We start from the raw sequence: 66,890 nt of genomic DNA on the forward strand, positions 1-66,890 counted from the left end.
TCCAAGTGACCGTCAGTCAGGCTGGCCTCTGCTTCTTCCAGGCAGTTTATCTGGTCTCGGAATCGCTCTTTGCAGGTTGGCTTGGCTGAAAGTGATTCCCAACGGCCATGACAGTTTACTCCTGGGAGGAAGGGGCCTGGTGAATGTGATCAGTCTCAGAGACCTCCTGAAGGTGTTCTGAGGTGTTTCTGGCCTCAGGGGGCTTCCCTACGGCATGGAATCTTTCGGTCTCAGAGGAAACTGCTGCGCAACACCTTGGCATGTCCCTGGGCTGTAGGCAGTGGAAGAGAAGCTCAGAGAAACACAGGCTTGCCGGGTTCAAGATCCAAAGAGAGCACATGGTTAACCAGGAAGCTTAACATGGGACAAGCATCTGAGTCCCAGGGAAGGCTCACTAAATTGAAGCATTTGGGATTCTCTTGGCCCTTTAGAAACAAAATAATACAGGATGGGGTAGAATAGAATCTGCATGTTCTCTTAGGATAAGATACAGGCTAGACGGTTCTAGTTTATACTTCTTCACAAAAGTTAAGTGTCACCTGATTAAGCTTTTAATTTGGAGTGGATATACATGTGTGCTGGCTCATTATATAAAATGCACATTCCTTTGTTTCTTTGAAACAGGGCCTCACCACATCTCACAGACTAGCCCCAAACGTGAGATTCTGCTACCTTAGCATCCTAAGCGCCACAACCTCTAAATATTCATGATTTAAAGAGAAAAGAAAATGGCCCAAGAGACGGCTCATTCAGTAAAAGTGCTTGCCACATAAGCCTGCTGACCTAAGTGCAGCTCCAGCCCCCCAGTGGAAGGAAAGGGTCAACTCCTGAAAGTTGTCCTCTGACCTGCACACACACACACACACACATGCACACACACACACACACACACGTACTCGCACTCGCACGCGCACGCAAGCATACATATGCATGCACTAATAATAATAATTTAAGTTTAACAATAGTTATTAGCAAAGTACCAAAATAAATAGTATGTGAGAGATCCTGGAACTTAGTCAGAAGCTGACTGATAGCTTTCATTAAGGGCCTTTTGTCCCTACAGTGTAGGAGAAAGTGGATAAGAAAGAATAAAAACGAGGAGACCGGCAGACCATGCTGTTTGGTTGTCTTGGACTGGAACTACCTCTGAAGTGGGCAACACACCTGTAATTAGAACTCCCCGCCCTGCCACCACCCAACAATGAGGCCTTAGATAGTTGTTATCCTTTGTAAATTAGCACCATGTACTCAGAGTGAACACTATTGAATGTGCCCAGTGTCTGTTCCCCTTGCTTCTTCCCTAAGTACCAACTTTGGTCATTCACTGATACACACCCCAGATGACCTAGTGAAAACTACTCCATTCTCCACTCCAGGCGTAGACCTTGGCTGCCTACGCGGAATTCCCACTCTTCCATGCCATAACTGGCTCAGGGAACCCCCAAGTTGCCTGCTGTAGGTTTTGCTCTATGGCAGGGATAAAATATTTAACGAGAGAGCTTTTCTTCTGTACATGGGTGAGAGACTTTTCTTATTGTTATCTAGGTATAAATAGTGAGGTGGGCTGCCCAAGTTGCTTCTGACATGAGGGAGAGTAGCCGTGGATAGTGTTGATACCACTGGTGCCAGCAAAGAATTATCTATGTGCTCCACAACCTGCTCATTACCAGTCCTGAGACTCCTCCATGTCTGGATTTGAAGCTGAGACGATTGTAACTTACTTTTTTGATTAAGACTATTTGGATCGTGCTTCCTAGTGCTTGCACCTGGCTAAATGACCATGCAGTAAGGCCGAGATGAGGATTAAACTATATATTCTATTGGGCAACAGTCTATAAACTGTTAGACAAGCAAATGCATAGATTAACTAATTACACAGAAGGGATTTTTAGTAATCATCCTCAAATGTCATAAGCCTCACCTTCTCTGTGTTCAGATAACCTTGTCCTCTCCTGACTTCTGAACAGAGATATGTATTCATGTAACACTTGGTGCATTAACACATAACAAATGCAAAATAATGTATTAACTAGCAAATTGTCACCAGATGTTCTTACAGCTTTGGAATCTTCAGGTGAAACTGATCACACACAATAATAATTTAATTATTACATCATCCATTTCTAGAATCCTGAGTGTCTGTCTGTCTTATGGTGGAAGTCTCATTAAACTGTCACTGCCCTGTTGTCCCTAAAGGCACTCTTGGGTTCCCCATGCCTCATCATCTTGATTCATTTTGTTCAAAGGACAGAGTTCTACATCCAGAAACAAGATGCCAAAAACTAAAACGTTTCTGTGAAAAAACAGCAAATGAAGATAAAGAGGAGCCCTTATCTGCTGCTCATGGAAGTATAAATTGGAGAATCTATAAATGAAATCAGTATAGAAACATCTCAAAAGACTAAAGCTAGAACTACCATACAACCTAGCTAGCTACACCACTTCTGCATGACCTACCATAGAGATACTTGCACATCCATGTTAATACCCTGTTTATAATAGCAAAAAAAAAAAACCTGGAATCAACAGATGAATGGATGATAAAAGTTGATAAATATACACAATTTTTCAGGGAAAAAAATAGAACTAGAAAACATTGTCTTAAGCAAGGCAACCCAGGCTCAGAAATATAAACACTATGTGTTCTCTCTCATATGTGGATCCTAGACTGTCACATGTATGTGACAGTATATCTAAGTAAGAGTACATGTGGGTGCAACCCAGGAAACTAGAAAGGGGGCATAAGATAGGGCGGAGGAGGTGGCTTTAATGGAGGGTTGTGGGGGTGCTAGAGCATGTGTCACATGGCAGTGGAGGGGGGCACTGGGACAAAGGGCACAGCAGGGAAGGAGGCAAAGACAGGAGGCAGGGAGACTGACCAAAACAAAGTATGAAGTTACCATAAAGAAACCTGTGTAAGGCCGGGCGGTGGTGGCATATGCCTGTAATCCCAGCACTCTGGGAGGCAGAGGCAGGCGGATTTCTGAGTTCCAGGCCAGTCTGGTCTACAGAGTGAGTTCCAGGACAGCCAGGGCTACACAGAGAAACCCTGTCTCGGGGAAAAAAACAAACAAACAAAAAACAAAAAAACAAAAAAAGAAAGAAAGAAAGAAAGAAAGAAAGAAAGAAAGAAAGAAAGAAAGAAAGAAAGAAAGAAAGAAAGAAAGAAACCTGTGTAAGCTAGTTAAATGTGCTTTATTTCAAACCAAAGGGGGAGACTTTTTAATTTTTAGAGACCCAGGAGAGGGCTGTGGAGATGGCTCAGTGGGTAAAGTCAGGGCTGTTCAAACATGAGGAGCAGAATTTGGATCTCAGTGCTGGAGAATGGAAACAGGCAGGTGCTGGGAGCTCACTGGCTAAACCGTTGAGCTAGCTGCAGACTCAGTGAGAAACCTTGTCTCAAGAAATGAGGTGGAGAGGAGCAGAATGCATCTCTAGCCTCCTATCTCCATAGCTTCATCCACTGGTGAAGACACCCATGCACACATGTGTGCACACATGATTCCACAACATAAACACACACTAATACATTTTTAGCTTGAAATATCAAAGTGCCTGTTAAAAAGACTAGGAGAGATAAACCCTAGAAGTCCTAACTTCATAATTTTGAGGCTTAGCTTACAAAGTATCACATTTATCATGTCATTTTCCTCTTTTATTTTCTCTAAAGATGGTTATTTATAGCCATTTTAATAATCTTCATGTTTTACTCTTACACGTTTTGACTTACATGAAAAACCACGTTCACAGAGGCTACTGGGAAAATTTGTTGGTAACCAGATGTATTCCTGATGAAGTACTTTTTTAAAGCATTAGAGTATGAATGCACACAGATACACATGCACGATGTCAGATGTGCACGACCATGGGAAATAACGGTGATGATCTTGCACTGATGTCACTGATACAACGCCAATCACAAGTAGATTGGCCACACAGGTAGTTGGCATGCACATAAAAGGCTCAGATTAGCATAGAATTGTTTTCGATCATTTCATTTGTAGAAGAATTAATAATATACAAAAAGATGATTCAGGGAAGAGCGCTGACTAAATAACAGCAAACTCTCTCCCCATATAGATGATGCATGCATTGGAAGAACTGATGTAACCATTAAGAATTCGGGTATCAACTAGATTCTGGAAACTTCCATGGGGAAGTGGGGCTGCCTCTGACTTTTTGCCTGTTTCTCAAACCCTTGTTCTCCTACTGGTTGCCCTGTCCAGCTTTGATATGAGGTGCCTAGTAACTTGTCATTCATGTTTGGTTGATATCCGCAGGAGACCTGTGCGTTTCTAAACAGAAACAGGAGGAGTGGATGGGGAAGGGATACTGGGAAAAGAAGGTCAGGAGGAGGTGCTGAGAGGGGAGGGTGGGGAAACTGAGGTCAGGATGTAATATATAATGAATTAAAAACGAGTGATTTTTTAAAAACAGAACACCTTCAGTTAGTAAATGGGAAAAATGAAATTGAGATCCAGCACCATGTCGTCGGAGGTCATTTGTTCACTGACGTTAGAACACTTCCTTTTATTAAATTATGTTTTCTTTAAAGTGTGTGTGTGTGTGTTTGTGTGTGTGTAGTGTGTGTGTGTGTGTGTGTGTGTGTGTGTGTGTGTGCTCATGCCTTGAACATGCTAAACTGGAATACTTGCCCAACTTCAAAAATAATCTTTCAAAATTGCTTTTCATTTAGGGCCAGCAAGATGTCTCAGAGGGTAAAGGCATGCGGTGGTTTGAATATGGAAAGTAGCGCCCTTAGGGGGAAGTGAGTCACTAGGGGAGTGGGCTTTGAGGGCCTAGGCTCAGGCTCTGCACAGTGTGGAAGAGAGCCTGCCCCTGGCAGCTTGCAGAAGGGAGTCCCTCCTGGCTGCCTTTAGATCAAGATGCAGAACTCTCCACTCCTCCAGCACCAGGTCTGCCTGCTTGCTGCCATGCTTGACACCGTGATGATAATGGACTCAAACTGTAAGCCATGGCCAATTAAATGTGTTCCTTTATCATTTACCTCAGTCATGCTGCCCCTTCACAGCAATAAAACCCAAACTAAAACAAGGTGCTTGCCAATACGGCTGATAACCTGGATTCAGTCCCCAGAACCTGCATGGCTGAGGGTGAGAGCCAGCTCCTGCAAGTTGTCTTTTGACCTGCATACGTACAAACACCATAGCCTCTACATACATGCTATGGCCTCCACATTTATTAAAACAGTATTATACACACACATACATATATACATACATACACACACATGCATGCATACATACACACACACATACATACATACACACACTCACAAACACAAAGAAATGCAAAATATATTTTTTCATGTATTCTGCCATATTAATCTAAGGTACAAAAATCATATCAAATTTTAGTAGCTATAATTTCTACTTAGGAAACTGAAAATCAAAAAGGTACAGAGTCAGACTGGGTACTGGTGGTGCATGCCTTTAATCCCAGCACTCAGGAGGCAGAGGTAAGTGGATCTTTGTTGAGTCTGAGGCCAGCCTGGTCTACAGAGGGAGTTGCAGGACAGCCAAGGATACACAGAGAAACCCTGTCTCAAAATAAAAATAAAAATAACAAAAAGATCCGTGGTCTCAATGGCTCAAATGGAAACAAACAAATAGAAAACCCATTGGCCCTAAATAACTCTAGGCTTGAGTATTTTAGTGTAAGAGCTGAGGGCGTGACTGCTCAACAAGGTCTGGACATTGGTGAGGTCAGTGAATGCAGTGCGTGTCCCCTTCTTTGAAATGACGTCAGCGCTTTCCCTGGCTGTGTGAGCTGGCATTCTCCTTCACACTCACATCTCCTCTACTCTGTGGTGTAGGTAGGTGCAGGTCAGGGTCAGCCAGTTCAGACTGGCTTTGTACACAGAGCAGAGTGAGAGCTAGTGTGGACCATGCGGGCCGTGGGCGTGTTTAACACAGATGCACTCAAAACCAGAGAGATTCCCCCACAGACAAAACTGAAGGCAAGTAGTCTGGCTGTGTGTATTTGTCTGCCAAGTCCTCATAATTTATTAGAAATCAAATAACGCTGATTGCTACGCCCCCTGGATGCTGTTTGTTTGTGTAAGAGAACCAATATCAAGATAACTATGACGATACTGTGCAAAGTGGTAAAGTGAAAGTGAAGTTTGTAGCAAGACCCATTGTAACCCCCAAATAACCTGCCTCTCTGCCCACATTTCCTCAACTATAGTGATCGACTACAGTAAGTCCTAAAGGGAGCTCAAAATACAGCAGTTGTACAATCAGCTCCAGTGTGGACATGAGGATTCTATCCCCAGCACAGTCATTACCATCAGACATGCAGAGATCTCAAGGCCAGACAGCAGTACCCAAGGAAACGGACCTGACCCTGGGGAAAGGAGTGCGTCAGATTAAACCATTAAACGATTGAAGCATTTACTAGTAAGCTTGGATCTGGTCCAGTCCAGCATATATACACGAAGAGCTAGAACTGGAGTCCTAAGTGGAAATACAAATGTATTGTTACCCACTCAGCTATGGAGACAGTCATAGCTGAGCGGGTAACAATTTGATTCCAGACAGACTCCTTCTTATTGAAACAGACTCTACCAGGACCAAGAGAGACAAGGAACCAAGGTCCCAGTAGGAGAGTTTAGCAGAGGCAAGAAGTTGGTCAAGCTCTCATAGTGTGGTGATTTGAACAGGTTTGACCCCTTAGATTCCTGTGTTTGAACGTTTGGTCATAGGGACTGGAACTATTAGGAGGAGGTGTGGCCTTGCTGGAGGGTGTAGTCTGGCATTGAGGTCTCCTATGTTCAGGCTTTGCCCAGTGTGGAATTGAGTCTTCTCCTAGCTACCTTCAGATCCAGATGTAGAGCTCTCAGCTCCTCTAGCACCATGTCTGTCTGCATGCTACCATGCTTCCTGTCATTGTGATTGTCTTAGAGTTTCCATTGCTGTGAAGAGATTCCATGACCAAAGCCACTCTTACAAAATTTATTGGGGGTGGCTTACAGTTTCAGAGGTTCAGTCCATTATCATCAAGGCAGGAAGCAGGGCAGCGTGCAGACAGACATAGTGCTGCTGGAGGAGCTGAGAGTTGTACATCTTGATCTGAAAGCATCTAGAAGGAGACCCTGTCTTCCATAAGCAGCCAGAAGGAGGGTCTCAAAGCCCACTTGCACAGTGACACACTTCCTCCAACAAGGCCAACACCTATTGCAGCAAAGCCACACCTGCTAATAATACCACTTCCCATGGGCCAAGCATATTCAAACCACCACAATGATAATGGACTAAACCTCTGACACTGTAAGCCAGCCCCAAATAATGTTTACCTTTATAAGAGTTGCCATGGTCATGGTATCTCTTCACAGCAATAAGACCCTAACTAGGACATATAGTGTGTTGAAAGTTCACCATCTCCTTAACATATTCACACCAAGTCTTTTAGTCTTTGCAATAATGGTTAAGAAACTTTAAGGGTTGAGCTTATCCTGAATGTCTGGATAAGCCCTAAACAATATCACTTATTTCCTTAGAAAAGTGACATATAAAAAAGAAGGCACACACACACACACACACACACAGCATCCCATGGAGGAGGAGTTATGCTTGCAAAACTGTCAAGCTGAAAAGAACGCTTTTAGTGAAAATGACCACCGGCTTCTCAGAGAACAGATGTTGGAGCCACGTGCTTACCTACATCCTGCCTCCTGGGGCTGGTCGGAGTGTTGCTTGCCTATGTGGTCGGCGCTAAAATATTCATTTGGGTAGTCAAAAATGGTATTACACACCTAGCCCATCTGTGAAAGCTTGCCTTTTGAACAAAGGACCAAAGCCCACCCACCCTCCATCTGTCAGGAGCTGCTGCTACCCAGGTGCCAACCCTGAACCTAGTCCTCCCAGCCGAACACATGCGGGCAATGAAAAAATGGTGTGGGAGGGGCCCCAAGCATGAGAGGGTCCAGTGAGAGTGGCAGGTTTTATCCTGACTGCCAAAGAGACGTGTTCTAAGACTAGAACGGCCGCAGAGGAGCATGCCTTCAGAATGCGGCTGGGGATCACAGTACACCCCGGTTCTTGAGAGAGCTCCTGACAGTCTGATGACCTGGCATTGTGATTCTTAAGTAGCGAGACTCACTCCTGGTTTCTAACACTGGACACATTGACCGAAACAGAGTGAATGGAAGAGAAAAGAATCTGTTTTGCAGTTTAAAAAAGAAAAAAGAAAAAGAAAGAACAGGCTTTCTGATTTCTCAAGCCATTTGAAATCTTGCCAGAGAAATTCTTGATTTCAGCATTCCTCAGCTTTCCACGATGGTGCCGAAAGTGCTGCCCCCACGTGTGAGCATGTATTTCAGAGCCAGAATTTTCTCAAGATGTTTCAAGCCTGCAGGCTCCTGATTCTTTTTTAAATTACTGAGATGATAGTATCCCAGTGAGAATTGTGATTAGTCTAAACTCTCCACAGCTGTGAGAGATGAATGTACAAATTCCAATAAAGATTCTGCATGTTCTGGACTGAATTTACTTACATGACATCGCCTAATTCCAGGACCACTCAACGCAAGCAGAGCTGCTAGCGCACTGCCGCCTCGTGTCTTCCCTAACATGCCATGGTGGGAGGCTCGAGCATCCTCCAGGAGGGTGCCTCTCTCCTGCCGAAGCCACCCAGCAGCGGCCATTTACTTGGTTGGACTACAGCATGTCAGGAGAACAGCAGGGCTGGGAAATTATACCTAAGTATGTGGGAATTCAAAGGGGCCCTGCAATTCATTATGGGAATAGTCATGAGGATTATTAAACACCTTGTAACTGAAGGGTTGATTGGCCTGGAGCTACAAGGGACAACAAAACCAGCTGCTTCCCCACCTCCAACTCATTGAACACAGGCTCAGGACATTCTTTGGTTACTTGGGAAAGTCCACAGGGCCTTGTTTTCTTAATTTAGACACCTTCTTGCAAAAATATGTCCCTGGACATATGGCACAGACCTAGGTACCCCTGATTCTACCTCTGCCTCCATCCTCAGTCATCCTTCCCGCCATCTCCATTCCTTTGGGATTCTCCACTGGTGTCAGACCTACTCTCTTACTCATCAGGGACCCAGGTAGGCTACCCATGCCCTCCTTCATTCTGGTCTTCCTAAGGCTCCCCGAGACCTGCAGCTGCAGCCAGCCTCAGCCTCTGTTCCCAGCCCATCTCCATCCCCTGGAGACTTGGACCGCACGTGGCACAGATTCAGAGTACCCCTACTTCCACGTCCAGAGCCCTCCATGGCTCCAGACCCTGAACCCTACTTGAGAGCCCAGAGTTAGTTCCCTTCTCCTGAATGCTAGCCTACCGTCCCACCACACACTGAGCTGATCTAAGATTGCTTTGAGTCTGAACCTAGAGTTCCAACCAGAACTTCTGATCAGGGATCAGTTTGAACCTGGACCCTGAAACCCAGAGTGGCCCCAACATTGAACAATAAGCATTATTCAGCTGATCCACAACCTGACAGATTGGGGTAAGAACCAAAGAAGCCAATGACAGCCAACAAAGGTCACACCAGAAACACCACAAACATCGTAACTCCAGATTCCTAGATGATATCACAAAAACATGAATGCCATGCCTCCTATTGAACTCATTTCTAGCACCTAGAGAAATGGCTCAATGGTTAAGAGCATTGACTGCTCCTCCAGAGGTCCTATGTTCAATTCCCAGCAATCACAAGGTGGCTTACAACCATATGTAATGGGATCTGATGCCCTCTTCTGCAGTATCTGAAGACAGTGATAATGTACCCATATACATAAAATAAATCTTTTTTAAAAAAAGAGAAAAAAGAAAACCTTTCTATTGTAATGTTCTGTTGCATTTGAAACACGCTTGCTCTGGCTAGGCTCTGGAGCTAGCCAGTGCTTTCCCAGTCCCGGCTATGCTCTGAGAACAGTCGCCTGTATTCCCTAGAGCGCCACCTGTTCCTCTTTGCTGCTCCACCCAGCTGGTTTGCTAACAACCGCCCCTCCTGAGAATGCCTGGTCCACCCCAACCGCCCGCTTTCTCCTGCCCACCTGAGTCACCACAAATGGAAAACACCAGACAATCTTAGTATTTTAAAATCAGCCAGATGACACAACCACTGGGCTCGGAAACTATTGTCCTAAACTCATCAGCTCTTCTATATTAGAATTCATCTGGTGGCAGAGATTGAGGCCCCAGGCCTGCATGGTGTCCATCTTCTTGGCCCCACAGACGCGCCAAAAAACACCTTTTCTCAGTCTCATCTCCTCCTCATCCTCCTGGGACCTGGAAAACCTGCCTCTATATCTTTGCCCAGCGACTGGCTTCTGCCATTTTTATTGGCCCAATCAAGAGACAATTAGGGAACTTCTGCCTACAATGTTCCCCAAGAAAAAACATTTAGCCAAAGCACAAGACAAGGACCTCAATATAGCAAGCATAAATACATTCAAGAACCTTAAAGGAGATATGGAGAAATGACCATTAAATCACAAACAATTAAATGAGACAATGATAATAATTCAAGGTATGAAAATGGAATTTAACAAAGACATAGAATAAGTAAAGAAAAAAACTGAAATAAGATTTTAGATAAAAATTCAGGATGTCAAATAAAAAGCTCAGAGGAAAAACTCACCAGCAGACTGGATGAAGTGGAAAAGATAATTTCAGGTCTTGAAGATGAAGTAGAGAAAATGGATCAATCACTCAGCACTCAGTCACTCAGTGACCCAAGAATGTTAAATCAAAAAAAAAAAAAAAAATTCAGGAAACATGGGACCTGGTGCACTATGAAAAGACAAAAATTATCTAAGAATAATGGGTATAGAGGAAGGAGAAGAAATCTGGGTCAACAGTACAGAAAATCTCTTTTTAAAAAAATCATAGTGGATGGGGGCTGGAGAGATGGCTCGAAAGTTCTTCCAGAGGTCCTGAGATCAATTCCCAACAATCACATGGTGGCTCACAATCATCTGTCTTAGTTAGGGTTTTACTGCTGTGAACAGACACCATGACCACAGCAACTCTTATAAGGACAACATTTCATTGGAGCTGGATTACAGGTTCAGAGGTTCAGCCCATTATCTAATCAAGGCAAGATCATGGCAGTGTCCAAGCAGGCATAATGCAGGCAGAGCTGAGAGTTTTACATTTTCATCTGAAGGCTGCTATGAGGAGACTGACTTCCAGGTAGCTAGGATGAGGGTATTAAAGCCCACACCCACAGTGACACACCTACTCCAAGAATAGAGTAGTACCACTCCCTGGGCCAAACATATACAAAGCATTGCATATCTTTAATGGAATTTGATCCTTTTTCTTGTGTGTCTGAAAACAGTGACAGTGAAAGAAATCTTAAGAAAAAAATCATTTCCCAAATAAAGAGATGTCTATCAAGGTACAAGAGGCATGGAGAACATCAGAAGCAGCAATGGGTCCATCAGAATAATGCCTGCCTTTTTGATGGAGCCTGAAATGCAGAAGACCCTGGAGTGATGTTCTATAAGCTCTGAAAGACAACAGGTACCAGCCTAGACTACCATACCCAGCAAAATAATCAATCATTATTGAAAGTGAAAGTAAATTTTATTATTAAAAACAACTTTAAGCAGTTTATGTTCACCAATCCAGCTGCACAGAAGACATTAGAAAGAAAACTTTAGTCTAAAGATGTAAGCACGTCAGTTTACAGTTTCACATCACAGCCCATCACTAAGGGGAGTCAGGGCAGGAATTCAAATAGGGTAGGAACCAGGAGGCAGAAAAATGATACATAAGCCATGGAAAATGGTGCTTATTGGCTTGCTTCTTGTGGCTTGCCCAGCCTGCTTTCTTATAGAACCCAGGACCATCAGCCCAGGAGGTGGCACTGCCCACAATGAGGGAAACCCTCTCCCATATCAATCAACACTCCATCACTCAAGAAAATGTACCACAGACTTTTTCACTGGCCAATCTAGTGGGCAAATCTTCTCAGTTGAAGTTTTGTCTTCCCAAATAATATAAGACTAATCAACACAACATCATTTGTCATCAGGAAAACACAAAATTAAAACTGCTTTGAGATTTCATCGTATCTTAGTGTGGTAGTTTGAATATGCTTGGCCCATGGGAAATGCTATTAAGAAGTGTGGCCTTGATGGAATACATGTGGCCTTGTTGGAGAAAGTGCATCACTGTGAGGGTGGCTCTGCCCCCTGTAGGACAGTCTTCTCCTAGCTGCCTTGGAACAAGAAGGCAGGATTCAGAGGAACCAGAAGTCATGGTTCCTCCAGAATCAAGTCTGTCTACACAATGCCATGCTTCCCACCATGATGAACAGAAAGTTACATCTCTGAAAGGTTATATCTGAACTTGTGTATCCTTTATTGTGAGCAAATCTGTGACCAAGGCAATCCTGTCTGCCTTTGATAAGAGATATGGTCATCTTAACTAGTGAACAAATTGACTATTGAGCTAATAAGGTTGTGGATAAGGAGCTAGAGGTCTGTTTTCTAGCTACCAAGCTAGTTAGCTTAGCTGTCAATGTAGTCAGAAATCTGGGAAGAATAAATTATACTCTAGGAGTCACATGTTAATTAAAATAACAGAGGTTGGTCTACTACTTAAACAGTTTCCAAGTCCCTGTGGTCTCCATTGGAACTTGGGCAGTCAGTCTGGCCTCCAGGCCCAGAAGACAAGAAGCTTTTTCCTGTGGAGTAAGGATGTGGAAGAATTGACCCACCTTGACTTAGGCAATATGAGACATTTAACTCTTTGGGTATCTTCTGTTTGTCCACAGTGCAGCAAGCCCTGGCAGCAGGCAAGGCAATGCAGCAGTGTTTCTTGGTAGTTATCATACCACAATCCAGTCTTGTCGCCAAGTCTATATCTTCTCAGAGACCTTGGAAGATAAACTCTCTGGATTTGGGAGTCTTATCATAATAATCTTAAACAGTTAACATTACATTTAACAGATTCTGACAAGATTGAAAGCCAATATCTATTAAACATATCTGAGTTAGACAGTCTGTGTTTGTTTAATTATTTGTTCTAGAATGTATCTAGCAAACAAAGAGAGTACTGTGATTTAATGACAGTAGCAAAGACAAGGCTAAACATCTTTAACTTTTTTACTGTTTAAAAATCATTATTTACCAAGGCAGGATAGAACAAAAGCCTTATCTCAATTGGAAAGTGTCTTTGACAGGCTGTATTCCTAAAGGCAGGGAACCGGGAATTGCCCGTAACAAAAATGGCAGACAATCCTGAGACTGCCCTTAGTGGCACCGAAGTGGCAGTCAGCCACGTGACCGCCCCTAGCTAGAATGGCACTAAAGCAATAGTGTAGGAAACCTTATCTGCCCACAACAAAGATGGCGCTGAAGCTACAGCTCCGCATGGAGGAAAGCCACATGTTTGCTCTATTAGAAAGAAATGGCAGAAGTATCTTAGAATGGAATGGCAGAAACATGACAGAGACAAACATAAAGATGAATCTAAGCGGCACCGTGTGAGGGGCGCAGAGCGGCTTGGCAGTGGCCGGTGTCCGCAGAAGTGCAGGCGGCAGCTCTGCAGAGCAGAGCACAGGTAGCTGAGCAGAGAGCCTCGACTGAAGCAGGGTTTTGTCTCCTAGCAACTCTGCTCCAGTGAGAGCAACTGCAAATCCACTCTGGGCTGAAGGGGGCGAAGGGCCGGCGGGAGAAAGCCTGGAGGGGCTGAGAGCACCTGCAGCTGGGCCCTGCCGGCCAGCAACGCCGCCGAGGAGAGCAGAGGCTAGCTGTTGCTGCTGCGGTGTCAGTCAACGGTGTGGGGAACAGCGAGTAAGAGCAAAGAAGTAAAGTGTCGAGAGAGAACCGGGAGAAAGGGGAATAGCCTACGTAGAAATCTTTTTCTTTTTCTTTTTTTTTTTTTTTTTTGGATCACAGTTCTCTTTTTTAAAGTGTCTCTAAGCGGCCATTTAGAGTTATTGTTTGTAGATAATGGGGCCAAATTTAGCCTGTGAATTTGCCCTGGAGGCATCCCTGTAGGGGGTGGCAGCGAAGACTTTTCTTCCCTTTTGGGTGAGACTGGGAGTTGTTTATCTTATCACTTGCATCGGCCTGAGGATAAATTAATAACTAGAAGGAGGTACCAGTCATACCACGGCATCCTGAGGGTAAATCAGTAACTAAGATGAAACGACCAGGCAGGTTAGTTTCACTAGATTGTTACACAGTAATCTAGCAGGTGAGCTGTGAGACCAGTTCTGGAGCTGTGGGGCTCAGAGCCCAATGGAAGCTTGGGGAGAGGGGGAGGGGGAGAGAGACAGAGAGGGGGGGGCGGGGGGGAAGGGGGGGAGAGAGGGAGAGGGGGGACTCACCTGAGGATAGAAGACCGTGAATATGGGAAGTTTACTGATTCGCCAGTATTTGGATGAAGTGTTATGGATCCAATGGCTGGGAAGTCCGTGTGATAGCACGGGGGGGGGGGGGAGGGGGGGGGGGAGGATATGAAATCGTGCAACCTCTGAATTTGTAAATCCGAGTCTCATGGCACAAATGTATTTTATAAAAAAAAGAGAGCCATGATATGTTTGGTAGAAGCACAGTATGGTGATGTGGAAAAGGTGCCTCTGTGTCCATGCTGAGGCATCCCTTCCCCCTGAGGGACAGGCCATACAAAGATATAGTATGGAATAGAGTTTATTTAGGCGTGGGGAGGGGAAGGGAGTTGAGAAGGGAGGAGAGACAGAGACACAGAGAGAGACAGAGAGAAGAGGAAGACGGAAGCCTGGCCAGGAACAGATGGTGGAAGGGGATAGGGAAGGAGCAAGGAGAGAAGGAACAGAGAAAGTAAGAGAGTGAGGAGGGGTTGAACAGCCCCTTTTATAGTAAACCAAACATACCTGGTTTACTATAAAGGTAACTGTGGGTCAGAGTGCAGAAGGAATGCTAACACACTGAACCTCTGAAACTGTAAGCCAGCCCCAATTAAATGCTGTCCTTAATGAGAGTTGCCTTGGTCATGGTGTCTCTTCACAGCAATGGAAACCCTGAGACATCCAGTCAGAATGGCCAAGATTGAAATAAATTACATCAACTGCTAGGGCACATTGATTCATTGCTAGTGGGAATACAAACTGGTACAGTCACTATGAAAATCAGTGTGAAGGTTCAAAGGGCTCAAAATAGATTTACCATAGTATCTCTGTATCTTACTACAGAGGTACCTGCCCATCCATGCTCACTGCTGCTACAGTCATGACAGCCGGAAACTGGGAACAGCAGAGATGCCCATCAACTGACAAATGGAAAATGAAAATGTAGTTCATTTACACAATGGAATAATATTTCTATGTTAATAAAAATAAAATTTGCAAGTAAATGGATGGAGCTAGAAACAATCATCCTTGGTTAGGTAACCCAGACCCCAAAAACCAAATACTTTGTTTTATATGTTGATGCTATCCTTTAAGATTTTGATATGTAGCGATTCCACTAAAACCAGGGACTAGACAAGGCTGACATCTCTCTCCTTATCTATTCAATATATTACTTGAAGTTCTACTAGAGCAATTAGACAACAAAAGGAGGTCAACGGGATACAAATTGGAAAGGAAGAAGTCAAAATATCACTATTTGTGGATGATATGATAGTATACTTAAGTGACCAAAATTCCACCAGAGAACTACAGTTGATAACTTCAGCAAAGTGGCTGGTTATAAAATCAACTCAAGCAAATCAGTAGCCTTCCTATACTCAAAGGATAAACAGGCTGAGAAAGAATAGGGAAATGACCCCCTTCACAATAGCTACAAATAATATATCTTGGTGTGACTCTAACTAAGCAAGTGAAAGATCTGTATAAGAACTTCAAGTCTCTGAAGAAAGAAATCAAAGAAGACCTCAGAAAATGGAAAGATCTTCCATGCTCGTGGATTGGTGGTGAGAGACCCCAACTCAAAAATGTAAAGGTTTTTAGACCCTAGCAAACAAGCCTCACCGTGTTCACTCAACAGCTGCCTGACCTCCCTGAGGTCAAGTACACCCTGACCTTGGAAATAGCCGATATTTGCTTAACTGACCCTGAGACACCCTGTTTCAGGAACTAGCTGACCAAAAAGAATGTCTGAATGATTGCCTTGTGACTATCTTTACAATGTTTAACTATACCATGCCCCAAGGATGTTTGCTCCAGATAATCTCTAACCTTCCTTAAGGTATAAACTATTGCCTCCTGACTTCCTCATTCTGTACTTCCTCCTTCTGTGCTAGGTTTGCCCTCCACCCCTTGCCTTGTGATTTTTCCCTTTAATACCCCTGACTCCAGTTACTTGGGGTCGATCTCGCCCTGTGTGGTTACAAGACGACCCCAGTGCACTGGTTTCTCCCGAATAAACCTCATGTGTTTGCATCAAGAACGGTCTCCTGTGAATTCCTTGGGTGTCGCTTTATCCCGAGATTTGAGTGAGGGTCTCCCCTCTTCGGGGGGTCTTTCAGTGGGATTAATATAGAAAAAGAATGGCCATTTTGCTAAAAGCAATCTACAGATTCAATGCAATCCCCGTCAAAATTCCAAATCAATTATTCATAGAGTTAGAAAGAGCAATTCTCAAAATCATTTAGAATAACAAAAAACCCAGGTTAGCAAAAACTATTCTCAACAGTTCTGGGGGAATCACCATCCCTGACCTCAAGCTGTACTACAGAGTAATTGTGTTTAAAACTGCATGGTATTGGTACAGGGATAGGTAGGTAGATCAATGGAATAGAATTGAAGACCGAGAAATGAACCCATACACCTATGGTCACTTGATCTTTGTTAAAGGAGCTAAAACCATCCAGTGGAAAAAGACAGCATTTTCAACAAATGGTGCTGGTTCAAATGGCAGTCAACATATAGAAGAATGCAAATTGGTCCATTATTATCACCCTGTACAAAGCTCAAGTCCAAGTGGATCAAGGACCACCACATAAAACCAGATACACTGAATCTAATAGAACAGAAAGTGGGGAAAATTCTCAAACACATGGGCACAAGGGAGAATTTCCTGAACAGAACACTAATGGCTTATGCTCTAAGATCAAGAATCAACTAACGGGATCTCATAAAATTGCAAAGCTTCTGTAAGGCAAAGGACACTGTCAATAGGACAAAATGGCAACCAACAGATTGGGAAAAGATGTTTACCAATCCTACATCAGATAGAGGGCTAATATTCAATATATACAAAGAACTCAAGAAGTTAGACTCCAGAGAAACAAATAACCCTATTAAAAAAATGGGAAACAGAGCTAAAAAGAAAAATTTTTCAACTGAGGAAACTTGAAGGGCTGAGAAGCACCTAAAGAAATGTTCAATATCCTTAGTCATCAGGGAAATGCAAATCAAAACAACCCGATTCCACCTCACACCTGGTCAGAATGGCTAAGATCAAAAACTCCGGTGACAGCAGATACTGGTGAGGATGTGAGAAAAAGGAGCACTTCTCCACTGCTGGTAGGATTGCAAGCTGGTACAACCACTCTGGAAATCTGTTTGGTGGTTCTTCAGAAAATTAGACATAAGGACTTGAGGACCCAACTATACCACTCCTGGGCCTATACCCAGAAGATTCTCCAACATGTAATAAGGACACATCACTATGTTCATAGCAGCTTTATTTATAATAGCCAGAAGATGGAAAGAAGCCAGATGTCCCTCAACAGAAGAATGGATACAGAAAATGTAGTACTGAAAGGAAAGTAATACAGCCTAACTCTAATGACCCCAAGAAATCAGGAGTTTAAAATGCTATCTCACTTTGTTAGAAACTAGGTAAAAGGTCACATTCCAGAGCCCGCCCTTTGTTTAGACCTAGCAGAAAGGCCTTGAATAGGTGATCCTGGCCCCATAGGGTAACTGGAAATGGGCTAAGCTTCTCTTGCTTCTGTAAACTTATGCCATTACCTCTATGCAGGAGTTCAAACAGCTATAGACATTATAGGAAACTAATTGGTCCACTGAGCACAGGCTCCGATAATTTAAACTGATTGACCTAAAAACTATGGAGTGGTACAAATCGATTGGCTCATATTTCACGGGCTCTCCATGCTAAGAAATGATTGGTTTGTGATTCGCGGGCTCTGTCATAAACTTATAAAAGCTGTCGCAATTCGGCACTGGGGGTCTTCAATCCTCTACCCCTGCGTGGGGTATGGCTGTGGAACCCAGAATTCTGGAAATAAAAAAAATCCTCATGCTATTGCATCGAGACCATTTCTCTCGAGTGATTTGGGTGTCGCCTTCCGGGGTGTGGGGTGCTGGGGCACCCTCGGTTTGGGGGGTCTTACAGTACATTTATGTTGCTGCCTGCAGCTACTGCAAACTGGTTCCTGGAAGAGAAGCTAAGGGATGGATGGGGAAGCAGCGAAAAGAACAAGGGCCAGGGCAACAGTTGCCAGTCAAGGCCAAAAGTTTAATAAATGTTAGTCAGTATATATCTTGGGAAAATCCCTCCCCACAGACTCCAGGCTGAGTTCCGGGAAGTTGTCTGGTGGTTCTTGGCTCCACTGCTCAGGCAGCTGGGTCGGTCACCTGCTTAATTCAGGAATTCGTAGACCTGGAGAAACAATGAACTTCACCTTCACTCTGAGTGCTCCATTCCTGAATAGCACAGGAATCCCTGCTCAACAAAGGCTGGGAGAAGTTCACCTTGACCAATGTCAAGTTCCTACCAAGTGGCATGACAGCCCGTTATGGCTCTGTACATTTCCTCCCTTTATATTAACTTGAAAATGAGGAGGTAAAAAACAAGTAGATCCAGCGGGCCCCTGCAGGAGCCTCCAGGTGTCTGCTTTGGGATCTGAATGGCCTGGGCCACAGCACTTGGTCTCCAGGAAGTGCAGGAGACCTGGTGTGCACCCATAGGCAGTCTGGGAGAGCGCCCAGCTTGCTCCGGTGACACAGAGCTTAGGTTCCAGTCCTGAGGCCTCTGGCAGGAGCCCTCAGATCTCTTTGCTTCCGGATCCAGATCAGCCTGGGCAGCAACACCACATCTCCAGGTCCTGCAAGAGGCAAGAGGGGCTTCCGGGCGGCCAGCGGGGAGAAGTCGGTGTGCTCTGGTGAATCCAGCGGGCCCCTGCAGGAGCCTCCAGGTGTCTGCTTCAGGATCAGAACAGCCTGGGCAACAGCACCCTGTCTCCAGGCAGTGCAGGAGGTAAGCTGTGCACCAGAGGCCACCTGGGAAGGGGCAGCTTGCACTGGTAAGTCCAGCATTGACAAGACCAACTAACACCAGTGAGAACTTGATGGCAAAAGGCAAATGCAGGAATATCACTAACAGAAATCAAGGCAATATGGCAACGTCTGAACCCAATTCTCCTCTACCAACATGTCCTGGATACCCCATCACACCAGTAAAACAAAATTTGGATTTAAAATCACTGGTCATGATACTGGTACAGGAAAACGTGAGGACATACTTAAAGAAATTCAGGAGAAAATGGATCAAAAGTTAGAAGCCCTTGCAAAGGAAACACAAAAATCATTGAAAGAAATCCAGGAGAATACAAAAGCCAATAAGGAGGAAACACAAGAAACACTTAAAGAAATACAGGAGAACTTTGGTCAACAGGCTGAGGTCATGAAAAGGAAACACAAAAATCTCTTAAAGAATTACAGGAAAGCACAAACAAACAAGTGAAGGAGCTAAGCAAAACCATCCAGGATCTAAAATCAGAATAGAAACAACTAAGAAAACTCAAAGGGAGACAACTTTGGAGTTAGAAAGCCTTGGGAAGAAATCAGGGGACAGAGATGCAAATATCAACAACAGAATACAAGAGATAGAAGAAAGAATCTCAGATGCAGAAGATACCATAGAAACCATGGACTCAACAGTTAAAGAAAATGCAAAATGCAAAAAGCTTGTAACCCAAAATATCCAGGAAATCCAGGACACAATAGGAAGACCAAACCTAAGGATTATAGGCATAGATGAGAGTGAAGATTTACAACTTAAAGGACCAGCAAATACTTTCAATAAAATTATGGAACAAAACTTCCCTAACCTAAAGAGAGAGATGCCCATGAATATACAAGAAGCCTACAGAACTCCAAACAGACTGGACCAGAACAGAAATACTTCCCGTCACATAATAATCAAAACACCAAATGTACTAAACAAAGAAAGAATATTAAAGGCAGTAAGAGAAAAAGGCCAAGTAACATATAAAGGAAGACCTATCAGAATCACAGCAGACTTTTTACCTGAGACTATGAAGGCTAGAAGATCCTGGGCAGATCTCATGCAGACTCTAAGAGAACACAAATGCCAGCCAAAACTACTATATCCAGCAAAACTCTCAATCACCATAGATGGAGAAACTAAGATATTCCATGACAAAACCAAGTTTACCCAATATCTATCCACAAACCCAGCCCTACAAAGGATAATAGGAGGAAAACACCAATACAAGGAGGGAAACTTCACCCTGGAAAAAGCAAGATAGTAACCTTTCATCAAACCCAAAAGAAGTTAACCAATCAAATTTAAAAAATAACGTCAAAAATGACAGGAAGTAACAATCACTATTCCTTAATATCTCTTAACATCAATGGACTCAATGCCCCAATAAAAAGACATAGACTAACCGACTGGATAGGTAAACAGGACCCTACATTTTGCTGCTTACAGGAAACACACCTCAGGGTCAAAGACAAACACTACCTTAGAGTAAAAGGCTGGAAGACAATTTAACAAGCAAATGGTCTCAGGAAACAAGCTGGAGTAGCCATTTTAATATCAGATAAAACTGACTTTCAACCCAAAGTCATCAAAAGAGACTCTGAGGGACACTTCTTGTTGGTCAAAGGAAAAATACAACAAGAAGAACTCTCAATCCTGAACATCTATACTCCAAATGCAAGGGCACCCTCTTTCGTAAAAGAAACTTTATTAAAACTCAAAGCACACATTGCACCTAACACAATAATTGTGGGTGACTTCAACACTGCACTTTCCTCAATGGACCGATCAGGAAAACAGAAACTAAACAGGGACATAATGAAACTAATTGAAGCTTTGGATCAATTAGATTTAACAGATATATATAGAACATTCTATCCTAAAGCAAAAGAATATAACTTTTTCTCAGCACCTCATGGTACCTTCTCCAAAATCGACTATATAATTGGTCACAAGACAGACCTCAACAAATATAAGAAGATCGAACTAATCCCATGCCTCCTATCAGATCACTATGGAGTAAAAGTGGTCTTCAATAGCAACAAAAACAACAGAAAACCCACATACACGTGGAAACTGAACAATATTCTACTCAATGATACCTTGGTCAAGGAAGAAATAAAGAAAGAAATTAAAGACTTTTTAGAACACAATGAAAATGAAAACACAACATACCCAAATCTATGGGACACAATGAAAGCAGTATTAAGAGGAAAACTCATAGCCCTGAGTGCCTCCAAAAAGAAAATGGAGAGAGCATACATTACCAGCTTAATGACACACCTGAAAGCCCTGGAACAAAAAGAAGCTATTTCACCCAGGAGGAGTAGAAGGCAGGAAATCATCAAACTCAGGGCTGAAATCAATCAAGTAGAAACAAAGAGAACCATACAAAAAATCAACAAAACCAGGAGCTGGTTCTTTGAGAAAATCAACAAGATAGATAAACCCTTAGCCAGACTGACCAAAGGGCACAGAGACAGTATCCAGATTAACAAACTTAGAAATGAAAAGGGAGATATAACAACAGAAACTGAGGAAATTCAAAAAATCATTAGATCCTACTACAAAAGCCTATACTCAACACAACTGGAGAATCTGGAGAAAATGGACAGTTTCCTAGACAGATATCCGACACCAAAACTAAATCAGGATCAAATAGATCAACTAAACAGTCCCATAAGACCTGAAGAAATAAAAAGGGTCATAGAAAGTCTCCCAACCAAAAAAAGCACAGGACCAGATGGCTTCAGTGCAGAGTTCTATCAGACCTTCATAGAAGACCTAACACCAATACTCTTCAAACTATTCCACAAAATGGAAACAGAAGGAACTCTACCCAACTCGTTCTATGAAGCCACAATTGCGCTGATACCAAAACCACACAAAGATCCAACAAAGAAAGAGAACTTCAGGCCAATTTCTCTTATAAATATTGATGCAAAAATACTTAATAAAATTCTTGCCAACCGAATCCAAGAACACATCAAAACGATCATCCACCATGATCAAGTAGGCTTCATCCCAGGGATGCAGGGATGGTTCAATATAAGGAAATCCATCAATGCTATCCACTACATAAACAAACTCAAAGAAAAAAACCATATGATCATCTCATTAGATGCAGGAAAAGCATTTGACAAAATTCAGCATCCTTTCATGCTAAAAGTCTTGGAAAGAACAGGAATTCAAGGCCAATACCTAAACATCGTTAAAGCAATATACAGCAAACCGGTAGCCAACATCAAACTAAATGGACAGAAACTTGAAGCAATCCCACTAAAATCAGGGACTAGACAAGGCTGTCCTCTCTCTCCATATCTTTTCAATATAGTACTTGAAGTTCTAGCTAGAGCAATTAGACAACATAAGGAGGTCAAGGGGATACAAATTGGAAAGGAAGAAGTCAAATTATCACTATTTGCAGATGACATGATAGTCTACTTAAGTGACCCAAAAACCTCCACCAGAGAACTCCTACAGCTGATAAACAACTTCAGCAAAGTGGCTGGTTATAAAATCAACTCAAGCAAATCAGTAGCCTTCCTATACTCAAAGGATAAGCAGGCTGAGAAAGAAGTTAGGAAAATGACACCCTTCAAAATAGCCACAAACAATATAAAGTATCTTGGTGTGACTCTAACCAAACAAGTGAAAGATCTATATGACAAGAACTTCAGGTCTCTGAAGAAGGAAATCGAAGAAGACCTCAGAAAATGGAAAAATCTGCCATGCTTGTGGATTGGCAGGATTAATATAGTTAAAATGGCCATCTTGCCAAAAGTGATCTACAGATTCAATGCAATCCCCATCAAAATCCCAACTCAGTTCTTCACAGAGTTAGAAAAAGCAATTCTCAAATTCATCTGGAATAACAAGAAACCCAGGATAGCTAAAACTATCCTCAACAACAAAAGAAATTGTGGGAGAATCAGTATCCCTGACTTCAAGCAATACTACAGAGCAATAGTGTTAAAAAACTGCATGGTATTGGCACAGTGACAGACAAGTGGACCAATGGAATAGAATTGAAGATCCAGAAATGAATCCACACACCTATGGTCACTTGATCTTCAACAAAGGAGCCAAAAACATCCAGTGGAAAAAAGGTAGCCTTTTCAACAAATGGTGCTGGATCAATTGGAGGTCAGCATGCAGAAGAATGAGAATTGATCCATTCTTATCTCCATGTACTAAACTTCACTCCAAGTGGATCAAGGACCTCCATGTAAAACCAGACACACTGAAACTAATAGAAAAGAAACTGGGGAAGACCCTTGAGGACATGGGCACAGGGGAAAAGTTGTTGAACAGATCACCAATAGCTTATGCTTTAAGATCAAGAATTGACAAATGGGACCTCATAAAATTACAAAGTTTCTGTAAGGCAAAGGACACCATTAAAAGGACAAAACGGCAACCATCAAATTGGGAAAGGATATTCACCAACCCCACATCTGATAGAGGGCTAATATCCAATATATACAAAGAACTCAAGAAGTTAGACCCCAGGGAACCAAATAACCCTATTAAAAAATGGGGTACAGATCTTAACAAAGAATTTTCACCTGAAGAAATTCGGATGGCCGAGAGGCACCTTAAGAAGTGCTCAACATCATTAGTCATTAGGGAAATGCAGATCAAAACAACCCTGAGATTTCACCTTACACCAGTCACAATGGCTAAGGTCAAAAACTCAGGAGACAGCAGGTGTTGGCGAGGATGTGGAGAAAGAGGAACACTCCTCCACTGCTGGTGGGGCTGTAAGATGGTACAACCACTGTGGAAATCAGTCTGGAGGTTCCTCAGAAAACTGGACATGAGACTTCCAGAGGACCCTGCTATACCTCTCCTGGGCATATACCCAAAGGATTCCCCAGCATGCAATAAAGACACATGCTCCATTATGTTCATAGCAGCCTTATTTATAATAGCCAGAAGCTAGAAAGAACCCAGATGCCCCTCAAAGGAGGAATGGATACAGAAAATGTGGTATATTTACACAATGGAATACTACTCAGCAATTAGAAACAATGAATTCACAAAATTTTTAGGCAAATGGTTTGATCTGGAAAATATCATCCTAAGTGAGGTAACCCAGTCACAAAAGAATACACATGGAATGCAATCTCTGATAAGTGGATATTAATTAGCCCAGAAGCCCTGAATACCGAAGGCACAAATTGCATAACAAATGACTCCCATGTAGAAGTATGGAGAGGGTCCTGATCCTGGAAAGGATTGATCTAGCATGGGAAGGGAATATAAGGACAGAGAAAAAGGAGGGAGGTGATTGGAGAAGGGATGGAGAGAAGGTTTATGGGACATATGGGGAGGGGAGATCTGGGAAAGGGGAAATCATTTGGAATGTAAACGAATATAGAAAATAAAAATATTAAAAAAAAAAGTGGATAAACATCTGTCATAAGATGGTGGGCCTTAACCAGAGAGGGAAAGCATTGACTGAAATTCCTCTTAAATATTGTATGATGTCTTTTGCAGAGGAGGGGTAATAGGCTCCCTTATTATTTTAAGGAGAGGCCCTTGGGCCTGAGAGTGTTCTATGCCCAAGTCCAGGGGAATGCCAGGGAGGGAAGACTGGAGTGGGTGGGAGGGTGGTGGGGGAGCATCCTCATAGAGGCAGGGGGATGGGATAGGGAGGTTCAGAAGGGCAGACCTGGAAAGGGGAAAACATTTCAAATGTAAAGAAAATATCCAATAAAAAAAAGATTTTGATATGTGTGCTACATTCCACATAACCGCAGATCTTAGGAACCTAATGTCTTCTTAGTCAGTGTTCTGGTGCTATAAAGAAACACCATAACCATGGTGGGTTTTTTTTTTTAAGCTTAAGACTTTTTATTTTATACTTATATGTGAGTATACTGTAACTGTCTTCAGACACAAGAACCCATGGATCCCATTACAGATGGTTGTGAGCCACCATGTGGTTGCTGGGAATTGAACTCAGGTCCTCTGTTAGAGCAGTGATTTTAATCACTGAGCCATCTCTCCAGCCCCCCCCCCCACAAAGTAACATTTAACTTTGTTATGTATGTTTTGCTTTTATCAGTGCAATATGTACATGTATAAGTGTGGCACTTGTGTGATGGTTGTTGGGAGTTAAGTGGGTGCTGAGAACTAAACCCAGGTCCTCTACAAGAGTCAAATGCTCTGAACTTAAACCTTCATATCCAAGGACTATGCTCTGGTGGTACTGGAGCTCTGTAGACCAGGCTGTTCTCAGATTAGCCTGCCTCCCACCAAAGCAAATGGGTCTTTGTGCAGCTCTAAAAGTCCTTGAACGCACAGCCTCCTGTCTGCCCCCAGAATGCCAACCACAGGCAATGCTGCTGCAGAACTGGAATTGGATGCAGCCCACTAGGTACTGCAGCTGCAGGAAGCCATCTGAATGCACCTGTTTCTAGAACGATGACTAAAAGGCACTAACCCCCCCCCCCCATCCAGCTAAGTGTTTTATTTTATAACAATGAAGCCTTAACTTCCCAAACAGTTGTAGGCAGTGCAGTAGGGCCTGCACACTCGTCCTCCCCTGTCTCACACACCCTCTTATGGCCACCCACACGGTTGTGCTTACTCCGTCTCCCAATCTTAGATAAAAATCTAAGATTCTTATAGGACAGTGACAATATTTGGGGCCAAATCATTACCTTCAAAGCCCCTCCCCCCAATTATTATGGAAGTAGACGTTGTAACTCTAGTCCCACTTGGAAGCTGAATCAATTAAAAAGGGCTCGAAAGATGAGTTAGCCGGGGAACTAAAGTCTCTAGGCGACCATGGCAACTCCTATCAAAAGAAATCATTTAACTGGGGCTTCCTTGTGGTTTCAGAGGAACCACATGTCCGTTGTCCTCGTGGTGGGGAGCCTGGTGACACACAGGTGACATAGTACCTGAGCTCTCTACATCCCGGCTCTGAAGGCAGCAGGAGAGATCCACTGGGCCTGGCCTCTGAAACTTCGAATCACGCCCAGTGATGGTGGGGCCACACCTACCCCACCATCCCTCCTAATCCTTCTAGGTAGTGCTAGCCCTGATGAGGAAGCCTGGAAGAGCCATTCTTACCCAAATCATCACACCCGGTAAGGGGCCAAGGGCGGAAAAGGGAATCTTCCCAGAAAGGGAATGTAGACTGTGGTGCTATGAAGGGATAAGGGGGACACTGAACAGGTGGATTACAGGGGATTGGGATGGCAGTGCGGGGTACAGGAGGGGATCTGGAGAGGCACAACATTAAAGTCCTTTTGGAAAACCATATGAAAATCTATTGCAGAAGCTTCCTAAAATATATACATGTGGAAAAGCAATATAAATGGGGCCCTCATAATGAAGACGTCGAGTAGACATTATATATCCCACCCCCAAATAAAACCTGCAATACCGGGAGTGGGTTACATCTTTTTAGGTTATTGCATGTATGTCTGTCAGACTCCCTGGCCCTGGAGCTGCAGACAGCTGTGAGCTGCCATGTAGGTGCTGGAAACCCAGTTGAGGTCCTCTGGAAGACCCGCAAGCACTCCCAAGTGCTGAGCCATCTCTCCAGCCATGGAGCCATCTCTCCAGCCACTGAGCCGTCTCTCCAGCCACTGAGCCGTCTCTCCAGCCCTTGATTTTGTTTTTCAAGAGAAAGAACAATGAACTTGCAGAACAACAAGAATTCATACGATAAAAACAGTTCTCAAAACCTAAAAACCTTTTGAAACCTCTTTGGAATGCTAAGTACATATAATTATAATGACATATGACACACTCCTTTCACCATGTTAATTAGGTTGTTCGAGGTACTTGCCTAGTCTCCTTTATGAATCATCTGGAGCTCAGAATGTTTTCAAAACTTTGGGACAGGGATTCACATATCCCTAATTTAGCCCTATCAACTAGAGAGCACCTATTTATTACTTGCCCTACAACCAAATTGCAAGAGCAGCCTTTTTAAATGTTTTTTAATTCACACACACACACACACACACAGAGCACCTGTGAAAGTCAGAAGTTGGATCCTCCTGGACCTGGAGTTCCAGGCAGTTGTGAGCCACCAGAGATGGGGCCTGGGAATCGAACCCCCGGGCTTATGAAGAGCAGGAGTAACAAGAGTTCCTTACAGCTGAGCCCTCTCAGCAGCCCCAAGGACAACCTTTCAAGTGGTTTCTTCCTGTGTTTGTGCTGGAGTCGGTTCCAGGTACAATCTTATGACAAAACATCGTGTTCTCTTTTATTTTTCCCAGTATTATAAATCGATGAGAAGACATGCAAAGTAGAGATTGTTCTTCCAGAGCACCAGAGTCCTATTCCCATCCCCACACCGTGCAGGTCACCACTGCCTGTAACCCCAGCTCCAGCCACCTGACCACAAGGCCACACACGCACACACACACACACACACACACACTAGTGCATTAAAACTAATAAAAATGTATCTTTAGAAAGGCTTGTCTCCAGTTTAAAAAAAAAAGATTTCCAAGGTAAAATGGCGGATTAGAAGTTTCCTTCATGTGACTAAGGAAGAACAGAGAAAAGGAGGAGAGGAGAGCGATCGAGAAAGCGCGGTCAGGACAAGGGCACAGAGAGGATGCAAACTGGCTACAGCTCCAACCAGCTCCGGCCCCTGGGAGCATGAAACGGGAAGCAATGCCCACAGGTTGATTCAGGAAACCCTGTGACAAGAGATTGCCAGGTCTAACCCCAGAAAGGGGAAACAAAACAAAACTCACAGTTCTTACAGATTTTATGATATAATCTGTCTCAACAGCAACAAGGCCACGCAGAGAGGCAACTAGAGTGTGCTAGATCTACATTACCTTTGTTTTACTGAAAGTGTAAACTTGGATCATTTCAAGTAATGGTTTCACTCAACAATAGGCCGCCCAAAACGTCATTCTTCCAAAGGCCTCTGGTGAGCTATTACCTACCATTTTTATACAGCTCACCGTTACATGTTGCTCCTTGGGAAAATTAAAAATATTTTGAACGAATTAAATAAATGAAACTAATAAATCACCTAGCTCAGATGTCTGCCGAATTCAGAGTGCCTACTTCTTGGCTAATTCAACTTCTTGGCTAATTCAGGAACTGCAGTGTGCGGGCTATGTTCAGGAAGCGGTGCTGTGATTTAGGTCTGTGTTACAAACCGACACCAGGGAGGCTGAGGTAGGAGAGACCTCAAGTTCTAAGGCTAGCCTAGGCTATAGAGGCTATATAGATAGAACACCTGCTCAAAGCACAGGAATTGAAAATACTGGCGGGGCTTGTTTTGTTTTGCTTTATTTTGTTTTGGATTTTGCACCGTGATTTATGTTCTTTTTCAAAGTAATGCTTCATAGCCTGGTGAGACAGTCTTACCGTGCATAAATTGATAGGAATAACAATTGTTAATGAGAGAAAACAGTCTACGGAGCTGCTTGTCAGAGAAAAACTGGAAGTGTGCGGGGGAGGCTGGAAGGCCGGTAGTTCCAGCATCTCTGCTGCAAATGCCTCCATCCATAAGCAACAAAGTAGCTGGGCCCCTCTCTCGTTTCTCTCCCTCCCTTTCTCCTCTCTATCCCTCTGACTCTGGCTTCGAAGACTCAACTCCAACACTTTTAGGTCACAGCATCGAAAAGATGGACAGACAGGTTCTAAGAATTCTTCAAACCACAATGTTCGAATTCGCTTAGGCGGCCCTGCCGGGGGTTTTTACTGCGTTCTGATCCAAGCCCGCCTTCGAGCCGCATAAGCTTCCAATGCAGAGTCTACATAGAATCTCCCTGCCAAAATTAGCATCGCCAGTAGTCGTGGCCGAGTGGTTAAGGCGATGGACTAGAAATCCATTGGGGTCTCCCCGCGCAGGTTCGAATCCTGCCGACTACGGGCCGAGAGATTTATTTTTGCCAGAGGAACAGCTTGGATCTGCAAATTCTCGGACCCTCCCGGGATAATTTAAGACTCGTACAGCCGGCTGAAGCGACCACGGGTCGCGATAAGATGGGAAGAGACGCTGTTTGTGGTCAGGTCCCGGAGCGGAGCGAGAGAGACGGAGGGAAAAACGGGCCCGCAGGCTGCGTGGACGCCAAGGGACGGGTTCGGGACACGCAGGACCCACGGGAGACACCTGCGGCTGCCCGCCTCCGCGGTCCGCAGGCCTCCGGGACCCCCTGCTACCGCGAGTGCGCGCCCGTATGCGCCGCGGCGGCGGCGGCGGCGGCGGCGCGCCCCGAGTCCCCCAGCGGTTTGCGCACGCGCCGAGGATGGGGGGGGGGGGCCTCTGGCCAGCGCGACGGTTTCTCGCGTTGCCGTGGAAACCACTGGCCAGCGAGGCTCCGGAGGGAAAGACGCGTCTGTTCAAGATGGCGAAGGACCTGGACGAGCTTCTGGATGAAGTCGAGACCAAGTTCTGCAGACTCGACCCCCTGAGGCTGGATCAAAAGCCCAAAGGCGGCGGCGGCGGCAGCACGTACAGCAGCGACCGGAACGGAGCCCAGGAGAAAGAGACTCTCAGGTTAACGCGGGCGGGTGGACGGTTCTGCTACAGCCCTGCAGCAGCGCCGCTCGGGGCCCTAAGCCGCCCTCCGCCGCCGCGCGCCCCCGCGGCCCGGGCTGCTGTCCACTTAGTCCTCGCCCTGGCCTGGGCGGCCCTCCCGGCCCCGCTCAAACCCCGCCCCCGGGCGAGCCTGTGGGAGCCGAGACCCTACCTGACAGCCCTAACCCGACGCGGATGGGGTGTCCCTCCCCTGACGCGGATCGGGGTGTGGGTGTCCCTCCCCTGACGCGGATCGGGGTGTCCCTCCCCTGACCAGGATCGGGGTGTCCCTCCCGAGACACGACAGGGCCACGCCGACCAGACCCAGAGCGTTCTCATAGGCGAGGGGCTCCGGCTGTAAACGCCTTGCCTCTCACGCCGTTACCAGGCAACCCTTAGGCCAGTTGTTAGAAACCCATTCCATTTTAAATGTCTGGCTTGTTTAGGCTCCTGGAGTTAGGTGATAAATAATTGTAAATATCTGAATCAAATAGCCCAGTTGCCTGCCATTCCCCATGTCTCCAAGTTAAGGGACCCAGCAAATGCCCTATCATATCCAGGTCGAAATTTAAGGACACTTAAATCTTTGGGGGATTTGAACAACAATAACAAAAAGCAGGCGTTGTTGCATTATCCTTTAAAATGAGAACTTAGGGCCAGTAATAACTCCTGCTAGAATCTTTTGGAAACTTGTTGCTTGCCTAGAACATTTGGGAAAAGCTCGTGGGATCACAGTGTTAGCGCTGCATCTCTGGTTGGAGCCCCTTGTGGTTTTTCAATATTCTGTAACTTGACAAACTTAACCTATCATGTCATTTGTTTATAAAAATTCAATCTGGGGACGATGAAGCACTGAAAAGATTCTAAAAGCGTTCAAAATAGAGGTTCCAACGCGTTTATTAAAAATAGACAATTAACTGGACATGGGGATGCATGCCTTTAAAATTCAGAAGGCAGAGGCAGGCAGGTCTCTGAGGGAGAGAGAGGGGGGAGGGAGGGAGAGAGAGACAGAGAGAGGGAGAGAAAGAGAGAGAGAAACAGAGAAACAGAGAGAGAGAGAGAGAGAGAGAGAGAGAGAGAAATTAAAAATAAAAAGACAACTACAGTGACTGCTTTAAAAAAAGTGACTGCTTTCAGTTGACCAACCCCATTTGGCTGAATGTTTATGGAAAAATATTCTTCCATTAATATATGTTATTACTTTGCAGTGTTTGCTTTTTGTTCTGTTTTAATTTTGTTCCTTTATGGTTGGAGAGAATGTGTCAAGCCTTTTCATGTTGGAAGCTTAGACTGTCTTGGGGCAGGCAACTCCACACTGGAGGGGTAGCCATTTGTGTGGTTCATCCCCAGCCATCTGTCCCTGACAACCAGAACCCATCCAGCGCCCCTCAGCCGCCACCCACCTTAGCACTTGTATAATGCCGAAAGTAAATCAGAACTGTTAGCGGTGGTCGTGCTACAACTTTTTATCAGGCACAGTGCAAACAACGACATATACCCTAAGCCAAGCTTTCAGTGACGTTCCTCTCTAGCAGGGAATGTCATCACTACCGTTCTGCACTGAGCCAAAGGAAGCCTTTTGTGAGCTTATGAGCAGGCTGCCTGCTGACTGCATGGCTTAGTTTTTTATCTTTTGTGAATAAAATACTGAGATGGGCTCTTAAAATGATAGCTTTGCAAATGCTGCAGTAAGTGGCCATAGTACATCTGGATGCCAGGAATAGCTATAATATAAATGGTAAATGTATACAATTTGTTGAAGTGTTCAGAATGATAAAAAAGAAAATATGTGAATGGTGTTGTGTTCTTTTAGAGACCAATCTGGTTTGTGTGAAATACTGCTGTAGTACTAATGCAGTCCAGGGTGATAAAGAAAAGAATACCTAAAGGTAATACCATCTCCTAGATGCTGGCTGTAACAGTAACAGGTAGTGTATACCGAGTCTTTTCTCTGTGCTAAGTCCCCAATATGCATTACCCTGTCACCCACTGAGGTGGATGGTGTTGTCCCTTCATTCACCAAATAGCATTGATCTAAGAATGAGTTTGAGTTTGAGGCTCAGCTGAGTAATGTAGTAAGACCAGGTTTCAAAACTAATGATACTCATCATCATCATCTTAAGAATTCATCTGTCTCAAGGCAAGCCTGGTCTACAGAGTGATTTCCAGGACAGCCAAGGCTAGAAATCCTGACTTGAAAAATTAACAACAACAAAAAAATTCATCTGCCTCTTGAGCTTCCTTAATTATGTGAGAAAAGAGCCTAGACAGTCATCAAGACCAAAGGAGAAGTCTTCTGAGAGCGTCTCTATAGGTGGGGCCCAGTGGGCCACACCACTATAACCCCAGAGGCAGAGGCAGTCTCATCTGAGTGCTAGGCCCCCAGGGTTGGAACTGACAAACCTGAAAATAATGATTTGAGGTAAGAATTCCAGGTAGCTGACAGATGTAGAAATGAATCCAGAGATAGAACATCATGCCTGAAAGCAGTTTGAAAGACTGTTTTGGTAGATAAAGTTCTGACATTCAGGGAAATTAAATCACTGTAACTAGGTCAGTATTTGTAGACTAGTGATGATTTTGCAGTGGCAAAAGTTCTTTTGGTTATCACAGCTGGAAAAAAAGTATACTATAGGCATCTAGCAGGTAGCTAGGAAGTCTGTAGAACAGCCTAGACAGTGACTCCTCTCAACATACAGGACTTACCTGACCCCAAATGTCAGTAGTTTAAGAATGAGGAAGCCGTGGGCATTACTGATTCTACATCAAATGATGGGTATAGGCCACGCCAGTTGTAAAAAAGAGAGGCAGCTTGGAGGCCCGCTGTGTAGTGATGGGCGTGCTGGTGGTTTGCTTAGAAGGAAGTCTTGAGCAGAGTTCTAAAGCCAAGGAAAGTGCCAGCGTAGGCAGTGAAAGGATAGAAGTGAGAGGAGGAGCGGCCATGGAGGCGAAGCCTGGAGGTGACTGTGTCAGCAAAAAAATCCAAAACAAACCATAAAATGGTCCAGTGACCCTGTGAAGTTGAGTAACAGTATCCACAACATAAAAACTATAGCAACAGTTGTCCCATAACGTGTAAGTATGTGAACTGCTCTTTACCTGTGTGGCCTTACAAGCTTCTGGGTCTCTCAGTGCCTATTCTTCACCTAAAAATGGAAGTGATGAAAGCCTTAGGACTGTGTCTGCCTGACACTAAATACTTATTTTTTTGGAGCAGTGGCAAGAGACTGGGCAATGCTGGCTGGACATTAGAAGTCAGGACGTTGTCCATGCTAAACAAGTACTCTACCATGTGCTAAGTCCCCAGCTCAGTGTTCTTTTAAGTAGATGTTCTTTTAAGGTGGCAGTAGACCCTGAAGAACTTGAAGTGGTTGAAATATTATGACATACATGTAGCAGTGGTTGTTGAGTTTGGGGAGATTTGCCCTTTTGGGTCATATGCTGACATGAGCTTTGGCTCAGATAGAAAAGAAGATAGATTGTTTTGACTTCAAATTTTATGGTATTGAATTTATGTAAGTGCTTGACATAATTTAGAAAAGTACATCCCAATTTTTTCTTTAATATACACTGGCTTAAATATCTTAAGTGCATAATAGTAAGGTACATATGTGATTTTGTACCAACATACCATATCTTTGTCTCAACAAATCGCTTCTTTCTGTGACTATTGAAGTCCGAAAATATATTATTAATACAAGGTCTTCCATGTCAAGGATCTCAGAGCCTCAGAGCCTCAGACCCATGGCATGGCAAAGGCTTCCCCAGGTCGGGCTGTTCTCAAACAGCTCGTCTTTAGTTAAAGCCATGGTGTGTAGAAACCAGCGACAGCAGCTTCCTTGTTTGTCTGTAATGAGCACTGAGTGTCCACCAGAGCACATGGCCCACCTGATCCCAACCTCTGTGTGTGTCTGTCCTTCCCTCATTCCCCAGCCATTCCAGCCAAGTCAGCTCCACAGCCCTGGGGCTGTGACGCAGATCCATACCTGACCTGAAGAGCGTCCCTGTGCTGTCACTCTAGCCGGGACTTAAATGTGTGGCACATCTGTTCACAGGCCCAGGTGAGGGCTCACTATGTGTGCGCGTGTTTTCTTTTCAGATCAACAGAAACATTTAAAAAAGAAGATGATCTTGACAGTCTTATTAATGAAATATTCGAGGAGCCTAACTTTGACAAAAAATCTTTTGTAAGTATCTAAATGTACAGTAGTAATTCATTATTTGAGATGCTTAGACTAGTCTTAAAAGTTAAGGCATAGTAGTCATCTGAATATAATTCTTTGAATTCTGAGAAGTAAAGAAATTATTCCACTTAAAAAATTGTGGAGGGATAAAGTGTTAGAAACACTGTGCGTATTTCTATTAATTCCTCAATGAGACTGAAAACTTAGAAAAGCTGTTATTAGAGAAGTCATCTCACAGATCATATTGGTCACTTAGATTTCATGGTAGTGTCTAAGAATACCTCTCTAAAAGGCCCAAAGCAGTCAGCTTTTAGTACAGGAATGCTTTTTAGCATCTGGAATATAATGATATTAATGTTACTCCATAAACTAATTACTCCATAAACTAGATTTGTCTAAATTGTAAATATTTTAATGTTTTAAATGTTTATCTATTTTAGCTTTATAAAAAGTTCAAAAAGCCACCTCAGTGGGAGGAACTCATCATATTCACCCATTCTAAACATAAGTTAATACTTATATTTTTATAAGTGTAGTATTAGAATGCTGTATTTTTCTTCTAGACTTTTTAAAATTAACAGATTAATTGGCATACAAAGTAATAGGTTTTCATGGCTTTTCATATGCCATTCTGGTAAGCCCTCCGTGCCCTCACATCTCATCATCCACTGCCATCGCTGATGGACCTTTCCACTACCAGCCTTCACCTTCCGTTTCTATATCACCTGTGCTCTAACACCCCCTCCATTAAGACATTACCCGCCCCATGGCCCTTTTCTTCTTTTCTGGCTTGTACAGGTACTCTAAGTGACTTTATTGTGACTGAGTCACAATTAGTGTCTCACTATTTAGCCCAAGATGGTCTTGAATTTGAATTAGTGACCCTCTTGTGTCAGTCTTCTGGGTGGTAGAATTATAGGCATAAGCCATCATGTTTAGCTGGACTTTATTAAATAAATAAAAATTAAAAATATTATTTAAGACCTCTCTGCAAATCATACAGCACTGCCTTCCTTCACAAAGATAGCCTGTATCCTTTCCATCAGTACAGTAAGGTGCATATTTAAATTTGTACCAATAAACTATATCTTTGTCTTCACAAACTTCGCTTATTTCCGAGGGTTTGAAGTCTGGAGTAAATGTGAATTTAGTTTGCTCTCCTCCCCTCCCACTACTATATCTGATTTTCCAGCTGAAAAGGGGAGAAAGTGGGTCTATGTAAAATATTTGTCAGATAAAGAATGCAGTAATCTGAGTGACATCAGGGAGGTGTCCGGTGTGTCCTGGAAGTATTGTTCCTCACCCCAACTTCCTAAACCCCAGGAATCAGCAGCAAATGTTGCGGCGTGCCAGCTTGGAGTGACAGTTGTGATTGTATATAATATAAAAGACATGCTTCCCAGAAAAGGTTCTCATGTGCATTATTGAAGTTTTTACTTCAATACTTTCCTTTTTAACATCAAATAAAAATTAAAGAGAAATGATAAATAAAATATTTTTGCCTCTTAAACTTTCTCAACCACTAGGTGAACTGAAGGCATGTCTGTGCATAGTTTTAAATGCCTTCTCTCTGTCTAGCTTCCTTCTGCTGGCGGGGGTCCTAGTATGTGGTTGGTTTATGATGTTTGGTACTTTATTCCAGTTAACACTTAATAAATGCTTACTAATGACGGTGATGTTATTCGAACATATAGAAACTACTGTGTGGTTATGACTAGGTAGCTCAACAGTTTCCATAGTCATATATTGCTTGATACCATTACATTTGGTCAAAATTAATAATCCTGAAGTTACACAGGAGTTTATTTTTAGTTTAGATGAGTACCTTTAAAAATGAGCCTGGGTTTTTTCCCCCTCCTCAATTAAATTTCTACAGAATGAAGTTTTAAATAGCAGGCCCTTCACATTAAATCACTGAGTCCTGGTATTAACTGAAGAGGTATAAAGTAACTCTAAATCGTAACATGCATAACAACGGTAGATCAAATTCTTAGACTGAAAACACTGTAATTTGCAAATTCCTCAGGGATCTCTCCTTCCTTCTGCCTTTAAAAGGTTTTGATGACTGTTTTGGGTTTCTAGACAGGATATCACCAAATGTTTTATTTATGTCATTTTAAAATATTGCTATTATAAGACGGGGAGGTGCAGTTCTCTAACCCTTTGTCCTCTTATTGTTTTTGTTTGTTTCTTTGATTAGCAAAAATTTAAATCTAAATCTTCAAGTAACACAACTGTCAGAGCTCCCCTCCAAGGCCCCAGTAAAAGGTAAGCTGGGATTGCTGTGGGGATTGGACACCGAGTGGGCAGATGCCTTGAGGATAGGCTAGGAGATTCTGTTACCATTTCAACAGCACTGGCATTGAAGAACGAAGCCCTGGTTGGCCTTCAGACAAGGCCACTAGCAATATCTAGAGTGTGTTTAGGATCTGTGACCCCTTTAGTGTAAAGGAAATTAAATAGGAGATTATTACTATTGTAAATAATTTTCTGCTCTGTTAAAAAAAAAGTGTTAATGGTTTTTCAAAATTAATGTTCTGTTATATGCTTTAGTATTTACTTTATTCCTTACACTATTGGCACACATTTTTCTGTGACTCATTTTAGTTCCTTGAGTGTTCCTGATGCAGGTTATATCCTATAGAGAGTGATCCTGTAATAAATATCTCCTTCTTGAACTAGTTGGCTTGCTAGGAAAGCATAGATTCATCGAGGCCAAACTAACTTCTCATGTTTCTTTTTTTGTTATTGTAATTTCATTTTTCTCCACCTGCTGAACATGTCTAGTTGCAGCCCAGTGTATCTCAGTGGAAGCGCCATTCCATGTGGGATTGGAACAAACACTTCACAGAGGTAGGCTATGGGAAATGAGCACTTACGTACAGGGACTCCTTGACTTCAGTCTGCTTTGTGATGAGAGTTGGGAGCTGTGTGTTGTATTATCCAGTCTAAAGATGCTTTGTTGACTCATTTAATGTTTTTGGGAAATAACTATTAAAGGCTGAGCTGTGCAGGTGGCAGATGCCTGTAATCCTAGCACGTGGGAGCTGGGGCTGGATGATGGCTACAAATTCAAGACCAGGCCAGGAGCCACACAGCAAGACCTGTATTTAAAAGGGGGGTGGAGTGTAATGTTGACTGTGTAGTGTTTGTTGTATTGATGCCCTGTTCTGAGCCCCACTTGGAGGCCTGGATCACTGAGCCCACCCAGGTCCTTACAGAGCACCAGGAGAGTGTGCTTTCTTCCAGGTCACGGAAAGAGTGACCTGTGTGGGTAAATGCAGCTGTACGTCAGATGCAATGCCTTTGCCTCACTGATTTGGCCCGAAAATATGAGAAGCTGAAGGTCTTCATTAACCAGAGTTCTTTAGCATACTCGGTTGACTTTACATGTTTCTAAAATGGAAACCTGTCATTTTTCTCTCTTCCCATGCCCTTCAAGACCCTGTTCTCTTGTTCAGTTCTTTTTAGGCAGTCTTAAGAGTCAAGATACCACTCATGGCAAACTCCTATCACTTCTTGTTTTTCTAATTTATTTTATTTTACATTGTTGATTCTGTAATGGTCTATTCACATGATATCACTTCTAGAACCTTCCATTACCATTGCACGATTTGGGAGAGAAGTGTAGGCAGACCTTTGTACGACCCTGCTGCTCTCAGTTCTGCTTTTCAACAGAGGCCCACGTACCTACAGTCCCATCTTTTTTCCCCAGTTTCTAAATACTTTTTCATTTGTGTTCATTTTTAAGAAGAAAAGACTACATTAAGTTATTGTATATTCTGGAGGGTTGTTACATTAAATAAGAGAAGCGGGCCAAAATAGACGCTGTTGGGGGTTGGTAGTACCAGCTTAGATTCTAGGAAGGCCAGGCCGTGGTACCAAAGTGAAATAGGGAGCATTAGAAACTGGCTGTTGCCTTCTATAAGAACTGGAAGCAGTTGAATCGCAATGTCCTGAGGCCTAACTCAGGACAGAATTGAAGATACAAACTGATCTTAGAGGCAGCTGTAGTCTTGCTATCTGCCCTCAGTTGCCTGAGTCAGTCCCGTTGTACTCAGTCATTTTCAGATCTATGACACCTCTAAGGTGACTTCTGTCAAGTTATCAGGAACTACAGCAACAATTTCTGCTATTGTCCACTTCCGACTTCTCTGCTCCTCATACACATCCAGAGGAGTTGTCCCACTTCAACTCTAAACTTATGACTGTCCTTGCTGAAGAGCTTGGTCTCCCCCGCCTCTCACTCTGTGCCCTGAGGCAGGTGCTGTTTTGAGCAGTATTCCTTCCTAAGGCATGGCCCTCTGTCTTGTGTGCCTTCCTCACACAGTACAGTCAGTCACTTCCTTATTCCATTTTAGCTTCTACTTTGCTGTTTGTTTCATCTTTTACATGCTTTGAATGCACATCCAGATCGTGTGCTAGTTAGTCAAAACAAAGTGCCCAGGAAGGAAGCAGGTAGGAAAGCAAATGATTGCATGCAGAGCCCGAGGAGGAGGCGCTCTGATGGCAGCATTCCTGGGCCCCACACCGACCCATAGGACGACTCTTCTAAAGTTTTGCTCAGTATCTTTGCCTATAAAAACCAGACTTACTGGGTTTTAAGGATATCATGAAACCTTTCGCAGTACTGCAAGGAAAAAAAAAGTCACATGGACTTCAGGATGACTTGGAATCTGAGGATTCCAAGATTAATGTAGAAGAGAATGCTAAGGTGGTCATTGGAGCTGTAGTTATCACAGTCTAGGGAAAAGAGAAAGGTAGCCATCGCCTGAGTGTGACTGGGTCTAAGGGAAAGATGTTAAATTTTATATTTAGAATATAGAATTGAAAGAATTTGAAGAGTAAAAGGCCTTGGTGAATAAGAAAGTTAATAACAACTTCCAGAAAGCCAGCAGCGTGGCTAATGAGTGTAATGCATTACAGCCAAGCCTCGTGGCCTGAGTCTGACCCCAGAACACACGTGGTTGAAGGAGGGAATTAATTCCTTGAGCTCTCCTCTGACATCTATGCACATAACACAGAAGTAAACAAATGTATGAATAAAAAGAATTACTTCCAGGTGACTGGCCTATTACCTCATGCCTGTAACCTCAGCACTTGAGAACATGAGGCAAGAGGCTTGCCACAAGTTTGAGGGTACCCTGGACTACATAGTAATTACAGGCCAGCCATAGCTACATAGCAAAATCCTGTTTCTCCACCTAGCCCCAGACCAAACAACAACAACAACAAAAACAAACAAACAAGCAAAACACCTCCCCGGTGATATGTCCAGGGTCAATGGGTACATTATTACAAAGCAAGGGTTCAAATTGGTAACTTGATTTCCTAACCCATAATGTTTTCCCGTGTGCTAGTTTCCACCCTGTGGAAAAGGAAGATTCATAGCTGCTTTCACTGCTGCTTTTTTTTTCTTTTTGTTTTTTTTTAAAAGATTTATGTATTTATTATATGTAAGTACACTGTAGCTATCTTCAGACACTCCAGAAGGGGGGTCAGATTTCATTATGGATGATTATGAGACACCATATGGTTGCTGGGAATTGAACTCAGGAAGAGTAGTCAGTGCTCTTGACTGCTGAGCCATCTCTCCAACCTCTGTTTTCGTTTGGATATGAGGTTTCATGTGGCCCAGGCTATCCTCAACTCGCTGTCTAGCAAAGGGTGGCTTTGAACTCCTGATCCTCCTACCTCTATCTTTCAAGTACTGAGATTACAAGAATGTGACATCGTACCTAGTCAGGCACCATTATTTTGAAACTGTCCAAGTATCAAGACTTTCTAGCCTACTGTGTAGATCTGATGGGATTTAACTAAGAACTACAGAGTCTGAGTGGTTATATGGAAGAACTGTATTTGGGCATTCCCACCATAAACATCCATAAAATGATCAATTCTGCTTATCAATTGGATAACTATATAAGCATCCTCCTTAGTATAGTCCCTCCATATTTTGTAGGGGAAAACTTAGTTTATTTTTCATTGGAATTATGATTTTATTTTATGCTAACACATATTTGACTTACAATAGCCCAGATGTGACTAACACATTCAGTAATCACAATGTTTCAATTTTTAACTCTTATCATCCTTTCCCAGATTAGCATTATATATTGAATGCTGGGCAGGACAGCAAGCCACCCAGTCACAAGGCTAGCAAGCAGTACTCTGTGTTGTGATGATCAATAGATCAGATATGTTACACACGGTTTTTACTTAAGAAGGATTTGTTGAAACATGACCTTATCATAAGGTGTGCAAATGCCATAGTCCTGAGAAGAATATTCAGAGGTCCTAGGTACTAATTTTTATGTTCTGAGCATGACGGAAATCAGCTGTTATGCTCACTGCCTCTGTGCATTTGGCTCCTGGACTAAGCCCCACTGTAGGGGTGGTGTGAACTGTTTAGAGCATAAAGATTGGTGGAAAGGAGATGGAACAGTAGTGGGAACATGGTGTCATTAACAAGTGTGGTGGATTAAACTGAGGCATCCTTTTCAAGTCAATCGAGTTCATTGTTAACGTATTTGTAAATTACTTGCAAGGCTGTATTATCCCATTGCCAGCGTTAGAGATAACCTAACAGAGTAGATCATAGCAGCAGAATCATTTCTTCGCTGCATGTTGGTTTTAGTTTTCTCATAGGGCAGTGTTTGTAAGAAAATATAGTAGTGTGAATAGATTTGATAAATACTAAATTTTAAATTTAAAAGTACATATAGCATAATGGTTGAGATTTTACACACAAAATGTCATGAAAATCTAAATTATGGTTCCCATAATAGCAATAATTCAGCCAAATTGCACATGTGTATTAAGGTATTAAAGTTAGCACTCTGTTGTGACCACGTAATAAACTACATCTGCATAAGAACACGAGTTATAGGAGCCTTGGGAACCATCATTTGTAGTTCCTGACTTAAATTCCAAACCTGATTCAAGTGTTACAACTGCAACTGTGTCGACATCCCCCCCCCCCAACTGACAACCTCAGCAATCACTAACAGTTTAAAAGAGGATGATTACAAAACATTGTAAATGTTTAGTTATTATTGTCATTGATACTTTAGAATTATTATTAAACATTCATTCTCAAGGAAACTTTCAGACCAAAAATTCCCCACTATTTCATTTTTGAAGTTAGATATCTGAAGATTGAGATGATCTCACGTAGTCCAGGCTAGCCTTGAACTTACCATGTAGCCAATGATGATCCTTCTGTCTCCGTATTGAAAATACTGGGATTAGAAGCATGTGCCACCTTGCCTAGCCTATATTTGAATTTTAAAGGAAAAAATTTACTAATGGGCTTGTTTTATTTTATTTGTTGCAGAAATATTACTGGAAAAAAGTATATTAGTAAAGTATATTGAAACAACACTATCAGAAAGAGCAAAAGCAAAATTGGAAAATATATAAAGAAAAATTGAGTCTGAAAGAAATTCCTTGACTAAAGCACTTTGTATTCAGAGCCAGTGTCTGTACTGCTCCCTAGCCCATGGAGACTATCTTGTTTATTCACTTTGTTGTCCTTGTAAGTACTTTGTGTGTAGGGTTAAAGCAGTGACTATCGGGTTTGCTACCCTGTTCCTGTGTGTGTGCCCATGCTTGTATTCTCTCTCTCTGCCCTCCCTCTTTCCCTCCCTCCCTCCCTCTCCTCTCCCTGTGTGTATATCCTAACAGCTCATCAACTTTTTATTTTTATTAAATGTATCTGTTGAATCTGTTTATTAAATATTTCAAATAACAGAGGTTTCTGTTTCTGTTGCTGTAGCAACAATTCATACTTCCTTTAAACTTGTGTATAGTATCACTTTTCTTAGTCTCCATGTTCACACATACACCTCTACTTCAGAGTACCTTCAGGAGACGCCTGTCGCCTCATCTCCTTAGACGGGCACTGGGTCCTCACTCTCCAGCACAGCCACAGTCTTGCTCTTCATAGCATCTTTGCCATCACTATACAAGCATGATCTTTTTCTCCCTCAAATAACCCTTAGTTGTTCTTAAAGAACCCGCTCAATGAGAGCAGTCCAGGCTACCTAATTCAGAATCCCAACCCATCTCCTCCCAGTACTCCTAATTTCCTTACCCGAATCTATTAGTTCATTCAAAGCACCTTTCATCTGCTGACATACTACTAACTTATTTACAGTGAATACTGTTTAGTTAATCTGTCACTAGAATCTAAGAGCATCACAGGCAGACAGGTTCTCAGCAGCTTTTCTGTAATGGGCAAATGAAAGCACTGAGACCAGATATTTTGGAAACAGCAAGTGATGGTTCCAGCATTGAAGCAGTTCATGGAAGAGAGTTTGGGTTCAGTGTAGCGTTTCACATTCTTGATCTGCCAATCCACTCTTCATCTTATGTCCATATATTATTCATTTATATATGTATATATGCAGATATTATGTAAGACCTTTATAAGATAGATATGAAAATTAACCTGGAAGAGTTTTGTTGCATTTTGGTTTTGTTTCTTTTTAAACAGAGTCTTACTGTGTAGCCCTGGCTGACTTAGAACTCACTATAAAGATCAGGCTGGCTTTGAAATCACAGTGCTAAGGTATTTCCCAATTGCTGGGATTAAAGGAGTGTACTACCACATCTGATCAGAAAGCTTGAACATATAAACAATCCTTTAGTACAAACAATTACAGTTGATTAATCTGTATCTTTCTGTTGCTTATTCAATTATCTGGAGCATATTGCTATATTTTCATATTTAAACAGCAATCATCTCTAATGCATTTCTTTCCCTCTGAGCAGAGCATGTGACCGACTGCGATGTGTAGCCTGTGATTTCTGGATAGTGAGCTACAATGACTATATGTGGGACAAGTCATGTGATTACCTGTTCTTCAGGTATGTTTCTGAAGTTTCACCCTTGCGTATTCATGTGTTTTGGTTGTTGGTCTACTTATGTAGTCTTGTGTCTCTGACTCTCACCCTCCTCATCTCTTTGAATCTGTGTGCTGTCAGCCTCCTCCGTAAGGATGTGTTTCAGAATGAGAATACAGAAGTAGCCTCACTGACTTTTGTGCCCATGACCTCCTTGTTCAGACCATTCTTTGCAAGCTCGCTATCACAGTGGAGCTCTGAGGATGGTGTCATCCTGCCCAGGCCTCTTCTGCACACAGATGTCATCGTCAAGCCCCTCCATCCAGCTTCTGGGCAACCTTGTCTTCCTACAGACTTTGACACCTCATTCTTTCCATCTGACTCTGCAGGTTCCATCTCCTGACACACTGACCCCATTTCTCTCCCCGACCCTGCCTGTCCTTCCAAGTATGCTTCATCATGCATTTTGCTTTCTTTAGTCATCACTCTGTTTGAAACTCACTTGTGCACTCGTGTGTGTATATAACACAAAATATGCAAGCACATAGAAAAGTATAACTGCGGAAGTTTCACAGTCCTAACCCAAAAAGAGTCTACTGTAGTGCAAGAATCCCAGGTTCAACCTCCTCCTCTCACCTTCAACCATTTTTACTCTCATATTTGGAAAATTAACTTTAAATTTCAGACCCCTTTGGGGTATTTTTGTTGTTTTGGTTTGGTTTGGATTTTACGATTCACCATCTCCTGGTTAATCTAACAAAGTGACTAAGCAATTCTCGTAAGTGACCAACATGGACAAGAATTTTTATAACACTAGCTAGTGAGATGTGTGTAACGTCGAAACAGTAGCGAGCGCATGCAGAGTAAGTTTGTAAGTGATTGACTTGGTACATGAGAAACATACAGTGTCTCAGTCTTCCAGAATGGCAGATGCATGGAACACTCTGAAGACCAGACCTTATTACAAGAGAAAAGAGACACTAGTCAGTTTACTGTATATAATCAGTAGTCTCATTTTAGAATATAGTTTTACCAAAAATAGTGATTACTAGAATTATTACACTGGTAAAACTAAACTAGTAGTTATTACATAAATCAGTGAAAAATATAATCTGAACCTCAAGATACATAAGAATATGTTTAAAAGATGAGAATAACAACTAAAGAATATGGTTCTCAGCCGCAATGCAAGTCATTGAAGCATCTATTGCCTGTAAGTTCTTAGCATTTCTTTATCCAATTGGCATTCTTCGACACCTCGTCGGCCACACTTAGAAACTGGGCTCAGAAGGTGAAGAGCATCCAGTTCCTGCTCTAAGCACAGTTCTGAGAGGGAGACAGCATAGAGAGCATCACACTGGCTGTGGGAGTGCAGCTAGAGCAAAAGGGAGATGGACACACTTCTCCTCCAGCACCCAGAAAGGCCTGGGTATTCCGAGCTAGAGTTTGAATCAGGACTTCATGCATGCTAGCCAAGAGCTCTGTGATTGGAGTTATGTCCTTAGCACTTGTGGGGTATTTTTAAAGACACAGAGAGATGTGAAATCAGATGGCCTGAGTGCAGAGTCAGAAGTAGTTTGAACAAGAGCAAGAGATGACAAGAGCTCTTCAGTCCTAGTGCTCCAGGGGCAGAGGCAGGGGGATCTCTTGAGTTCGCTTGCATAGGCCTCGGAGGCACAGGCAAGTATCTGAGGTAGGAGTGAGCCTCACCTCCCACTCTGTTCCCATGCCTGTCCTCTCTGACTAGTGACATCAGTAGGTCTCCAGAACAGCCACTTCTAGAAGACTGTCATTGGAAAGAATCTCTTCCTACATAAACTCCTTTTCCCCATCAGTATTCAGGATACTTCTGTTCAAATATTCATCCTTCCCTTTACCATATAAGCCCATCTTAAAAACAAGCACTAGCTCTGCACTGGCTTCTCCCAAGCTGCCCTCTTGGGTAAGAACATCCAATCTCAGGGCTTCAATGGTGAATGCCTCCTCTTGGAGCTTCAGAGAGTTTCAAGAAGCCTAGTTAAAGAAGAGTTCAAGGCCAGCCTAGTCTATAGAGTGATAGTCCAGGATTTCCAGGACTACACAGAGAAGCCCTGTCTCAAAAAACCTTTAAAAAAAAAATTAGCAAAGCAGTAGTAAGGAGCTTAAATTTAGTCCTTTCAGTGGTGACTCGAAGTTGAAAGCCTCTAATTTAGAGAGAGGTCTATTCATATTTTAATTCTCACAGTATAGCTCTGGCTGGCCAGGAACTTAGCAGACCAAGCTATCCTTGAACCTGTAGCATCTTCCTGCCTGTTTTCTGGGTTTTAGGTTTACAAACACTCATCAGCACTCTCAGCATTTAAGGGGTAACAGGGAAGCAGGCCAGTGGAGAATCATGAAGATTAATGACGGGGTGTTACAGTAATACAGGATACTGTTGTGATTCACGGCAGTGAGAAAGGCAGAAGCAGATGTACCAGAAAGATATTCTAGACAAAATTCTGGCCGCGGAATGCGAGAGGCAGTTAGCATCTTAGGTTGAGTCTTATTAGACTTCTTGGTTCACACAGATGGACGATGCTTGTGTCCCTTGAAAGGAAGAAGCCAGACACCAGGTTCCAGGTAGCCAGACACCAGGTTCCAGGTGCTGTTAAAACTCTGAAGCTCCAAGAGGAGGCATTCACCATTGAAGCCCTGAGATTGGGTGTTCTTACCCAAGAGGGCAGCTTGGGAGAAGCCAGTGCAGAGCTAGCGCTTGTTTTGTTAAGATGTTTTGGGCTTATATGGTAAAGGGAAGGATGGATACGTCAGGGATATTTGAACAGAAGTGTCCTGAATACTGATGGGGAAAAGGAGTTTATGTAGAAAAAGATACTTTTTAATGACAGCCTTCTAGAAGTGGCTGTTCTGAAGACCTACTGATGTCACTAGTCAGAGAGGAGAGGCATGGGAACAGAGTGGGACATAGGAGGCACACTCCTACCTCAGATACTCGCCTGTGCCACAAAGGCCTGTGCAAGTGACAGAAAGGCAGTGGGCTTCTGACACATTCTGTTACTGGGAAAACAAGTTTGTTAGTTCTCTATGCTGAACATTGGCACATCCTCTGTGTCAGAGAGTAGGCAGTAAGACACTTAGGAGGGTCACAAGTGCTCACTAGGAATATGACGATGCACATCTACTGGTCCCATGTTTAGAAGTAGAACATAGTCTGCTAAAATTAAGAGTAGTAGAGAACAGATGAAACACAAGGGACCCAGGGACTGATTCCCTGGGGGAAAGCAGCGTGGTTGGTGAATAGAAGGTCTCACAGCCCATCCAGTGTGTCACTGAGCATAACATCTGTTGCTTTGTGGTATCAGGGGCACCACAGTGGATGCTGTACAGTTGCTTCATTGTGTTATTTTACAAGTCAGAAATAAGCATGTGGTAGCTTTCACATACTATATAGATCTTTAGAAAGGAAACATAAGCTGGATTTACTGACCATCCTGCCATTATAGCTTAATAAGATTCTTGTATTTGTCTATTAAGTCATATATGCTCCTTAAAGGAAAATAATGGCATTTATTTTCTAAGCTTTTAAGATAAGTGTTCCTTAAAAAAAATTACTTGAAAGATATTATTGATTCATCTTGTATCTATTCTTTTTATTTCTAAAATCTCTAATCAGTCAAATAGCAAATGCTAAGCTTAGCAAAATATTGAATTTAGCAGATTGAATAAAGGGAATATTACCTCCTTCCATTAACTTCGTTTTCCTGGACTCATTTTTTGTTCAAATAAAACAAGATTATTGTTTTCTTTCCCTAGTTCTGCATAACCCGAGCTAGGTCATTACTGGCCAGGGTGCCACTTTCCTAAACTCAGACGGTTGCCCAGAAACTCTAGGGTTTTGTAGGTTCTCACCATCTAAATAGTGCCTGAATTTGCACACTGCAGTCATGAATGTGATGCACGTTGACCACCAGAGGGCACTTTGGAAACTGCCTTCTGAAGAGACCGATTAGTAGAAGAGATGATAGTAATGAACCCTGGCCGCCACCCCTCGGTAGCTTGTACACCACATTTCACCTGTTCTCTTTGCTTTGGTTCCCCCCCCCCCAACATTTTACTTTTAGATTACCCAGTTTTATTTTCTAAAGATATGTTCATAAACGTATTACATGAATTATAAAGATTATAATTGATTTTCTTGTAGTAACTAAACTCACAATAACTTCTGTATTGGTATAATGCAAACAAACCCAATGGTTATCATTTCAGTGATTGTCTTTCTTGTTCCTTCAGTAATTTTTTAGGATAGGTGCTTTGTTGCTCATAGAATAAATAAGCAGATCATGCATACAAATGAAAGAAAGTCTGAGTTTATCTTAGAGAACTAACAGACTTGGGTTCCCAGTAGTAGAAGTGTGCTACAGCTAATACATCAGAAGCCCACTGCCTTTCCAGCACTGGCACAGATAGGCCTCAGAGGCACAGGAGTGTCTGAGGTAGGAGTGCGCCTCCTCACCTCCCCTTCTGTTCCCATGCCTGTCCTCTCTGATTAGTGACATCGGAGAGTCTTCAGAACAATCACTTCTAGCAGATGGCCATTTAAAAGTCAGAGAAACAGTGTCAGATACCGACACCTAAGGATGTCTCCTGTTGCTGGTGTAAACAGATCGAGACTCCTGAGTTTTAGCTGAGAGGCTGCAGGAAACTAAACAGAACTTTTTTTTTCTTTTGCATTATTAAACATGAAGCACGGACGCTATGCTTAAGTTTGTCTGTTTCACTACAGAAACAACATGCCAGAGTTCCACAAACTCAGAACAAAGCTGATCGAGAAGAAAGGAGCACGGGCGTATGCCTGCCAGTGTAGCTGGAGAACTGTTGAAGAACTCACTGACCTGCAGACAGACCATCAGCTTCGCTGGGTCTGTGGTAAACACTGAGGATGCAGAGCGTTCACATCCCAGCAGCTGCACCCGTGAGGACAAACTGCACGCACCAACCCGAGTCCCAGTGCACAGCGGTGCTGTGCCCTTGGGAAAAGGCACTGCATTCTGTGTAACTGCACACATTTTTTGAAGACAATGGACTGGAAAAGACACGTGTACTGTGACACCTTGCCGTTCTTCCTTTTGATGTGGACATTTTACTTAGTAGGTTAAAATACCTGCATTCACCAGCCTGTCTCCTTTTAGGGATTGAAATTGTGACATTTCATGCAAATTTCCAGCTTTTCCCTAGCAACTGCCATACTGACTGCTCACCCACTCCAAAGGTCCCTCATGTATCATGGTCATGAATGAGTGCCCACTGGCAGCGCAGAGAGGTCACTGTATGTGGGTGTTCGTCACTCTTCCTGTTCTGATCCACCATCATCAGAGACTAGAAGTTGAACATGACAAAAAGCAGGTCACCACTGGTTAACCGAGTCAAGAGTCTGGGGACATTGTGAACCCCGCCTTATATGTATCTCCTCACCAGCTCAGTTCAGTATTTTGCATAATAGTAATAGTGATGATGTTGCCAGTTTTAGCATATTTCCCTCCTTTGCTCATTGATCAAAAGTTGTTTAGTTTTCTATTAGCAAACATCTGTTTATACATATAAGATTTTTGATGCAGCTAAAGTTACTAAAATCCTGCAAATAAGTCATTGTTGGACTTTTCAAGTATGCTCCATAACTGTGAATGAGCAGCCGTGAGATGATTCTCAGACGACCTATGGACTTTCCAGCAGATCAGGTTGGTCCGTTCTTTACCGAAGCATAGAGAAGCGATGGGTAGCCACTGGGCTCTGCTGATATCACTGAGATGGGAGGAACTGTAGCATAGTACCATGCATTACCTCAGTTTTACCTCCAAGCCCCATAGCCGTTTCAGGGTTTTTCTAGTCTGCCAGAATTCTATTCTGTGTGTCCACTTCCTGTTGTGTATTACTTAAGTGAGTGACACGGGGCACTCTGAAAGGATGTTCATTTTAGCACAAATATGATCTGCTTGCTTGTCTGTTGACTCCGTCCTTGCCACCAAGCAAACGTCTGATCGCTGAAAGCTCTTTCCTAGCATAGGGTGTAGCTCCCAAATAGAGTACTTGCACTGCATGCAGGGCCCTAAGTTTATTCCCAGTAGTACAAAAGAAAAAAGAAAGACGGAGAGGCAAGTTTTGCCTGACCATGACACACTTATGTACTTAAAAAAACATTTAATTACAGCAAAAGAGATTTCAAAGTGGCTGATGCTCAAATTCTTGTATTAAGATATATTTACAGATTTTTCTTTCAATAAACTAACTTACTCCTCAAAATTATGTCTCTGTGCAATTATGTAAGAAACTTAGACATTTTTGATTGACAGTGTGTGTTCCCAAATAATAAGAGAGCAGAAGCATGCACACGCATGCACACTCAGACACTCGGGAAGGTTGGGTGTAGCAATGCACGCGGGATCCCAGCTCCAGAGACTGAGCAAAGAGGAGCGTGAGCTCAAGGCGGCCAGCATGGGCTACAGAATAAGACCCTGTCTGGAAGAGAGACAGAGACACAGAGACAAGAGAGAGAACCGATACTCCAGTGTGTGCATATATTGAACCGGCAATTTAAAAGTATTTTTTAGATCCAGGCATGGCTCTAGCACTGAATCTCAGTGCTCAAATGCAGAGGCAAGTGACTCTCTCAGTTTTGAGGCCAGTCTGGTCTACAGAGCATGGGAGTAAGGGTAGGAAGTTGTGGTTTTTTAGTCTGTTTTTCCTCTAGAGGGACAATATGGAAAATTGAATACATCACCCATTCTATACATAGTTTCAGTTCTCCAATGTCAGAAATGTATTTATCAGGCCACAAAGGCCTATAACCTGAGTTCAATCCTCCGGACCCACACAATATAGAAAACCAGTTCCTGCAGATCGTCTTCTGATGTCCATACTACACTGCTTCCTGAACACACACACACACACACACACACACATGTACCTCCTCATTCTCTCTCCTTTCCCTCCCCCCTCTGAATAAATGTGGGGTTATTTTTAATTTTGGATCCAAGTTCACTTAACATTCTTGATGGAGGCAGTAAAAACTTTGTTAATCTCACTCAAAAGCACATTTTAATGTAAGCTTTTTCTTAGAATTATTATTTTATGTGCATGGGTGTTTTGCCTGCTTGCTATCTACTCCTTTTGGGTGTGACTCCCTTCTGCTCTAGAGATAGCAGGAGTGCTCTTAGGTTGCGGGTTTGTTTCTTATGTTCTATAAATATCTGTTAGGGCCATTTGGTTCTTGATGTCAGTTAGCTTGAGCACTGCTCCGTTTAGTTTTGTCTGGTTGGTCTGTCAGTGAGATTAGGTACTGAAGTCTCCACTATGTGTGTGAATCAATGTGTGTTGTAAGCCGCAGTAGTGTTTATTTTATGAATTTGGGTTCCTTGCTTTTGGTGCACAGATGTTCAGAATTGCAGTGTCCTCATAGTAGATGTTTCCCTTTTATGAATACATAGTGCCCTTCCCTCTCTTCTGATTATGTTGGTTTGAAGTCGTTTAGACAGATATAAAAAAAAAAATGGCTACACCAGCTTGCTGCTTAGGTCTATTTGCTGCTTGGACTATCTTTTCCCAGTCCTTTATCCTGAGGTGATGTCTATCTTTGATGTTAAGGTGTGTTTCTTGGATGTAGCAGAAGGGATGGACTCTGTTTTCACATCCATTCTGTTAATCTATATCTTTTTATTAAGGGATTAAGTCTGCTGATGTTGGAATATATCAATGAGCAGTGTTTATTATTTGTTGGTGGTAGTATGTGTGTGTGTGTGTGTGTGTGTGTGTTTGTTTCTCCTCTTTTTGATTTTTTTCTGGCATTATTTATGTCCAAATATTATGTATTTATGTTTTCTTGGGTATGTTAATCTCTTTGGGTTAGAGTTTTCGTTATGATGTGTTCTATAGGGCTGCATTTGTGTGTCTATATATCGCTTAAATTTGTTTATATAATGGAACGCCTTATTCCCTCCACGATAATTGAAATCTATGCTGGGTATAGTAGTCTGCGCTGGCGTATGTGGTCTCTTAGGGTCTGTGGAATATCCTTTCGGGCCCTTCCGGCTTCTAGGTGTAATTCTAATAGGTGTGCCCTCATATGTTACTTGGTCCTTTTTCCCCTGACAATTTCACTATTCTTCCTTTGCTCTGTGTGTTTCGTTTCTGACTGTTGTATGCCGGGGTGACTTTGTTTTCATGTGTAGTATTATTTGGTTTCTGTGTGTTTCTTGTATTTGGGTACGCATCTCCTCTTTTAGGTTAATCAAATGTTCTGACATGATTGCTTTGAAAATATTTTCTGTGCCTTTCACCTGTGTCTCTTCTCCATCCTTTATTCCTGTTATTCTTAGGTTTGGTCGTTTCATAGTGTCCCAGATTTCCTGGATGTTTTGTGCCATGAATTTTTTAGATTTAGCATTTTCTTTGATCAAAGTATCCTTTTCTTCTATGTTCTCTTCAATGACTGAGATTCTCTTATGTATTCTGTTGTTGATGCTTACCTTGAGGGTCCTGTTTGAGCTACATTTATTTTCCAGATTTCCTTCAGTTTGGGTTTTTACTGATTCTATTTTCACTTTCAGGTGTTAATGTGTTTTATACATTTCCTTCCACTGTTTGTGTTCTCATAGATCTCTTTAAGGGATTTATTCTTTTCTTCTTTGAGGGCCTCTATAACATTCATAAAGGCTATTTTAGGTCTTTTTCTTGTGCTTCAGCCAGATTGCAATATTCAGGGCCTCCTGTGGGTAGCATGGTTGCTGGACTCTAGTGGAGAAACATTGTCCTAGCTGTTACTGTGTATGTTCACTAGCACCTACCTAGGCATCTGGGTTTGGGAAGATTGAAATTCTAGGTGCTGAGATCTGGTCTTTGTTGGGTGTTTGTTCCTTGGTTTTTGTCACCCTCCCTGGTTCTTAGGAGAGTGTGGTGATTGTGTGTTGCCTGGTAGGAAATTCTTCTGAGATCCAGATAGGTGTGGACACTGCTTCCCTGGTCGGAAACTTATTATTATACGTTTTAATTGACTTACAAAAGTAATAGAAGTTCTGGAGAAATTGCTAACACTTAGAGTGTTCAGGAACATTGGAGATCACTCAAATAGTTTTTAGGTGAGCTCCTGCTTCTGAAGGTGTCAATAACTTAACCATCAGACTTGGAAATTGCCACAACTGTTCAAACTGTGCAATCAATTTGCTGTGGAATTCTGTGTTCTTCACAGCATCCAAAGGTTCTTGAAAATCAGGCCGGCCCAGCTCAAATTTGTATTGAGGTAAAATAATTTTCAGAAACATAAAACCAATAGGGAATATTTATCATTCAGTACTTTAGTCTTTATAGAACAAGACACATTAGAATAAGATTGTAATATCAGCTATATAAACCAATCTCGAGTGCTGTGCTATAAAGAACGACTTTTATGGGATCGAGGCTTCAGCTCGAGTTGCATGGCTCCAGATCTGGTTCCCTTCCATTCTCAGCACTTGTTACTGAGAGGAGCCCCTGGAAGAAGTATTTTCTGGTCTCCCCAGTCCGTGGATCTCAGCAAGTATTCAACTCGTCGTCTAAACCCGCCAGTGGATGAACAGTAACAACAACCGCTTCAGAAGGATAACACATGAGCAGTAAAAGGGAAGGGGCGAGGGTCAGCAGAGGCTGTGACCAGTTAATAAAACAAGGCAGCGTGACCCCAACTCCAATCTAAAGATGAGAGAGAGATGGGAAAATGAAGAGATCATTCTGAAGGAAATCCTGTGTATCCTCAGTTTTCAGCAATACACGGAGAATTTACAGGGCTCGGAATTTGCGGAATTTTAAAGCAAGTCTCTCTGTCTCTATCTCTGTGTCTCTCTCACACACACCTACAGTTCTTTTAATTAGTATGTGTTTAAACTATTCTGTCCTGATGGGTGACTTAGGAAATTCAGGTTCTGTTGTGTTTATAAAAAGATAAAGTGAGGGGGGATATGTTTTGGTGGATGTGTGGTGAGATGAGAGAGAGAGAGAAGGGAGGGAGGGAGGAAGGGAGGGAGGGAGAAAGGGGGAGGAGAGGGAAGGGGAGAGGAGGGAGGGAAGGGAAGGGGAGAGGAGGGGAAGGGCATGGGGAAGAGAGGAGGGAGGAGAGGGGGAAGGAGAGGGGGCGGGAGGAGATAGGTGGGGCGGGAGGAGAAAGGGGTGGGGGGGAAGAAGAGAGAAAAGAGAAGAGGAGAAGAGAAGAGGCTGGTCAGTTTTGTCCACTGTGTTTCTCAGTAGTTATGGTACCACAATCCAGGCAGTCTCTTGTACCTATGTTCAAATCTTCTGAGACCTTGCAGGATAAACTGTTAGGCTTTGGGAGATTCTGCCTGTCATAAACTTAAGTATATTATTAATTAGCAGGCTTCTGACAAGATTGAGGGCTATATCGATTGGTCATATCTGAATAGAGCACACCATAATTTAATGGCAGTAGGAAAAATCATTTATGAAAACAGGATAGGAACAACAGTCTTAACTGGTAGATTGTGCAAGTAGAGAAAAACACATTTTGTATTAGCAGAGAAGCACCCGGCTTTGCATCAGTAAAGAAACACTTGGCTTAGAGTTGGTGTGGAGGACCAGAATGTAAAGGAATAAGAAAGCTGGCAGGGTGGCTTAAGATCGTGTGACAGAAAGTGAGTTTGTCCAGGCGGATTCAAGCCTGTGACACCAGCTGAGCCAGCAGGCCATGGGAACAGGCCAGAGTCATGAGAACATATCGCTAATGAAACAGACTGTAAAGAGAGGAGGCCGGTCCGCGGAGACGGGCCAGGGACAGGTGCACATGGATGTGCGGTTGAGGCACCAAGCGCAAGCACCCCGGCTGGTAGCGTGGGACCTGAAGAGCACAGATCGCGAGGAGCCCACGATTACAATGTGTGAGCCGCAGGTAGCGCAGGGTCACAGCACCACCAAACGGCAGCAGTGAGCAGGTGAGGCTGGGCTCCCTCCTGGAGGCCGCAGCCCAGAGCTTCCCGCGGTGGGCGGGCCCCGCCCGGCAGTCTGTGCCCGGTTTGTGTGGCAGGCAGCGGGGCTCATCACTCACTTCCAGTCCCAGGCGGGGGGGGGGGGGCCTCACCCACGGGCGTGTGCAAGTGTGAAGAAGCACAGGCAGATGGTGGAGCCCGCACGCGGGAAAACAGCTTAGCAGTCAACAGAGTCCGAAGGGTGAAAAGCTGATTTTCTCGCAGCTGCAGTGGGCAGGGTTCAGGAGCAGAGTCGGGGGGGGGGGGGGGGGACAGAGCTTGCACACGCGGGAAGGAGGATGCTCGTGCTGTGGGAAAGCGAGGGTCTCAGCAGAGTCCCTGGCAGGACACAAGGGGCGGGGCCAGACCTGCTTTTCCCGCAGCAAACCCGGAGTAGAGCAGAGAGGGGAGAAGGGGGAGAGGGGAGGAGGGGAAAGAGGGGAGGGGGGAGAGGGGAGGAGGAGGAGAGGGGAGGAGGGGGAGAGGGGAGAAGGGGTGAGGGGAGAAGGGGGAGAGGGGAGAAGGGGGAGAGGGGAGGAGGGGGAGAGGGGAGAAGGGGAAAAGAGGAGAGAAGGGGTGAGGGGAGAAGGGGGAGAGGGGAGAAGGGGGAGAGGGGAGGAGGGGGAGAGGGCAGAAGGAGGACAGGGGAGGAGGGGGAGAGGGGTGAAGGGGGAGAGGGGATAAGGGGGACAGGGGAGGAGGGGGAGAGGGGAGGAGGGGGAGAGGGGAGGAGGGGGAGAGGGGAGAAGGGGGACAGGGGAGGAGGGGCAGAGGGGAGGAGGGGCAGAGAGGAGGAGGGGGAGAGGGGAGGAGGGGGAGAGGGGAGAAGGGGGACAGGGGAGGAGGGGCAGAGGGGAGGAGGGGCAGAGGGGAGAAGGGGGAGTGCCAGTTTAGTGGCCATGTAGAGATACTGCTTTCTGCTTACTGTGAATTAGACCAGGACACCCCTTGGGACAAGGCTGCGAAGACAGAACCATGGGTGCCGAAGGGTTGTTCACAACCCTCTAAAGCTAACTACAGCTCCTAACTACTGAGCTGCCCCTACCGGCGTCCAGAGCATCGTCAACAACCAGAGGGATTTCCAGCACAGGCCGGACCGCCAGGTTGTCACGTGATGCGCAGAGGCTGCTCTCCGGGCCCTGGGCTACAGAGAGCAGTTTACCCAGGCCCGGGGATTTCTCAGCAGAGAGGAAGAATCTCACCCAAGGGGAAAAGTCCTAAAACCAGGGTCAGTGAAGACTGAAGTGTCCATCCTCGAGGGCAGCACGGGGCTGGCTCTGAGCTCAGGAACTCTCCCTGGGACCAGTGTGGGGAGGGGCTGGCCAGTTCTCCAAAGTTTGGGCTAGCGAGTGCTGGATCTCCGTGCGGTAGCCGGGGTGCACACCAGCAGAGTTCCTAAATCTGAGGCACGGCATCATATGATGTGTTTATAAAAAGATAACGAGGGGGACGTGCTCTGTGGAGGTGTAGTCAGGCATGGGGGCAGGAGGTGCCCATGCGGGACCATGCTGAGGCGTCCCCTGCCCCTGAGGGACCAGACACACGACAGTATATTATAGAAGGGAGTTTATTCAGGGCATGCGGAGGGGCGATGAGAGGCTGGCGGAGGCAGAGAAAGAGAGAGAGAAATAGAGGCCAGCCATGAGCACGTGGAGAGAGGGGGGGAAGGGAATGGGGGGGTAGAGCGGGAGCAGGAAGGCCAGAACAAGAAAGAGGGAGGGTCAAGCACCCCCTTTTATAGTGAGTCAGGCACACCTGGCTGTTGCCAGGCAACTGTGGGGCAGAGCTTAGACAAAATGCTAACAGGTTCCATGAAGGTTTTATTACTTTTTGTATTTAACATGATCACTTGTCCACATTCACTCTATAATTATTTTACTGAAGTGATCATTTGTGGAAACTTGTCTGGAATTCATGCCCTCAAGTTAGGATGCTTTGAAGATAATAGTACCCAGCCCTAACGGGGACTGGATATTAAAACCCCCAGAATGTGTTGTTAACTAAATACCACTGATATTCTCAATTTCCATTTTTCTTAGCTTTATATTTCACATAATTAAATTCACTTTAAGTAAGTTTTTAGTACCCAAGCAGAGAAAGATGTTTTGAATATCATTTAAAATAATAAATTATCTTTAGATGACTTATTAACTCATCAAGTTACTTTTGGTACATGTGTGGTATTTTCATATAAAATATTTGGAACGATGTTGACTCTTAGAGCCTTTTCCAAGGACGAATGCAGGTTCTCTCTGGAGATGTATGTCTGTATACCATGGGCATGAAATGCCCGTGGGGGCCAAAAGAGGGCACAGAGCCCTGGGACTGGAGTTACATACACTTTTGAGTCACTGTGTGGGTGCTGAGAACCGAACACATTCTCTGGGAAAGCGACCAGAGCTCCTAACTACCGAGCCGTCTATGCAACCCAGAAAAGCTTATTTTTAATGTGTAGCTAAATGGAAAATACACATGAAGCCCTCTGTGACTGAGTTGAGAACTTTTTTTCATAGAACAAATCTTTGCTTAAACAACTAGCAGGCAAGCTATTAGAATGAATACAGCAGCTTCTGGGAAAATAAATGACAGTATTCTAAACCACAACTAGAACTGGGAAACCTTTATCTACCACAGTCATCAGGACAGCTTCCTTGGCATTTAAATTCTTAACTGGGGAGTGTGGTGATATTGACAGGTGCTTGTCAGCATTGTGTAGAAAATGTGGCAGTGTTTAGACACTCTGTATAACTGAGCAATCATATTGTCAAATGACCAAAGAAGCCAGTTTTCAAAAGTTACTTTTGGTGGAGTCTATTGTACCAGAATACCCAGAGTTCATTTGATAGGAAGAAACTAGTTGAGTTTTGACATAACACTGAAAAATAGCCAGGATTATTAAAAAAAAAAAAAAAAAAAAAAAAAAACTGGGTCTGGAGAGCTGAGTTAAGAATATTGGCTACTTTCTATAGGTCCTAAGTTCAAATCCCAGCAATGACAATGGTGGCTCACAAGCATCTGTAATGGGATCTGGTGTGTCTGAAGATAGTAACACTGTACTTATGCACATAAATAAGTTAATCTTTAAAAACACACACTCACAAAGTATTTTTCTTTCCAACTGCATGTCTGTATGAAGCCAATTTTCTTCTAAGGCTTCAACCAAAACAACTGAACTCGAGAGATGAATGCAGTGAGGTGACGCCCAGCTGCCTTCCATTAAGCCACATATTAAAGAAACTGGCAGAAATGCAAAACAAACATCATCCTTTTTTAGCATGTATTTTAGAATTTATTGCCATAGAAATAATTATAAGAATTTGTGTGTACGTGGGACTGATTTTTTAAGGCTATGTATTCTCTCTCTTCTCCAGATTTCTAGTGTCATGTTTCTGTAGCCACAGAGAAGCCCTTGGGGACCCTGTTCTTAAGAGTGTGAAAGGATCCTGAGACCAAAAGTGTGGAGAGCGGCCTGAGAGTCCTGACTGCCCCGCTGCCCACACCCACCACAGCGCAGGATACAGGCTCTCCTTCCCTTGGCTGATCGTCTTGGGAGACTGCATGTCAACCCTTTATCGTGTCTAAGTGCTGTAAAGTGTCTGTCTCAGACATTATTGCCACTAGCTTCCCTGGACACCAGAAGCCACCGTGTTCCCAATTCATTTGTAAAGAGAGAAGTTGACTTAATTCTACAAGTTTTCTTCTAGCTTCAATTATATGAATGCCGTTCTTTAAAAAAAAAAAAAAAAAATAGGGCTGGGGAGATGGCTCAGTGGTTAAGAGCACTGACTGCTCTTCCGTAGGTCCTGAGTTCAAATCCCAGCAACCACATGGTGACTCACAACCATCCGTAATGAGATCCGATGCCTTCTTCTGGAGTATCTGAAGACAGCTATGGTGTACTTACATATAATAATAAATAAATCTTAAAAAAATTTTTAAGCCCTCGAACACACTAGTTGAAGCCTGGTGTGGTGATACATACCTGTCATTTCAGCACTCAAGAAATGGTTCAGTTGGATAAAGGTGCTCCAGGTGAGCCTTAGGACCTGGGTTCAGATCTCTGAAATGGGCGTAAAAGACAGATGCAGCAACACAAATGAGTGATCCCAGCATTTCTACAGTAAGTCAGCTTTAGACTGGGTCGACAGGAAAACATTCAGAAGTGCCAATGCCCAGACCCCAAGTCCAGCATCAGTCATATCTAAAATGTCTCCCCCTGGGCTGGAGAGATAGCTCAGTGGTTAAGAGCGCTGACTGCTCTCCCAAGGTCCTGAGTTCAAATCCCAGCAACCACTTGGTGGCTCACAACCATCCGAAATGAGATCTGATGCCCTTTTCTGGGGTGTCTGAAGACAGTGACATATAATAAATAATAAATCTTTTACATACCATAAATAAACATACATATATTTACATATAATAAATAAATAAATCTTTTTTAAAAACAAAATGTCTCCCCTTTATTCTAGTGTATAACTGTGTGTTTAGTTAGGGTTACTATTGCTGCGATGAAACTCCATGAGCAAAAAAAGCAACTTGGGAGGAAAAGGTTCATTTCACTCACAGTTCTATATAAAGGTTCATCATCAAAAGCAGTGAGGGCAGGAACCTGGAGGCAGAAGCTCATGCAGAGGCCATGGAGAGGGTGCTGCTTACTGACTTGCTCCTCATGGCTTGCTCAGCCTGCTTTCACATAGAACCCCGGACCACCAGCCCAGGGGTGGCACCACACAAAATGGTACCCAATTATTACTAGTTAAGAAAATGCCCAATAGCAGGATCTTACATTTTCCAAACTGAGGTTCCCATCTCTAAGGTAACTCCAGCTTGTATCAAGCTGACATAAAACTACCCAGCACACCACGTTTGCTTTCTGATCAATGTAAAAACACACACATTTAAGATGGCATTCTGCCATTATTCTAAAGAGAACCTTTGTTGCTTATGATTTCAGTGCTATGAACAGACACCGTGACCAAGGACAACATTTCACTGGGCTGACTTGGAGGTTTAGAAGTTCAGTCCATTATCATCAAACTGGGAGCACGGCAGCATCCAGGTAGTCATGGTGCAGGAGGAGCTGAGAGTTCTCCATCTTCATCTGAAGGCCGCTGGGAGAAGACTGGCTCCCATGTGCTTAGGAAGAGAGTCTCATTGCTCATACCCACAGTGACCACTTCCTCCAACAAGGCTACTCCAAGAAGCCCACACCTCCTCATAGTGCCACTCCTGGGCCAAGCAGATTCAAACCACCACACAAAGTTGTTGGCTTCAGCGAGCTTCATCCGCTGGCAGGAGACCCAGCGTGACCCATCTGAAGGGAGCACTCAGAGCACACAGGAAACTCATCATTCTGTACCAGGTGCAGCAAGAAGCAGGGGGCAGGCACTAGTGGTCACGGGCAGGGCTGCGTGAAACGGGTCATTTCCAAATGATTGACCGTAACTCATCTTTTGGGTCCAGTATCTTTGACTCCATCATAGCCAGACATTAGAATTCACTGGCAGACTTGAGGCATCACACAATTTCAAGCCCGGGGAGACAAACCTGGACAGAGATCTACTTGTGACTCATCTCTAGTGTGACCAAAATGGAAGCTGCCTTGCTATGTGTCTACATATGAGCTAGAAATACACACTATCCCAAGCACGAAAGGGAAAGCACGTCTCTTACAACTCCCTCTTTTATAGTCTAGAATCTTTACTGCAGCCTGTGCGTGATTGAGTCACCAGGTTACGTTCCTAGTTGAGGGAGTTGGCAAAAGAGGGAGGCTCTGAAGTTACTTTACCTGGGGAAAACTTCTCGCAGTGGGAAAGAACAGGCACAGGTGACCTCAGAGAACTGGACCTACTATTCTGGCCTTACAGACTTAACCCAGTCAAATGAAAATCTGGCCTGTAGGGGGCAGACCTGCACCAAGGACCGCATAGTTCTCAGACTTTGGTCTCTTGGGGAAAGCACCTAGAGTTTTAAAACACCCATTATGGTTTTTGCATCAGATCCCGCCTGCTGTTGTTACCAGTGACTGTTGTTATTCCTCTGGGTAAAATGCCCTGTTCTAATCCACACAGCTGTTTACAGGCACAAAGAATAAGCATCCCTTTAGCAAGCCTTGACAAAAGGACTTTGATGATGCTTTGTGTCCAGACCTGCCTGTAGCCACCGCTGAAATAAAATGGGACAAGTTAGCTGACTCACCTGACCAATCTGTTTCTGCAGCACTTCAGGGAATTTAGGGAGACCTAGACGGGGCAACAAGGTGATTCCTCAGTTACAAGAAGTGATTGGAGACCAAGATGCTGACCTTGGCAGAGTTGTGCTGACCGGCCTTTGGGGCCAGGAAACCGTATCTTCGTGACCTTTGAACAAGACTTATCAGCACAAGCATTCCAAGGGTGCAATAGTGTGGTTTTGTTTTTAAGGTTTTATAATTACTGCAGAAAATCAAAACTGGTCGTCTGATACTCTCACCCTTTTGTGCATAAGAATGTAATGAATAGAAAAGCAGAAATTACTCTATTGCCCCACTGCTTACCTGGGTCTGCCCTGGATTTTACAGAAATAAGCACAAACACTGGGCAGAGGTCCTGCCTGGCTTGGAAGGCCTCTTCCTGCTGCCCGTGAGCCACAGGTTAAAACTCTTGCCCTACAGAATGGCTGGATGCCAGGATCGAAGTCCCTTCCAGTACCTGCGCTTATAGCCAGTGGCCATGGTATCAGAAACTCAAGGCCCTTGCTTTCTAACCCTGACAATATCCTGGACCTGGGATCTCACATGCATCTCCAGACCCATAGATCAGTCACCTGCCCCCAAATCACCCCACACCTGCGTCTTCACAAGGTGCTAGTCTCAATTTGCCACCCTGTGATGAATGACTGCACTCCTTAGGTGGGATCTCCCCTTCACAACGAGAATCTCTAAGGAGGAAGCCAGCAGCCTGTCCTCAGACAGTCCTCAGCACAGAGTCTCAGAGCTGTCAAAGCCTCCAGCCAATGAGAGAGCAGCAAGAGGAAGGTACTGTGGGAGGGGAGGGGAGGGAAGGTGGAGGCTGCACACCAGACTAACTCTTGCTTTCTCCATAGATGTCTAAACTCAGAACTGTGAATGCCCTTGAGAAATGCTTTGACTCCAGCACTTGGTGCCTAAGCCCCACGCATCCTAAGGTACCTACAATGTGGCTGGTGATATTTCACACCTTTCCTGAATGGGAATGGGGCTTCACAGAGGAACCATGGAGAGCCATTAGTACTTGGAAAGAACACCAAAACTGGAAGTCACATTGCCCAGACCATTATTCCAGCCTCTCCCTTTTGCCAATGAACCACAGGCTCAGAAAGCTAACGGGGTATGCTTCTAGACATAGTTTGTGTATTAGTCAGGCTTCTCTAAAGTCACAAAACTTACGGGTAGTCTGTATAATAAGAAAACTTGTTAATGACTGACAGTCCATAGTTCAACTCCCAACAATGGTCAGCAACCTCTGTAAATGAAAGTCCAAAGATCTAACAGTTGTTCTGTTCCACAAGACAAGCAGGCAAAAAGGAGAGAGTCAGTCTTCCTTCTTCAATATCCTTACATAGGTCTCCAACAAAAGGTGTGGCCAGATTGAAGGTGTGTGCCACCACACCTAGATCTGAGGCTGGCTTTGTCCCAGATGACCTTAAACTCGGAGATCTCCCTGTCTTAATCTTCTGCAATTCACAGCCACTATGCCTTAAGATCTCTAAGCCAAGATCCAGGTCAGAGTTCATTCCAGATATAGTCAAGTTGACAACCAAAAGTGGCCACTACAGTTGGTATATAACATTGTAAGATTAAAGGTCCTGGGACTTAAGGAAGGCCAGGACCAGAGTTTCTTTGCTACCATATCCTTCTTTTAAGTCTGCCTAATTCTATTCCCTTTTGCTTGTCAGGTGTGACCTTCTTTACCCAAGACAGATCCCTCTAGATCATCCCCTAGCCTCTGTACCCCTCTTTCTATCTCTCTTCCTTCAATCAACACAAGAAGTCCTGCCAGGCTTTCAGAGACGCACACCCTATCTTAGTTAGGGTTTCCATTGCTGTGACAAAATGCCATGACCAAAAAGCAAGTTGGGGAGGAAAGGGTTTACTTGGCTTACACTTCCTCATCACTTGTTCATCACTGAAGAAAGTCAGGACAGGAACTCCAACAGGGCAGGACCCTGGAGACAGAAGCTCATGCGGAGCCCATGGAGGGGCGCTGCTTACTGGCTTTCTCATAGAACCCAGGACTACCAGCCCCAGGACTGCATCACAGGCAGATCTTATTGAGACATTTTCTCAACTGGGGTTCCCTCCTTTCAGATTACTCTCGTCTGAGTGCCATGGTGATGGAAGATCAGCCAGAGTACCCCTTAGCCACCTACCCCAAAGGGAAACAGCTGCCACACCCGCCCGCAGCTGTGGAGAGCTGATGATGGCTCATGGTAGGTTTAGTGAGTGTGTGTATCTGTGTCTCTGCATGTGCCTTCATGTAGACCTGCCACAACATATATATGGAGATCAGATGACGACTTGTCCGAGTGTGTTCTTTTCTTCACAATGTGAGTTCTAGGGATCAAACTCAGGCCATCAGGCTTAGCAACAAGTCCCCTTACCTTCTGAGCCATCTTTAGCAGTCACTTAGTTAATTTTTGAAGAGGTAACATATCGGCAGGGCTCAAAGGTTCCCAGTTCCGTGTTTGCCTCATCCCACCCTGGGCCCTTTCCTATCCCAACTTTTTAAAGGCAATTTTAATAGCTTTGTGCATATTTTTCCAGTTAGTCTCTAAGCAAATGAAAGAGAGGAAACGCGAGAGAGAAAGAGAATAAGGGGACCATAAGGCAACTGATTTTACCAAGAGAATTTTAGGTACTCAGAGTTTCATGAGCCACCAGGAGCTTTTTTTGTGATAGCTCTTTCTTGTAGCTAAAGCTCCTTACTCTAAAGAAAACTGGTTCCCATGGGACCAGTCACATGACTGTCACCCACAAACAGCCACCACCAGCTGTCTCAGTTCTGGGTCTGAGAGAGGAAAGGTGGCTCTGAGACCTGTCTTTGTTTCTTCACTCATTGAGCATTCCTATACTAGGCCCTGAGCCAGGTCCTAGGCACAAACACAGCCCCTGCACTTGTAGTATAAGGGAAGACAAAATAGGCCAAGCCTATGCTGAGATTATTCTATTACAGTTCCAAACAATTCCCGACTTAACAATTAGCTGAGTCCTGTAGCCAAAATGTACAAAGATTTGCACAGGAATGGCTCCATAGACTCATCTACTTGAATACTTAGTCACTAGGGAGTGGAACTCTGTCTTCGTTACGGTTTCATTGCTATGAAGAGACACCATGACCAAGACAACTCTTTTAAAGGAAAACATTTCATTGGGGCTGGCTTACAGATTCAGAGATTCAGTCTATTATCATGGTGGGAAGCATGGCAGCGTGCAGGCAGACATGATGCCAGGGGACCCAAGAGTTCTATATCTTGATCCAAAGGCAGCCAGGAGAAGACTGAACTCCACACAGGACTAAGCCTGAGCATAGGAGACTTCAGTACCCGCCCCCACAGTGATACACTTCCTCCAAGGCCATACCTGCTAATACGGCCACTCCCTATGGGCCAAGCATTCAAACTTGTAAGTCTATGGAAGTCAAACCTATTGAACCCACTACAAACTCTTTGATGAGATTAGAAGGATCAGGCGGGGTGGTCTTGTTAGAAGTGTGTCACTAAGGGTGGGGTTTGAGACCCTGGCCAGGCCCAGAGTCTTTCTAGGCCTTTCTAGCTCAGAATGTAGCTGTCATGTACCATGCGGGCAGCATGCTTCCTGCCATGGCGATAATGAATGAACTAAGCCTGAACCCGTAAGCAAGTCCCCAGTTAGATGTCTTTTTGTTTTTATGTGTTGCCTTGATCTTGATGTATCTTCACAGGACTGGAGCAGTGACTAACATGAGATGGATTCAGGTACAGCATGATTCAGAGCTTAAATTATGTCACTGGGAGCCATCCTTTGGTTCTGCATCTCTTGACTACTTGTCACCAGCTTAGATTGGTGGAACTGTAAACCCAAAACCCAAAACCCAAAACCCAGCAGTCAGGTGCCCTTAACCTTGAATGACGGTGTACATCACCTGCCCGGTTCCTGAACCAATCACTGAAGCCACCAGGGATGGATTATAGCCACTGGCCTGGCCAAGGTCACACGATCCACTTCAGAGTCCAAAGTTTGGACAATGCTATCCAAACACATAAAGCTGAGGAGTGGCACCTCAAAACAAAATTATTGCAGCCGCACACATGTAATTAAAAGTGAGATCAAGCGAGCTACAAAACGCCAAAGAGGCCTGGCCCAATAGGAGGCATCCAAGGCATCCCCAGGAAGGAGCAGGCAGCATGGAGGAGGCAGATGAATGCTGTTTGTAGACATGGACAGAGAGGCAGGAGGGGACCCTGAACAGTTACATTAGGTAGAGGGATGACCTAGCAGCTAAGAGCACATGCTGCTCTTACAGAATACCAGAGTCCTGTTGCCAGCACCCACCACGGAGAACATAAAACCTCCTGTAACTCCAGTTTCAAGGGTCCCCACACTCCTGGCCTCCGCAGGGACCTACATGTGCATGATGCACATACTGATAGCCTAGTGGTTCATGCCTGGAATACCAACACTGAAGAACCGGAAGCAAGGAGACTGCTAGATTTGGGCCAGCCTGGACTGCCCTGTGGGACCCTGTCTTTTAAAATAATAATATAATGGAGCCCAGACAGAGAGCAGAGGGATGACACGGGTGAGGTCTAAAGGCAGCCTACTTGAGCAAGGAGCCCATAAAATAGAGCTGCCTTGATTAATCTCCACATTTTATTGCCAAGACCCACCTAGAGTAGACTCCCGGTGGACTGAATGTTTCACGGCAGCGGCCAAGCACTGAGTGTGAGGATCAAGTCTGGCCACGCACTCCCTTTACCTGGCCCTCCTCCCCTCCGTGTCCCTTCTTGCTCCACTGGCCCCACACCCTGCAGCCCACAAGTGCTCCCTGCTCAAGCACTTCGGAGGCCTGGCTGCGGCCACAGGCCCCTGTCTCCTCCCCTTAGCAGACAAGTCGGAGGCTGGCCAGGGAACTGGGGCTTAGCATGTCACCATCTAGAGGACCTACACACTATCCCTCCCCTTGAATCCATCCCACTGTGTGCACTGAAGCCACCTCACATCTGGATAGCGACCTTGTGAGCTACCATCAGGACAGGTCCCCCCCAGGGTCGGGAACAAGCATGGGGGAAACAAGGACCTCCCTCAACCAGGAGAGTGTAGAGGAGGAGACAGGCTTGGGCGGTGCTGGAAACCACTGGACGGTCACCGAGACTCCAGCTGTCACCAGACTCCAACCTCCAGGGAAAGGGTTCACAACTTCTTTGGGGCTTGTAACTGCACAGCACACATATATGAGGTCAGAAAACAAGCTAGGAATGTGAGCGAGTGAGTGTCTCATTTCCTGCACTCTGCAGCCAGGCCTGGGGAAGAGGGTATCCCTACACCCTCCCTGCCAACTCCGGGCCCTTCCTGACTTACTGAAGCTTCCTAGCCCATGTGGGTGCATTTTAGTTAAAAGTTGCCCTCATCTTCTGGAAGAGGGTCCATGACTAAAAGAAACAAAGAGGTTACCAGTATTTCTGGTTCTGTGGGACCTCCATGGAACCAGTCTGTTGAAGATCAGCTCCAGTCCTCAGATGTGAAGCACTTCCGGTCTCATGGGTCAAAGGTGAGTCCCAGGCCCTGCTGGGGAAGTCAGCTTCCTCTGTTCAGTCAGTCACTTGTTAGACACAGGGTCCAGTTTCCTCCTCACAACCCCAGGCCAGGACAGCTGCAAGCACACATCTGTGCTCAGCTGGTGGGCCAGCCAGGCTCACACCAATCCTCTCTTTTGCACAAAAGCCCCAGTGTTCTCCACAGAGTAGCTTGTGTAGAACCACTGTCACCTGCTGGTTTTGTTAGTCAGTAGGTCTCTGAGCCTACTCAGGTCTCTCCTGAGAGCAGCCAGGCCCACCCAGCCCTGGTCACCAAACCTCCTGCTACACCTCAGCACTCTGCGCACACCTCCTCTTTGGGTGTGGGATACTCTAGCAAGCCTCAACTTTCTAATGCCTTGCAAGAGCCATGCAAAACCAGCCTGAGCTCCCTGCTCACCATGACTTCCTGCTCACACAGCATGGAGGCCACCCCAGCCAACACCAGGGGCCTCTGGGATCCTGACTCCGGCGTTGCTGGGAGTCACTCACACGGACATCAGTCTCGCTCTTCAGCATCCAGCCATCTGTTCCTTTCTCTTCAGACATCTGGTGGAAATGGCAGAGCGCTCTTTAAAAACAGATCTCCCACATGTCCATGTGACAATTATCCCTGAAAGTCAAGGGACTGTCTGCCCTACTTCCATTGGATTTGAGAAGGGACAGGGACAGACAGAAGAGCCAGAAGACGGTGGCCTCCTCCTCACTGTGCTTCTCAGGGACAAGCCAAAGGGATGACCAGGAAGGTCTGGCACCATCGAAGTCGTTTCTCAGTAGCAAAACTGAGGCACAGCAAAGAGCCACCAGCTGCTATTAACCACCACGCAGAGGCTGTGCTGACCACTGTCACCTTGCTTACGAAGCATCAGACCACCTAGGGCCTTCTCTAGACAGTCCCTGGGTGAGTCACCTCCCAGCCCCCAAGCAGTCTGTCTCAGGGGTATTTCTCTAGACAGAAGACCACCACTCCTGAGAGTGTGATGACCCCCTCCCCTCCTGCAGAAGCAGCTTCTCCCACGTGTCCTCTACCCCGGAAGGCTCCCTTGCACTTCAGAAAGTGACCTGATAGCAGGGCAGCAAGCTTGGTGTGGGGATATTCAAGTAGGAAAAACACTACAGCGAGATCAGTCAACATGTCCATGGAATCCAGGAAGCAGAGGGAAAGGGGATGCGTGGACCTTGTCACTCACAGTAAGCTACCTGGGACATCCTCTGGGATGGATATTCTGGGCCCCGCCCATGTCAATCTGCAGGCCACTGAGTCATTCAGACAGGAGACAGCAAAGTCTGAGAAACATTGAGTCCGTAGAACTCCGTGGGTGCTTAGAACAGACACAAAGCCTTCTGGTCGTTTCCCTCAGTCCCCCACACAGTGGCCGTGAGGAATC

At 44.2% G+C, this 66,890-nt stretch overlaps 1 protein-coding gene, 1 long non-coding RNA gene and 1 other non-coding gene across 3 annotated transcripts; all 3 read left to right on the plus strand.

Annotated features, from left to right (window-relative positions):
- Positions 1-28,971: 28,971 nt before the first annotated feature.
- On the plus strand, positions 28,972-29,053 carry Trnas-aga (transfer RNA serine (anticodon AGA)). The gene has a single exon. It is a non-coding gene; the product is annotated as a tRNA-Ser (tRNA).
- A 389-nt stretch (positions 29,054-29,442) lies between these two features.
- Positions 29,443-48,999, plus strand: Cfap418 (cilia and flagella associated protein 418). The gene is made up of 6 exons (XM_052176059.1): positions 29,443-29,681; positions 33,802-33,889; positions 36,087-36,154; positions 36,674-36,739; positions 42,662-42,757; positions 47,496-48,999. The coding sequence occupies exons 1-6, from the start codon at positions 29,530-29,532 to the stop codon at positions 47,647-47,649; spliced, it is 624 nt and encodes a 207-aa protein (XP_052032019.1). The 5' UTR covers positions 29,443-29,529; the 3' UTR covers positions 47,650-48,999.
- Positions 49,000-53,821: 4,822 nt separating this feature from the next.
- On the plus strand, positions 53,822-58,106 carry LOC127679819 (uncharacterized). The gene is made up of 3 exons (XR_007976912.1): positions 53,822-53,914; positions 54,648-54,940; positions 57,084-58,106. It is a non-coding gene; the product is annotated as an uncharacterized LOC127679819 (long non-coding RNA).
- The last annotated feature ends 8,784 nt before the right edge of the window (positions 58,107-66,890 follow it).

This window comes from Apodemus sylvaticus, chromosome 3 (assembly GCF_947179515.1).
Source record: "Apodemus sylvaticus chromosome 3, mApoSyl1.1, whole genome shotgun sequence".
Classification (NCBI taxonomy): Eukaryota; Metazoa; Chordata; class Mammalia; order Rodentia; family Muridae; genus Apodemus; species Apodemus sylvaticus.

Coding starts and splice junctions, on each gene's coding strand:
- Cfap418 (XM_052176059.1), top strand. CDS start 29,530: ATGGCGAAGGACCTGGACGAGCTTCTGGATGAAGTCGAGACCAAGTTC. Junction 36,740..42,661: donor GGAACAAACACTTCACAGAG/GTAGGCTATGGG, acceptor CCCTCTGAGCAG/AGCATGTGACCGACTGCGAT. Junction 42,758..47,495: donor TGTGATTACCTGTTCTTCAG/GTATGTTTCTGA, acceptor GTTTCACTACAG/AAACAACATGCCAGAGTTCC.